We start from the raw sequence: 71,314 nt of genomic DNA on the forward strand, positions 1-71,314 counted from the left end.
TTAAGCATTAGATATGTAGAATTCCACCTAACTTCCATGTCTAGCTGAAACTTTCTAGGCCTAACACCAGTGGCAATGCAATAACTTTTATATGCAGCAATTCTCTGATTAGATGAGTTTAAGAAAGATATTGCAATTCTAAACTTCTCAATCAATGGCTTAAGAGCAGTTAGAGCCTCCTTAACAATCAGATTGATAATATGGCATGCACAACGCTGATGCAAGAACAAAGAATTAATTGAATGTGCATTGTCATCCCTATCATCATCCACAACTTCAATACCAAGATATTTAGAAAGAACAGGTCTAAGCTTTTGCATGGCTGAAACATTAGATGATGCATTGTCCAAAGTAACAGCAAAAACTTTTTCAGTCAAACAATAGTCATCAAGACAGATGCAACACGATCAGCAATATTTTGACCATTGTGTGAACAATCAATCAGCCTAAGACCAAGCACTCTCTTCTCTAGTTGCCAATCAGAGTTTATGTAGTGAGCAACAACACTGAGGTAGTCCTCTTTGGCATTACCAGACCAAATATCAGAGGTTAGACACACACAATTAACACCAGCAGATTTCACAATCTCAACAAGCTTAGCCTTGCAATCATTGAAGTATTTTAGCAGTCTCTAGTGGTGGTTTGCCTAGATACTGCAACAAATTTAGGATTATGAGCAGTTCTAATGTAATCTTCAAATGCATAAGATTCACCCAAAGAGACAGGAACATCAAGCCTAGCAAGCAGTCTAACAAGTTGAGTACGGGCAACTATAGGACAGTACTCCCAATTACGAATACTACCATCAGGATTAAAAGAGATTTGTGACTGAGACATGTGAGTTTTCTCACGCCTTCTAGGGCATCTATCCCTATGGCGGGTGAGGTGACCAGTGCCACCACTAGAGCGCCCAGAGTACTCTTTAGAGCAATGGATGCATTTAGCTCCATACCTTACCTTCTTACCGTTCACCATTTTGAATATCTTCTTGAAATCAAGCCACACAACCGAGGTAGAGGGGCGTGAGCGCTTACCGTTGTTCTCTTCCCCGTCCCCGTCCACTGCTTGGTCATCGCATGGCTCAAGGATGATGGGAGGTTGAGCCACACGGCCGAAGAGCTCGGCGGCATCCTCGCGCATGTCATCCTCGTCATCATCTCCGGCCAACCCGCAAAGCCGTCTCTCTTGGTTTGACCCACCCTGAACCGTCTCGTCGTCGTCGGATCCGGCCATCGTCACACGCCCGCGCCCCGGTTCCTCAACGGCTACACAAAAAGAAGAGTTAGGATTAGCCGGTTAGGGATAAGGGGTCAATTGAGCAAGGGTTAGGGTTAGGGTTAGGGTTTCCTACCTTGATAGCCGGAGCACCGGAGTCACCGGCGACGTTGACGAAGCACAGATCCAGCGAGACCGACTACGGATCCGGCGAGTTCTAATGCGGATCCGGCGAGATCGACGCGGGGCCGAGACCTGGCGAGGCCGACACGGAGATGACGAGAAGGACGACGCGAAGCGAGAATGCGAGATCAAGAATAGCCATAGGTGATAGGAGTATACATGGCCGTGCCGTGTGCAAGTGCCGGCGGAGGCCGGAGGCCACCGGAGGAGGAGGAGAAGGGCAGAAGGGAGGGGATCCGGGGAGGGAGGCAGAGAGCGAGAGAGCCGGAGAGTCGGAGAGAGAGAGGAGAGCGAGCGAAGAGAGAGAGAGGAGCGGCGCAAATGACTGAATGAGCTAGGGTTTACCGTCGCGCGCCGTCGGCCTCCCTTATATACGCGCCCCCGCCAACGGTCGGATCCAACGGTCGGATGGAGCGGGGGCGGCGGATCCGACGGCTGATAGCCGTTTGGCCGTGCCTTAAGCGGGCCGGCCCATTTAGCGTGCCGTGCCCGTGCCGGCACTACGGGCCGAATTGGCGGCCCAGACAACGCACTAACGCCGTGCCGGGCCTGGCACTGGCACGATGGTTCACGGGCCGGGCCGTTTTCGGGCCGTGCTTCTTCGTGTCGTGCTCGGGCCGGCCCGTAGTGTTAGTGCCAAATGGAAATCTATACGCGCGGAGGGCGACCACCACCCTGACGGCGTACTAGGGGTGGCGATTCTGATAAGGATTTAGCTAGGCCATGGGGCGAATGATGTGCGAATTTGGTTTGTATATTGCCCTTCTTGTTAGATGATGATCTGCTTTAATGCAATGCAATTAAACGGGTGTTTGGATCTTTAGTTCTAACTAAAATATATGTCATATCAAATATACGAAGGCTAGTTAGGAGGACTAAACATGAGCTAATTATAAAACTAATTACACAGATGGAGACTAATTCACGAGACGAATCTATTTAGCCTATTTAATCCATCATTAGCACATGTTTACTGTAGCATCACATTATCAAATCATGGACTAATTAGGCTTAATAGATTCATCTCGCAAATTAGTCTCCATCTATGCAATTGGTTTTGTAATTAGCCTATGTTTCATACTCCTAATTAGTATCTAAACATTCGATGTGACAGGAATTTTAGGAGGTGCTAAAGAAACAAACACCCCCTAAGTTTTGAAGTTTTGAGTTGCTTAATGTAGCCTCCTTTAATGTCAATTTTGTTGGCAGCAGCATATCTCTTCGAAATTGTTTGAATCTCTAATAGGGTGTTTGGTTTAAGGAATGAAGTAATCTATCATCTTCTCATTTCTCACTTTGTTGTTTGGTTTGCGAAATAGAATGAGTTAATCCGTCTTGGGTTCATCCTACCAAAATTGAAGAATAAACTTAGGATGCACCTCCTCATCTAGATTTGGGGAACCAGCCCATGGTTCACTTTTTCTAAATTTTCCAAGAGTAAACGTCACCAAGATCAAAACATACCAACAAAACTACTCTGAATAGGTTCAGCCGTACATAAGTCATAGCAGATAAAAAAGAGCACCAACATATTATCACAAAATGCACATTACAAGACTTCATACTTGCATAACCGTTCTGCTACGTTTATGACTGCCATACAATGAGAAACAAAGAAGACCGAATCAATTAGCATGTAGCAGATAATAAGAAGGGCAGGGGGGGTATGAGGTGATTTTGCATAACTACTAACAATGATTTGCCTAAGAATAATACTTTGACTAACTGAGAATAAAGGGCAGGGGGGTATGAGGTGATTTTGCATAACTACTAACAATGATTTGCCTAAGAATAATACTTTGACTAACTGAGAATAGTACTTTGCCACAAGAATAGCACTTTGCATAAAATGAGAGAAAGACGCTTTGTACATAATTTATATTAACACGAATGCCCCCGTTCATCGTCATGACACAGCCTCTTCCTATGTGCTGTTATTTCTGTTCTTATAGCAGCTGAGACCGTTGGATCATCATCAAATGATGCTGCTGCAGGAAACACAGCTCTAGTACCCTCTAGTCTATGAGTAATGCCTATAGCAAAATTAAAAGCTTCACCTTTTACACAAAGCTAAATTGATAAGCTATAAATTCTTAATTTATAGATCATACCCCCAAACTTGCTTATCCATGGTTGCTAAATTTCTATATTGTATAGCCTACAATGCTTCATCGTAGGACCTAAATTGCTGAATTATAGAATCTAATATCTCTGACCTCGATTATAGAGAACTGGCACACCCTAGTTGCATAGTGGCTCATATAATTGCCTAAATTATAAACTTAGTACTAAAAAATATGCATATACCATACTATACCTACCACATTGGATGAGGACACACCACCAAGCTGACATCTTTGTCCTCTAGCCAATGCCTAAGCTGCAACCAGATATGGAAGAAAAGGGAAGACATTAGTTCACAGGTAACAAAAAAACAGATCAGTGTGACTTCTGGATAGCTAACAAGTACTGCATGCATGTTCAGTATATGCTAGTAGAGTAGGCTAGCTAAAAAATAAATGGCCATCAGGCAGCCACAGCACCTGCCAGCTATGGTGATGGTGTTCTAACTAAATTTTTTTTAAAAAAACCCTCAAAAAGCAACATGAATCTAATTAGAAAAAATGCTATTATCTGCACATGTTACTATAACTAATGTCAATTTAGATTAAATGTTACTCGAACTACTCAGAACTACTTTGTATGTTAATATAACCACTGAAAATTTTTTTGTATTATCAATGCCTGATGATGCCTAATGCCTGTTGAATTGTATTATTTCCACACATTCCTGTAAGCGCGAAAAATTAACCTACAAAAATAGATTATTCTGCAGTCTGCACCACTTGACAAAAAAAGGTGAACTGCTCTGAACAAGGATGTTGTTGCAGGGACTACTATATCACACACAAAAAAAGTGTGCAGCATGCATAAACATGCTACTTCTGAAATTATTCCTGAACTAGTGTTAATACCATGCATTAGAGCAACTCCAAGAGTACCTAAAAAATTCTTCCCAAAACTATATATTGGGAGTTCTCCTAAAAAAATTTCCCCCAAAAACATATCAATCTACAGCAGATCGCTAATAAATTGCCCCCAATATTTCAAAACAGGCCACATCATCGTATTGGGCCCATCAGAAGGGACGCGTGGGCGTGCGGGAATCAGGATTGGGGGAGGAACGCCAACGCTAAAATATACGCGGTGGCAGATTGTTTTTTAGCGTCGCTAAAATATTGGGGAAGGTTTGGGTGAACTGTTGGAGTTCGTTTTTTCTCTTTTTCTCCTTAAAAAAATATTGAGGGTAAGATTAGCAACCTTTTGGAGTTGCTCTTACAAGGGAAAAAAGTATGCGAACTAGCTCAGACCAACTGGGATCGAAAAAACTCACAATGCTGCTAGGACTGCTCTGAATTTCCAGTGTACATCATGCATCCAGCGAAAAACAAAGTGTGGGAAGCCTAAAGCTCAGGGCACCTGTGATCGGAATCAGACCTTCGTGTGCAATGTTCCTCTCCTTGCACCTACTTCTCTTCCGCTCCAGAAGTCAGTTCCTGAATTAAAAATGATGCGAAAAACAAAGAGCACGATGAGTGGGGATCCTTCCTTGGGGGAAATCCGTGACAATATGAAACACATAGTCGAGTGGATGTCTCACCTTATTCCCGCAACTCGTCTGCCATTGGGTATTCGGCCGGATTGGACGCGCAGTGGAGAAATCGCCAGACACCAAAATGAAACAGGGAGAGACCGCTCAGATCAGTCAGATTTGGGACGCCTCCCCGCGCATGGAAATTAAAAACCCCAGAAAAAAAATCGAATGTAGATGTCTCACCTTATGCACGCAAATCAAATTTATTCGGCCAGATTGGGACGCACAATGGAGAAATCACCAGAACCCAAAACGATAACAGGGGCAGGGGAAACATTCAGATCAGACGAGATTCGCGCGCGACGAACAAAAACCCGAATCGTAATGTAGATGTCTCACCTACATGCGTGCCCCCGCTCCTCCTCTACCACCGAATTCTCACGCCCGCTTGTTATGACCCTTGGCCGTCGGCGATCGCCGTCGACGTGAGCACACGACAAGAGGATCAAGGGACGATAACGTGGAGCAGAGGAAAGGTTCCTTACTTCCGTGTTCTATTTTTCCTGTTGTCTTTGTTCGTTCCTAACTCGATACACCAGACAGCCTATATACACGTCTGTCCTTGGCCTTTGACCCATAACACACTCAAAGTAGAAAACGCTTACACACTCGTAAAACATAATACAGGAAATACGTCTTATATACTTTACACCACCGCCGTAACACCTCCCGCCACTCCAGAAGTTGCTTGTCCCCAAGCAACAGCATCACGAAAACGCTGCTTGAGCACATAGTAGTCCTCCTAGGTTGCTGATGTAGTAGGCAACAAAGTCTACTTGATCAACATCAGTGGAACCGCTGAGCTTCCCTTTTTGACCAAGCGTCGATCCAATATCTGTTCTGGAGATACATCCACAGAAGAGAGGTCCGTAATTTCTGGCAATTCTGAATAAACTGGTGAGAAGTCCGGAGTAAACGGTCTGAGCTGAGAACTATGAAAAACCGAGTGTATCTGACTTGTGGCCGGCAAGTCCAACTTGTAAGCTGTTGCACCAATACGCTGCAAAATCTTATAGGGTCCAAAGAATTTAAAGGCAAGCTTCGGAAAGGGTCGATTCACCAAAGATGATTGAGCATATGGTTGTAGTGTCAATAGAACCTGATCTCCCACCTGAAATTCACGATCAGACCACTTTTGGTCAGCATATAGCTTCATGCGGTTTTGAGCAGCAACCAACTGTTCCTTCAGCATAGCAAAGTGTGCCTCTCTGTCTTGAATCAAGTCAGCCACTGATTGATGTGTAGAGTCTGGTACTACCATGCCCAATCCCACATTGGGTTCATACCCATATAATGCCTTGAAAGGGGAACAGCCGATTGCAGTATGAAAAGAGGAATTATACCAAAGCTCGGCCAAAGAGAGCTAGGATTTCCATCGTATTGGAGACTGTTGCACTGCACAACGGAGGTACATCTCCAAGCATTGATTGACTTGCTCCGTCTGGCCGTCAGTTTGCGGGTGATACGCTGTACTGACCAACATTTTTGTGTCCAATGTGGCCATAAGGTCTTTCCACACATTACTCATGAAAATCTTATCCCGATCAGAGACGATGGACAAAGGTACGCCATGCAGTTTGACAATGTTATCTAACAACAGTGAGGCAACTTGTGCTGTAGTAAATGGGTGTTTGAGTGGAAGAAAGTGAGCAAACTTTGTAAAAACGATCCACCACTACCGCAATCACCGAATAACCATCGAATTTGGGAAGTCCTTCAATGAAATCCATGGATAGTGATTGCCAAGCTCCTGCAGGAACAAGAAGTGGTTGAAGGAGACCAGCAGGATGTTGGTGTTCATGCCTGGCCTGTTGGCAGATGATACATTGTTTGACAAAGCTGTGTACATCTGTCTTCATACCTTTCCGGTGAAACAATTTCTTGAGTCTGTAATAAGTGGCTTGAACACCAGAATGGCCCCCAATTGGTGTAGAATGCATGGCCACAATCAACTTGGTTCGCAGTGCAGTATTGTTTCCAATCCACACCTGGCCCTTGTAATAAATCACACCTTTGGGGAGAGAAAATCCTTTATCATCAGATTGCTGTAATGCTTGAGCAGAAGCATCAGTTACATAGGAATTAAGGACCTCTTGCACCCAAAGAGGTTGCAGTTGAGAAACAGCTTGAATAGCCATCATATGTCCAACTCTGGACAAGGCATCTGCAGCTAAATTCTCCTTTCCTTTTCTGTAAACAATCTTGAAGTACAGGCCCATCAACCTTGTCATAGCCTTTTTTGCATATCAGACTGTAAATTCTGCTCGGAGAGGTAAGAAAGGCTTTTATGATTTGTTCTAATAACAAATTCCTGCCTCTGAAGATATGAACGCCATTTCTCAACAGCCATAATTACTGCTATAAATTCCTTTTCATAAATAGAAAGTTGCTGCTGCTTATCTCCTAAAGCTTTGCTCAAGAAGGCTATGGGCTGATCCTCCTGCATCAGCATAGTGGCACAGGCATTTGTCTCCACAGTAAATTTTTTTGTAAAGTTGGGCAAAGCTAACACAGGAGTCTACATCATTGCCTCCTTGAGAGAATTGAATGTCGTTTGTGCTATAGTAGTCCACTGGAACTGTTTATTTTTTAGAAGATTGGTCAGAGGTTTAGCAATGATTCCATAATTCTTTACAAACCTCCTATAATAACCAGTAAGACCCAAAAACCCTCTCAACTCTATTACAGTTGTTGGAGTTGGCCATTTGAGCATTGCTTCCATTTTTGTTGGATCAGTTGCAACCCCATTAGCAGAGATAATATGGCCCAGATAATCAATGCTTGACTGAGCAAAAGAACATTTACTTTTCTTGAGAAAGAACTTAGTGTCCTTCAATCTCTGGAAAACCAGCCTGAGATGCTCAACATGTTGCTCCAGAGATGGACTGTATATCAGTATATCATCAAGAAAGACCAAAACAAGCTTTCGAAGGAATGGTGTTAGGATTTCATTCATCACACATTGAAAAGTGGCCGGAGCATTTGTGAGACCAAAAGGCATCACCCGAAGATGATAATGTTCGTGATGAGTTTTGAATGTTGTTTTGTGTTCATCTTTGGGGCCATTCTTATCTGATGGTAACCGGCTGTTATGTCTAACTTAGTAAAATATTCACTACCAGCTAATTCATCCAAAATTTCTTCAATGATTGGTAAGGGAAATCTATTCTTCACTGTTAGTGAGTTGAGTTTGCGGTAATCTACACAAAACCTCCAACTACCATCCTTCTTTTGTACTAGTAAAATAGGTGATGCAAAAGGGCTTGTACTATGCACAATTAAACCTGCAGCTAGTAACTCCTCAACTTGCTTCTCAATCTCATCTTTGTGAAATGGGGAGTATCGATATGGTTTAGAATTAACTGGGATAGCACCAGGTAATAGGGGTATGGTGTGCTCATAAGTTCTAGCAGGAGGTAGTGTAGTAGGTTTGAGAAAAACATCTTCATATGCCTTGACTAAATCATCTATTGCTGAATTAGAATCAGATATAGGATATGAAGAAATAGGATGAACCATAGCCATAGACCATACCTTATTGCCCTTGCACCATTTTAAAAATGTATCAGCTGAGATTTCAGATAGAGTCTTTGCTGGTGGTAAACTCCTTGCAACTTGATCAACTTGCCCTTATTCTCAAACTCAATTGTTCTGTTATCCCAGTGACAATTCATTGGGTTGTATGGTTTGAGCCAGTCAAATCCTAGTATAGCATCATAAACATCAAGGTCCAACACTTTCATGTCTGTTTCAAGTGTATGCCCTTGACACCACCATGCTATCTGGTGGACTACCTTATTAGAAACCATCCTTGCACCATTAGCCACCTTGACTACTTTTGGATCAGATAGGGTTGCGCGATTCCCACCTTGGTCAAGAAAGAAGAACTCACAAAACTGTGAGAACTACCACTATCCATCAAGATGAGCATAACCTTGTTTTTCACCAATGCTCTAATTTTAATACAGCTAGTGCTCTCCTTGGTTGACATTGCATTGAGAGACAGCTGGTAAAACTCCTCAGTCAGTGCATCTTCAATGGCCAGCTGATTGAGAACTTCTTCAGTGAGGTCCTAAGTTGTGTCTAAGTCATTTACCACCAAAGCATTAACCTGAGCTCGAGGTCTCTTGGGACATTTCTCCATGTGGGATGGGTCAAAAGGTGCAGCATAGTAATAACACAAATTGTTGGCCTTCCTGTAATCCCTTTGGTGCCTTTCCTTCCATAAAGCACTAGGAGGGTAAGGAGGTTTCTGTTCAGATTTTCCTCCCCTTGTGAATACCTTGGAAGTAAAATTAGTTCTTGGAAACTTGGGCTTGGACATGTCTTGTACTTGTTGTTGTATCCTTGCCAGTAAAATAGCCTTGTCCACTGTCTGAGGGAATTGAGATTGAACTGCTACTCTAGTCTCATGCTTAAGGCCCTTCACAAACTGTGGCACAAAGAAATTGTCATCGTAGCCAGCATTGTGCATTACAATCTGGTATTGCAGTGACTCAAATTCAGTCACATACTCTTCTACAGTGGTAGTCTGTTACAATTCCAGAATCTTTTCCATAGCTTCTCTTTGATCATTCCCACCAAATTTCTCTTCTATAATTGTGATGAACTGATCCCAGTTTCCCAGACCACCATATTTTTTTAAAAAAATCTTGAGCCATTTTGCTGCATTGTCCTCAATGTACAGGGAGGCTTGAGTTTGAAGTAATCCAGACATTTATCTTTCCAAATGCAGGGATCTTTACCATCAAACTTTGGAAACTCATTTTTGGTAAATGTGATCTTGAGAATTCCCTATCCCCTCGACCCCTCTGTTTGTAGCAAACCCTTGACTGTGGGGGTGTGCACTTCTCCTCTTCGATGCTCTGGCATCCTGAAAAATGTTCTCAAATGTAGTTTCAGATGAAGTAGGACTAGGTGGTGCTTCCCTAGATTGATTGATGGTTAACTGTGTTATTGCCTGTCCTGTTGTTTCCATTTATTTAGCCAAACACTGTTGGTCTTTCAAGATCTGTTCCATGATCCTAGTGGTGTTTTCCATCTGAGTTTCCAATTGTTGCTGTCTTGTATCGCTTTCTCCCATCTTACGAAACAAGATATCCTCTAATTTGCTTTGGTGGGCGTCAATCTCAGCCACTTTGGCAAACAGAGTGTCGAAACTATCCTAAACTTGCTCCCAATGATCTTCCCCTTTCGGAGACATCTCCTCCATGGCTTCTAGAACAAAGCGTGTCTGAGGCGAAGGCTTTGGAAGAGCCGTGATGATAGACCTCGAATCCATAGCAAAAGAATGCAATTACAACTCCCAATCACGCTGCCAACCAGCTCCGATTCGACCGCCCAGAATAGATGCGCCGAATCTAAAACTCCACTCCTGCGATGCGGATGTGGTTACGGAATTTTACATAGAGACTTGCTCTGCAACCCTCACCGAAGAGCATCGCCCTCCATCACCACCATGAACTCGAATTCAGTCACGGGCATACGAAATTTTACACAGAGACCTGCTCTGCAACCCTAGCTGTGCCAAATCGATCGCAAATTTGGGAAGATTCTGGGTTGTTCTTCACGGATCCAGATGACAAGGGGGATTTTATGTGGGTGAGCCACAACCTCTTATCACCGCGCTGATCGGACGAGATCCGAAAGGCTGGCTGTGGATGTGGACCGAGTTCGTAAAGATTGATTGAACCACGAACCTTGGCTTGATGCACTCTGTCGCCACCGTAGCAGGGCTTGCGAGCAGATGCTAAAAACGCACTCGAGATTGAGTGTCTCTGATACCACCTGTTATGACCCTTGGCTGCTGGTGATTGTCGTCGACGTGAGCACACAACAAGGGGATCAAGGGACGATAATGTGGAGCAGAGGAAAGGTTCCCTTCCGTGTTCTATGTTTCTGTTGTCTTTGTTCGTTCCTGACTCGATACACCAGACGGCCTATATGCACGTCCATCCCTGGCCTTCGACCCATAACACACTCAAAGTAGAAAACGCTTACACACTCGTAAAACATAATACAGGAAATACGCCTTGTATACTTTACGCCACCGCCGTAACACCGCTGTGCTGTGAATTAGAATCCATCAGACGGGTGCCGAATGAACTCCCATTTCGGTGCCGTGGGTGTGGAGAAATCGGCACAGATGTAGAGATGGCTCACCTCCATGCGCGCTCCATTGCCTTCGCCACCTTGGATCTGCACTTCCCTTCACGGAATCGCCTCCTCCCAAATGGATTCGAGTACGTTGTCGTCTGGAAATCGCTGGATCGGAAGAGAGAGAAACTGTTTGGTTTTGGAACAACGTGGTTGGGTCAGAGCCGACCTCTTTTGTGGGTTATGGTTGACCCATCTTGTGGTTGGATGAGAGAGATGAAGAGGGATGGGTTCGACCTAATTTTTTTGTTTGGTAGGGGTTGAAAGGGATGGGATGGACGCCATATGTCATCGTGGGACCCACTTGTCATCCTCCTCTTTTTTATTTTTTTTTACCGTGCACCTCTTCTTCCTCCCGAGTGCCGCCCCTCCAACTCCTCTACTCCTGCACCGCCCGCCGCCCTGCTCCTGCCTGCGGCAATGCCCCTCCCTACCTCCCTCCCTCCTGCGCCGCCCGCCGGCCCTCCCTTCCTCTCTCGTGCGCCGCCCGATGCCCCTCCCTCCCTCTCCCCACGCCGGCCTCCGCCACCACCCCTCCCTCCCTCTCTCCTGCGCCGGCCGCCGCCTACCGCCCGCACCCCCTGCTCTCATGCGCCCGACGGAGCGAGACGACGTGACGGGGGAGCAATGCGGGTCAGCGTGGTTGTATCTACGGAAAATATTGCCTATGTGGGACGAACCGAACCCACTCCATTTCCAACCAAACGGAAGTCGATGGGGGTCGAACCCGTTCCAACCCACGTCGACCTCCAAAACCAAACACACCCGGAGAGAGAATGCGGAATGAATAATGGGAGAAACCAACAGAACAGGCGCGAGTCAGTCGCTCCGAGACGGGGGCAGCCGGCCTGTTTCTCTGATTGGTGGACCCTGCAGGAATTGATGTGTTGCCCATTGCCCTGGTGAGGATGCAAGCGCTAGTTATCTGTACCGTGCGCCTTTGGACGGACGGTGGATGGAGCCGGCCGTTCCATCCAACGAAATTACGGCGAGTCGTACAGGAGTCTTTACCAATCTATTTTTGTTATTTTTTAAGAATGACTAGTATAGTGCACGTATTTAAAAAAATCTATTGAACATGTCTTTTATAGAACACAGATAGTCTCTATTTGATTATGATTATAAATAGCTTACCAGTGAAAATAAGTGAGAATAATCCTACCCAAATGTATACCTTATTTGTCAATTCACTTACCACATAAGCCCCTTAGTGCAAGGAGGAAACAATGGGCAGGCCGCTTATCTCCTACGCAATCCGAGCCATACTCATCTGTAGCGGATGAAGTTCGTCTCGGTTCCCTCCTCCCTTTTCCCCAAGTACCCGACAAGCCCTGCGCCCACTACCGTCCGGCGCGTTGGATCCATGCCACCACCATCCTCTTGGTGCCTTCCGCATCTCCCTCCCTCTTTGTGTTACCGTGAATGACAAATATGCTTCTTCAATTGTATAATATTTGCATTAAAATACCGACCACCGATAGTTGTACGACCACTCTCTGCATGGCAAAGTTGTGATGTGTGATGGCAAAGCTGCGCATAAGAAAGTAATAGATAACAACCCCCAACACACAATATAATTTTCAAATCATAAAAAAATAAAGTAATGCACATTGTGTCCTTGTTTTATTCGAACCTCATTTTTGCATTTATGTTCTGCTGGATTCACATTTTCAATTTTCGTCACCACCTGCAATTTTGAAATACCTTGGTCACAATTTACGACGATCAGAAAAAACCAAACCAAGTAATCTGAGATGGAAAAAAAATATAAATACCATGTTTTCCGCCAGCAAATCTTTCTTATATTATCAAACGAGGCCAACCAAACTCCCCTCTTGACCTCTTATGACCATGTCCGATCCAGGGTTTTGTTATGCTTGTGGGCTAGCAGTTCAATCTTGCTCTATTTGCCTGATCATTAACCAGAAGAGTATTTACGTAAGCGTGGCTCATATGCACTGAGTAGTCTTCACCTGAGATCACTACTATCCACATCTTGGTTCTAATTATTTCAGGACTAATCAGGTCTTCATCAGGAGCATGCACATGGCGGCGGCATCTATCTGCGTGGCCGTTGGCAGCGCTCTCGCGGACGGCTGCTGGAGTCGAGGGCTCGAGGCACGGGAGAGGGAGAATGGCTCCTGGATACCCGTTTATGGGCTCGGCAGCTTGCAGCGGCGAAGAACGTGTTGCAGCGCACGGCGGCGGAGGAACATGCTGTGCTGTGCGGGGGCAGAATTAAACAGCCTGAGCTCGGAACGATGCTTCAATTCAGTCCACGAGCAACGTTGGAAAGCGGAAAAACGGAACGAGGCGAGGATGGGGATCTCACCAAGTTGCTTAGCATGATCGAGAAACGTTGTTCCATGCGCCGAGTGCTGAAGTGCTGCTCGAAGCCACCGTCGCAGGGGTCGGGGAATGCTCGCCTCTGTCTACCGAGGGACGACAATTGCCACACGCGCCGTCGCAGGAACCAAGTCAGCCCGAATCCGCAACCAACCTGGTGGCAAACTTGGCAAGTGGAGGAGAGAGGGAATTATTAGCACTGACGGTGATCCGCGGGCGCGATAGAAGGTGGCGGCCCCGATGGAAAAGAATTAGGTCCATCATGATTAACCACATAAAAAAAATTTCATGGTTCTCTGGATCAAGCAGAGCTGCAGAGGGATGATTATTAGGTACACCATGATTCGTAGTCACAACGTGATATTGTATACCCATCATCAGTAGAGAAGCTTGTATGGGAACGAAAACGCTGAAATTGAATAAACGGAGAGAACAAACTTGCAGCAGGCTTCAAGCGAACAGAAACGGTGGATCAGGTTCACGCCGATGGAGGTGGAACCTGGAAATACCTGTCCACACAAACAAAAACACGTCGTACAGATGGAGGTGGACGAGCCGCCGCCTTACACATAAACGCCGGCCGCTCCTCGACCTCGCCCTTTGCAGGACCGATCGTCTGTTCCTGCCGACGGTAGATGGAAGAAGTCGCAGATGCTGTCGTTCTAACATGGGCTTTGCCTTGAACGTGACCGGCATCATATATGACCTTGAGGCGGACGTCCCGTCCGGTGGAGGGCAGGCGCTATGGGTGCGACGCCGACGACGGGAAGGGCAGGTGGCACAAGGATAGCGATAGAAGGAACGATTTATTTTTTGGAAGGTGAGAGCGTGATCTATGCGTGATCGACGTGAAAATCGCGGAGAGCAAGGGCGTGGGTACGACTTTTCCACGGTGAGAAAAGAAAGGGTGAAAAATCATTTTTTAAACTTTTGTTTTTATCTCTTCTCAAAATTTTGGTAGAGGTACGGGGTCGTAGGTGACAAGTGTTTCCAATTATTTTGGATTTTATATTCTTTATAATATAATATAGATAGATAAACATTTTCTCTATTTAACGAAAGGATCGACCACCTGCTCGAAGAGATACCACGCTTATAGACAATACTTTTACCAGCGTAGTCCTGGATGTTGTGCCTTTGTTAAGTTACTGTGTACGATAGATAGAGAGATCCATACTATTACGTTTGATTGTGGACAAACAATATTTCCATAGCTAGCTTAACGCTTGAACATGGAGATTTGGTGATACCACTCAATTGCGTAGTACAAACAAGTACTCTTAGAACATTACCCAAAGTAAACACCTCAGAGCAACTCCAACAGCTCCCTTAAAATTGCCCTAAAACCTTATTTAGGGGAAAAGGAGAAAAAACTTATCTCCAACAACTTCCCAATCCTTCTTATAAAAATATGCCAACGCTAAAAATACCTCCATCACCCCACATGTATGCGGGAGTTCGATCCTTTCCCAATCCCTCCAACTGCTCATTCCCACGTGCTGATCAGTTCCCGCGCATGATCTGATTGGTTCCGAGAGCCTCGCAGGAGCACGATTGCATGGAGCCTCCACTCGAGTTCATGTGTGTGCTGCCATGACAGATATATGGAAGCCTACACGTTGAGCACACAGCAACTTCTCAAGACACGGAGCATCCTCAGTGACGAGTTCTTGAAACCTGAGTCTGAGACTCCGAGCTGCTAGAGCTGGGGGAAGCGGATTCCTTGCACGGGGCCGCCGTCGGGGTTGTGGCACCTGCAGGTGGTGTGGCGGCGTGGAGGGTGGCCGAGAACCGGAGGCGTCGGTGGTTGCTCTGGAGCCGGCCGACGATGATCACAGAACTCGATCTCCTGAAGGTTGTTGAGGGCGGGGAGCTTCTCTGCGCTAGGAAGTAAATGGACCTAATTATGACAACGTGGCCTTTTTTAATTATTGGAAGTAGTTTTTAGTGTACTGCTGTGAACTGATATGTTTTTGGAGGAAAAAATTTTTAGCATAGCCCCCACTGTATCGTTTTGGGTTTTTTTAGGAAACTCTCGGAGTTGCTCTCGCTGACGTAAAAGCTAAATAAAATTTTGCCAAATGAAAGAAAACAAAAAACACTAACAAAAAACCAAGCACGTTTGTATTGCACCCATCGCTCTAGTAGTATATATTCTAGTTTGTAGCCTCCTCCTCCGATCCTTTGTTAGGGTAGTGCCTCAGCAACTGCTTGATGGTGATGCTGTCGTCGTCGAACAGCTCGTCGCCCAGACCGTCCGCGTCGAGGTCGAAGAACAGTATGACCATCCCGAGAGCCCCATCCGGGTGGTCGCCGCCGACGGACGGCCTGCCGCCGCCGCCCTTGCGGCGCAGCGCCGGCGTGCGGAACGCCCAGAGCTCCATGAAGAGCTCCTTGCCCTCCTCGACGTCTTTCACCACGTTGCTGTCCGCCATGAAGCGCTCGTACTCCGCGGCGCCGGTCAGGCGGTAGAACCCGGTGTCCTCGGCGTACACGCACTTGAAGCCGTAGCGCTGCCCGTCGCGGCCGAGCACCAGCACGTCGAGCCCCCCCGTCCGGTCGTCGTCGATGATGGCGTCCAGCTCGCCGTCCGTGAGCGCCTCCGTGATGTGCCGGCCGAGGTGCTTGCCGCCGACGGAGAGGCGCCCGTGCCTGAGGTCGGCCTGAGCCGCGGGAAGCTTCCTGGCGTACACGCACGACGGGGCCGTCGCGCCCAGCGCCGCCAGCTCAGCCCGCAGCGCGGCGCAGCCGTCGCCGCCGCATACGTCGTCGAACCTGAGCTTGAGGTAGTTGGCCGGCGCGTGGCCGCTGCCGAACCCCCGCAGCTCGGCCTTCCACGCTGCCACGGTGGCCAGCCACTTCTCCGGCGAGTTGCGCGGCGGCAGATCGTCGGGAGACGCTACTGCCACCGTTGGAGCGGAGGCGGCGAGCTTCCTTCTCTTCGGCAGGCGGCTTGACAGAGCTGAAGACGCCTGACCCATTGTCGCCGGAGCTTGGAACAGATTGCGATCGCACGTGCGCCTCAGCAATGGGGAGTCGTTGGCTATTTATTAGGGATCGAGGGCCTCGAGACTCGAGAGGGTACGCGATCGGAGTCGAATTCGTAGTGCCGCTGCCACGACGACCCGTAACGGACTTGGAAGTTGCAGTGCTAGTTCGTTCGGAAACATCAGATTGGAATGTGTAGATACTTTGGTAGCACGAAAAATCTCACGTGTCCGATAAACATCGTGGCGCGGAAAACGAGGTCAGTTCTGGGATTCCTTCATTCCCCCGAACAATATCCAGAAATAGATTGATTTTTTTGTGTCCTGAATCGTTGGATCACAAGCTTAATGGTAGAGATAAGGCAAGATACTGGAGTTGGAGTAGCGAGTAGGGATGGCAATCGGACCCATGGGTGCGGGCATCCGTGGGTTTCGCACCCGATGGGTGCGGGTGTGGGTGTAAAGTTTCCACCCGTGGCTCTAGATCCGACTCAACCCGCGTTAAGATGGGTTGGGTGTGGGTGTTAATTATTACCCGTGGGTGTCCATTTGTTATCTTAGTTAACCTCATGACACATGACCCTTTGTACCATAAATTCGGCCCAATCCAACTGAAATCCTAGACTAAACAGTCACTCACTTGGTCACTCCTCTCCTCTCAGTCCCTCTCCCTCCCCTTGTCCATGCCGCTATCCTAGTTCCTAGCCTCACAAGCCGCGCGTATCCGCTCCTGCCTCCTGTATGCGGAGGCGCGGAGCAGGTAGGCAGCCGCCACCGCTGAATGGGCAATGTGTTAGTCTTGCGTTGTCTCTTTTTAATTCTTTAATTGCTTATCAGTACTCAGATGTTGAATGTTCAGAACTTGTAATAAGATGACTATTATGTGATGTAGAAAATTTAGCTTGCAAGACTATTCTTTTTGTTGACTGAGATGATCTTATCATTATATATTGCTCGATATCGTGTGATCATGTTGATATATTATATATTGCACCCGCGGGTGACGCAAAACGCGAGGACGACCTGTAGGTGTGGGTGCGGGTGTGGCATTTCACATGCGGGTCTATCCGAGGGCGGGTGTGACCAAGTGTGGCGGGTGTTGTTGAGTCCAGGAATGAAGAACTGATATTTAATTCATCTTTTTCTTTTTAATCTGAAATTAAAAATTGCAATTCATTTTTATCCCTCACAAGAACTCCAACTTTAATGATTTTTCCCTAATTTCTTCTAAAATCACGGTCTTTCATTTAATGGTATTTGTTTGTATGTCAATCCTATTTCTTAGATATTTTAAATATGGCTTGTTTTCTTCCACCAAATAGAGAACATAAAAAAATATATTTTTGCATAGCAATTATTAATGTAACTTCATATTTTCTAATACTAACATAAATATAAGGTTGTGTTCAAATTGGAGGTGCATACGAGTTCAAAAATATTCTGATGTGTACAAATTGCAATGTTTTAACTTGAGTTATATGAAACTATGTGGGAGATGTATCCAATTGTGAACAATGTGTAGTCCCACTTTCATAAAATCATTTGAAACTTTTATGACAAGCTTATAGACCCAAAATACGTTGTCATATCGATTTTTATAATTTCCTGATTAAGTTTAAATATTATTACAATTATTTTGTTGCAATTGTGAGATGGAAGGTTGAATTATACCTAGCAAACAAATGAATTCTCCGTGTATCTCTAGGATATGGGTTATAAAGGAACATATGGGTTTAAATATATATTTTATGCAATTTTTCCGAGATTATTCGAGGTACACATAGTTCAATTTGGAATTACTGTAAAAATTCATTTAAACTATAGAAAATAGCAGACCAGTTCAAAAGTTACTGAAACTCATACATGACAACTTAAATGTAGTATATTAATTTTTTAAAATATATTGAGGTATTCAAAATATATTGTTTTGCAAGTTTCTTCACAAGGGTGCTTTAAAATGGAAAAAGAAAAAAACATTAAACAGTGAAGTCTCCTGTAATAGACCCAATTTCAGCCCAACTGAATGGTTCGGCCCATGAAAACGCACTGCTTTTAGCCATTGGATCTACTGAACGGCTGAGATGAAGCGTGCTTCAAATAAATACCTGACCTGCCCAAACTCTACCCTGCATCCCCGCCGCTCTCTTCCTCCAATCCTCCTCACCTCTCTCTCCCTTCCCTCACCCCTCCGCAGATTCACCAGCCGCACCCCTCTCCCATGTCGGTGCTACGGCCACAGGCGGTGCCTCCTTTGCCTGGTGGAGTTGCCCCCTGGAGCTCCCTCTTCGTGTCGCGTGCACCCCTCGTACCCGACCTTCGCCTCCACCTCTGGCCACACCCCCCTCGTCGCCTCCACCGCCCCCTCCCTGGCGGGCCCAATCCACCTGCTTACCCGCGACGCCCTCCTTTCCTCCCCCACACCCTCCTTGCCTCTGCTGCCTTCTTGCTCGCCTTTCCCACCCCAGAGCCACTGCGGCAGCGCGGAGCCACGGCCGAGGCGCACACAGGTGTTGGCTGGCGACAGATCCGGCCGTGGCATGTCTAGATCCAGCTGCCACGAACCTAGATCCGTGGGCACGGGCTCACTGCCAGGTTACTCGGCGAGGCACCCTGGTCCCCGCCTCCCTGGAGCAACAATGGCAGCAGCGAGCTAGGTTGGCATCGGGCCCTACAGGGAATAGTTGTGCGGCCGTTCCGGATCGGGTTCCGGAGGAAGGAGGAAGTAGAGGAGGCGGGGCGAACGATGAGGAGGAGCCGTGTGTCGGCCATACACGTGTGTCGGTCATACACTTATGGGCCCACCGGAAGGCGTGGACAGTCTTACAATACTGAGTTGTACACCAAGATGTATCAGATATGGAGGCTACGGTGCAGGATGGCGTGGTCTACATGACGGACAAGGACTAGTCAAAGATTAGGAAACTACTCGCAGCAAGTAGAGTAGGACTTTCTGGTCGAATCCGACTAGTACTCTTATACAACAACCGACCTGTAACCCTGCCGCCGGCAATATAAGGCGAGAGATAAGGAGCCCCTTCAAACATCTCATCAATCAATACAATCCAACCAACACACAAAACGTAGGATATTACTTGACATAAGCGGTCTGATCCTATCTAAATCGTGTGTTCGAGTTCATCTTCGAGTTTAGTTCTCATTGTCTTGCACACTGTTTGGTCGATCTAATCAGAACTCTCTTGCCTATTTTGTTTATATTAAACATCTACTTGTTAGCTTTCCTGATTACTGTAACTTACTGTTTTGTTTGGTTTCAGTTACTGAACAGTAACTTCAAGCTGTTCTTCTAAACTTCATTTCTTGCTGGGTTCAATTCTGAAAATCTTGTTACTTCTGAACATCTCAGGTTTTGTGTAGTTAGAGAAACTTACTCTGATGTTAGCAGTTTCGATTCATTGTAATGTGCCAATCTGAAAGTTTGCTATGTATGAAATTGTTCAGGTTCTGGCAGTTTGAGAAAATCACTCTGATCATATCAGTAACCTATTCTGATTACTGCTTGGCAGTTGTTATTGGTTCTGTAACATGTATGCTTGTTAGCCTTTCAGGTAGTTAGTTTTGGATTTATTAACAACTATAACAATTTGTTGCTTGTGCAAGCATCTAGTCTATTCCAGGGTACATCTAGTATGGTTTGATTCAGCTTTCCTTTCATTATTTTGCGTCTGTTAGCATGTATCCACAAAAAGAAATCAGAGTGCTTCCTGTTGTCATGATTTCTACGCTAGCTGAACTGAAACACTGTCCATGCCTAGTAGTTCGGAAGCAAATGTGACTGATAAGTTGTCTCTCTTCTTTCAGGTAGCATCGAGCCATTGAGGATGCAACCTTCTGTTTCTTTTGCGAGGTAAAAGGTTGTCCTGCAGCTCTGGAGGACATTGTAAATACAACTACACTACCAGCTAATCGTTTTCTTTTGCTGTTTTTCTTCTTTTGTTAGTTCAACCAAGCAAGGAGGGAGGTGAGGGACCAAGGACAATGGCCAAAAAGATGGTACACCTAGCGCCCATAAGATCTGTTCATGTCCATAAAAAAAATTCTTCTGTTTGCCTTAGGAAATCTCTATTTATGCTCATAAGAACATGTCACGCTCATGCAATTTGTGGACTTAAACTGATTACTGCTAGTTGGAATAAGTGGAGGATATTAGATTCTAACTTGTTTGTAGTTAACGAAATAATTGGTTGGTGCCATGATTGCAATCAAAATAGCACAAAACGAATAATATTTGACCATTACCTAAGCAAGAGTACTATATATATTTATGCTGATGCATATTTTTATTTTGGTTGCAGATTAACGAGAAGGCTCAACTAGTGGATCCAAGATGAAAATGTGAATGTAACCAGCTATTTTGATGTGCTTCTGAATGTAACTAGAGATATTGAATCTAATATGCCGTAGTTATGATAAATGGGCTGAAAAATTAGTATGCCTTTTGGGCTGAAATGGTCGTTTTGATGAATGGGCTGTTTGATTGGGTTGAAATTTGATGGACTGATTGTTTTTTGAGTGGGTTGAAATTTGATGGTTAAAATGTTTATGGGCTGGAATTTTTATGGGCTTAGTACAGTGGGCCAAAAAGTGGCCTAATTGTAAAATGGATCCATTGACAAATGGGACACGAATGCCAAGTCATTGTTCACGTCATCAGCCATGTTAATGTCCATGTCATCATCAGTTTCCACGTCACCTGCCAATCAGTAGCCTAGTCAACGTCCATGTCACATATAGGTGACATGGCTACTTTATCCATAACGAATATTAATCTACGTGGCAACCATCTGTGATGTTTATTTTTGTTGTTGATATTGGACTTGGACTGGGCTGCGCGGGCCTAAGGGTGATGGTTAAGAAACATCATAGATTGTGCTGATCTGTGACGATTGCGAAGAAATGTCAATCGATTTAATCTGTGATGCTCAATACATGACGTTATCTGAAATCATCATAGACACTGCTTTATGACCGTTTTTTAGCGATCCGTGACAAATTTGTTCCGTCACAGATTAAATAGTTTATTGTAGCGACTGTATCAACAAATCTTGGGATTGATAAAGTCACCATGAGTGTTTCACCTACCACTACAAAAATGATATCGTTAATTCTTCCTAAAATAAATTCAAAAATTAAAATTTAAAAAATTGTGTACTATAGTGGCAAGCAGAAATATTATTCAGAAATGCTATGCACCGGGCGTTCGACGTGAGCTAAAAAGATCGGACGTGTGTGCCACACTGATTGGGAAAGCAGTCCGATAGCATTCGATAACAAAGCACAGACCCGAAATTTCATTCCATTCTAATTAACTGCATGCTTCTCGTGTCCAATGACTATATCCTCTTCACCTGCTACTACCACCGCCCCTTCCTCTTCCAGATTTTCTAGTGCTCTGTGCTGAACCTATTGTTCCTCTCCACCAAGCGCTCTCTCTCTCTCTCTCTCCCTCCTCCCCCCCCCCCCCCTCTCTCTCTGCACTCCTGCAGGCTGCTCCTCCACTCCAGGTAGATCCATATGACTCTACCTCTCTCCATAAGTTGACCAGGGAATCTCGATCTGCCATGAATGGAGCTTGGAAGCTCCATCACGGTTGAGTAGCAACTCAATCAGACAAGAAGAACATCATTTTGGGCACCTGGGCAGTTGATACTTTGAGCTTGAAAGGTGGAGAGGTCAATTTAAGCACCTAGACCCGCAAGCTCGGATGTGTTTTAGACAAGTAAATCAGATGTCGCAACAACCTATTTGAGGTTGTTGCAGGTGTTTGTTTAGTTTATTCCTGCTCTATTCTTCTTTTGTTGGGGATTTGTTCTCAATTCCATCTATGTGTTCCAAGATATTGCAGGTATTATATCTTAACGTCACAATATAAATTTTTGTTTGTAATATGTTTGTAACATTATTGTAATGAAATTTCCACGGTGGTGAATGTTGCATTAGTTGATTTGAGATGTCACATGATTTTGGATGTTCTAATATTTTTTTATTTGGGTCGTTGCAATAGGTGAGTTAGGATATTGCAATGGTTGATTATGGATGTTGCCGCTTTTGAAGTTAATTTGGGAAGGTGCTTAGGGGAGAACGGAAATACTGGTGATTTTGTGGTGATGTGAGAAATGTTTAATGGCATTTTTGCTCCTTGGTATGTTGGGTGGAGTAGCCAGAGGTTCACAGCTGGACTTGAGCTCGAGCTGCCAGACAATGAAGATGCAGAAAAGGAAAGAAATCGATCAAATGTTGCATGCAACGTGAGCCGATGTTTCAGTTGGAATTTTTTCTGATTTTGATTCGACGGTTGTAGCAGCGTCCGATGGAGCGTCCGGATATCGGACGTCCGGGTGCTAGCAGCTCCGAATATTATTTGCAACCCAAGTGGCAAGAACACCTTCAAGGATTGACCCTCTTCTTTTCTAATTATTAGAGAAAATTATTAGGTGCTCCACTCGTGGGTTGAATATTCCTTCCATGCACTCAAAATATATATATTCCTTACTCTTTTTTTTACAAACCCATCCTGTTCTTTTGTATTTTTCTATTCCAAACCCGTTTAATTTGCCTACAAACCCACTGATTATCAGACGTTTCGTTGAAGACCGGTCGCCTAGTTGCTCCCATTGGCAAATGCTAGCTCAAGCCATAACACAACTTTTCTCGATGGTTGAGAGGGTCCTAATAAAAGCAGAAAGTGTATCATAAACAATTAACTTGAAAAACAAACACACACTTTAATATATTCTTCACACTCATTGCGGAAGTGCCTATTAAAATCGAACCTTCACTTGTTATTGTTACGAAGGTTTAGGTTGGGTCTCATTATTGGCACAAACTCATGATAGTCGAGAGGGAGGTACGGTGGTAAATCCACTTGTTATTGTTACCGAGGCTTAGTTTGCATCTCATTATTTGCTTTCAAATGATTGTCAACCAACATGATAGAAGTTTTAGATATAAACTAAAAGTTAACCTAGGCGCCTTATATCTTATTTAATACTCCATCCGTTTCAAATTGTAGGTTGTTTTAGTTTTTTAGTTCATAGATATTATTATGTATTTAGATGTATGTTTACATGCATAATAATATGTATGAACTTAGAAAAGCTAAAATGACCTACACTTGGAACGGAGGGAGTATTAAACTTGTGGTGCCTCATGCTCGTCCTTGCTTTGCCCGTCAGCCTTGTGGCACCGTGGACTGATTGCCATCTGGGAGCAGTTTTGGCCTTGGACAACGCGCAGACCTTCTCGAGATCACTGTGATCTTTTTTTTATTGGCGTTCGTTGTTTGCATCATATTGCAAAAGAGGCCGCGGTGCGGATTTCATGCGTGTGATCATGACTATCGGTGACAGAAGCTGAGCACATTGCCGTGCGAAGTTGGATCGTGGGCTTTTGGAAAGAAGATTAAAGGACGTGAGGGAGGAAGGCGCGCGGAAGATAAACGATCCAACATTGTTTGTTTTATTATTAGATATATAGAGGTATAAAATTAACATTGTTTGTTTTATTATTAAATTATAATATAGAGGTATAAAACAAGAACTAATACATAAAAGCATGTGCTAAAAAGGAAAATTACAGTCACTTTTGATCAAGCCTTCTTCTCCAACTATTTCCTTCTTAAAGAAAGTATTTAAAGCTTGTCCTTCCGAGTGTCAATAGCGTCATGACCGATATATTAGCGATTAGCGTTCACTCCAGGCAGTTGCGGCAGTCATGTTGCTTACCATCCCTCTTAACGATGAGAACATGCAGAGGGCTCCCGTCGAATATGGTCGTGCCGAGGAGCCGGAACGCGCGCTGCTTGAATGCCCAGATCTCGACGACGTCGTGCTCCTTGAAGCTGCACCGCCGGACGTAGTCCATGTACCCTCCGCCCTTGACGATCGTGCCATGGCTGCTCGACCACCGGGACAGCAGCAGCTCCCCGCTGGCGCCGGCGGCAAGGTCCACCAGCTTCACGGGCAGGCCGCCGTGCACCTTCCCCCTCCTCTTCCTCTTCTTCTTCCCCTCTTGGTCCGCGGTGGCGTCACCGTTCTCAAGCTCGGGCTCGGGCTGCTGCTTCGGCAGCGACGCTGGATCGTAGAGCAGGTTGGCGGAGTCGAGCTCGTCGACAGTCAGGATCGGGCGGAGGCGGCGCAGGGCGCCGTCGGACGGGATGCGGAACCGGTTCTGGTGCGCGTCAAGGTCGGTGTCCGTCACGCGCTTCTCGTGGATGAAGTGCACGGGCAGGTCCTCCTGGAGCCCGAGCTCCCGGAGTACATGATTGCGCAGGCACGGCGGCTCCTCTCGGTTGATGGGCGCCGGCGGCGCCTGCCAAAGCCGGGGCGCAATGGCGTTCAGGGGGACGGCGTTTATGGGCTCCACGTCCGCGGGCATGGCCGCGTCGTACGGGACCAAAACGCCGGCGCCCGCCGACGGCCGTGCCCGCTTGGCGTCACGCTGCTGCGCGGCGGCGGGATCGTAGACGACCAGTGCTAGAGTCCTCTTGCCCATCTTCTTCGTCGGAACAGAGATCGCAGAGTAATCTTTAGTGGACGTCGTCGGCGAATTGAGATCGAATGTCTGGGGGCATGGAGAGCCAAGCCCCTTCTATTTATACAGCTTGGCGGCGCCATTCGACACCGAGTCGAACTCGCAGTCCGGCCTCAGCGCGGCGCACGTGGCCGTCGGCGGAGGCAACAGCTGTCGCAGTAGTTCGTGTCGGAAATGGTTAAGGCGCCATCCGTGTCCGATGCATTTGTTTGAGAGAAATCCGAGCTCCGTTCTACTTCGTTTTGGAGGAATTCCGTGTCCGATACTGACACGAAAAGACTACGGTGGCGAGGATGGAAATGGATTCGCATCGTGAATGTTGCTTCCTAGTCTCGTCACTCTTATTATGTTCTCAATTTGTGAGTTTGATGGCCACTAGCTCCTATCCTTCGTTTCCTACTCACTAACCATCCGTGCGTGCATGATTGCATAGACAAGTGGCTTGTTTAGTCAGTTGGTTCGGGTTCATAGTTTTTTTTATGACGTGGCCTCCTGACAAGGCTTCATAGTGTTGAAGGAGAGATAGTGGGAATTTCGATCTACACTAATGTTCTCCGACGGGAGCAGGGTTTTCCTTTTTCGGTAATTTTTCTGTTGCGCCATTCTCTTTCGAGGAAAACCACAACAAAAAATTGAAAGGAAAACGTTATGAACAAAAATCTAAAAAGTTGTGCGTGAAACAGCAGCAAAATAGGAAGGGAAAAAGGAAAAAGAAATTCTTCCGGATTTGTAAGAAAATTTTGGAACAAAATTTTGTGAGAAAAATTTGACATTAAACTTTTAGAAAATGTTTAGAGAAAAAATTTGAAAAGAGTTTGTGTACAAACTTTTGCAATGAAATCTCAAATGTGAGAAAACTTTTGAAAAAAAGCTTTGTGAGAAAAAAATAACATAAAGTTTTGGAAAACTTTCAGAGGCAAAAAGATATGAAGCAAAAAGAATGAGAAAAAATTGAGTGAAAAATTTGCGATGAAATCTGAAAAAATAGGAAAAGAGAGAAAAGGAGAAAACTCCGACACACTCCTTGTGCAGCTCCACTGTGAACGCCTCCCTGCGCTACCCGCATGGCAAGCTGTAGAGCTCTATCGCTCCAACGCTCACAGCCCTCCTCCAGTCTCGTAGGATCCACCGTGGTTGCCTGCTTGCGCCACCTGCATGGTGAGTCGCCGTGCTTCGCTGCTTGCCGCCCGTACGGCAAGCCACCGTGCTCCACTGCTCGCCACCCTCCCGCAGGCCAGCATGCTGCCTCTCGCCCTCCGCTCCCTGAATTTGTGAGCTTGGTAGAGCTGCCGCCTCTTGCTAGATTTGAGAAGGGATGGGAGGAGGAGAGAGGATTTGAGGAAAAATTGAAATGGAAGGCACGGGAATGGAATAGGCGGAGGAGACGAGGGGCACATTGTGGGGTCGTGGGGGATGGGTGGCAACTGGCGCCAGACGCGTGGTCGGGGATCAACCGCCAACCGACCGACTGCAAAATCATCATCACGTTACCAAGCCCCTGTTTTGATCCAAGAATAGTGGTAGGGTCCACAAACTCGAACCCTAGGGCCGAGTGGTTCGACCCTGCCACCGTTGACACCATCCCCTCTCCCATCCCCACCGCTGACATCGCCACCAGAAACAACCCACCACGGTGCACGCCCGCCCAGACTCCCTCACCGACCCGCACTCTCGGCTGAATTCCCTGATGCCTTCTCACCACCTTTATCTTCCTCTCCTACCCACCCCGCCTACCCTACACGTTTCGCTTCCCCTCTTTTAACTACGCCCACCAGTGCAGCCTCCTGTCCATACAGTCCTCCAAGGGCGACTCGCTGAACTGGTTACCACGCCGTACCGGTCGGAGACATGTGCTCTAAGCTTGAGCTTGAAACGTAACATTATGTTTTTTAACAGCAGGGACACGGTTTCTCGAGCATAATGCTTCTTTGGGCACACAAATTTGCTTGAATCAAACATGCACCTGTTCCTTTTCATTTTCCATGGCTATATTGTTTTTTTTTTGTCAGTTCCTTTGGATTAGTTGTTGCCTGATTTGATTCATAGCGATCCTACTCTCTTTTTTCCGTTACTGTCTGCAATATAATTTTTATCGATCATATATACGAAATCACACTGTAACAATGAGCTTGAGAATCCTATTAAAATTTATTCTAACACATTACTCTAAAATATCCTCAACATTCATTATGGAAGTGTCAGCCATAGTGGAAAGTGGAAACCGATAAATTTGTTCAAATTGGTGACAGTCGAGAGAGAGGCAAGTCAAATTGTCAAGATTCAATTTGCATCTAGGATTAATTTCCCTTCAAATGATTACCAATTGGCACGCGAGTTCAAACGGTTTAGTACAAAGATTTGGTTAATACGATTCATGCCATTACAATTTCCACCACTGAGGTACAAATCCTAATCGCGTAATTAAAATGGCTAACAAATTTTCACGTAAAGAAACTATCTATCTAACCATGCATTGAACAGCATCATGATCGCGTTCTCTCGGGGCGGGGGCTGTAGCGCTGCTGTTGCTACGTGCCATCTCTCTCAAGTCTTCTTCACGATGAAAACGTGCAGAGGGCTCTCGTCGAATATGGTCGTGCCGAGGAGCCGGAACGCGCGCTGCTTGAATGCCCAGATGTCGACGACGTCGTGCTCCTTGAAGCTGCACCGCCGGATGTAGTCCATGTACCCTCCCCCCTTGACGATCGTGCCATGGCTGCTCGACCACCGCGACAGCAGCAGCTCCCCGCTTGCGCCGGCGGCGAGGTCCACCAGCTTGACGGGCAGGCCGCCGTGCACCTTCCCCCTCCTCTTCCTCTTCTTCCTCCCCTGCTCCTGCTCCCCCTCTTTGTCCGCGGCGGCGTCGTCTTCCTTGGGCTGCTGCGTCGACTTGGACACTGGATCTTCGAGCAGGTTGGCGGAGTCGAGCTCGTCGACGGTCAGGATCGAGCGGAGGCGGCCCAGGGCGCCTTCGGACGGGATGCGGAACCGGTTCTGCTGCGGGTTGAGGTCGGTGTCCGTCACCCGCTTCCTGTCGATGAAGTGCACGGGCAGGTCCTCCCGGAGCCCCAGCGCCGGGAGGATATGCTTGCGCAGGCACGCGAGCTCCTCCGGGGGGATAGGGGGCGCCGGCGCCGGCGCGCGCCGCGGCCGGGGCGGCGCCATCGCGTTCAGGGGAACGGCATTTATGGGTTCCGCGCCCGCGGGCTGGGCCGCGTCGTACGGGACCACAGCGCCGGCGCCCGCCGCCGGCCGCGCCCGCTTGGCGTCACGCTGCTGCGCGGCGGCGGGGTCGTAGACGACCATGGCGAGGGTCCTCTTGCCCATCTTCTTCGTCAGAACAGAGAACGCACGAGGACGAGTTCGTTTCCCTTCTCGTGCGCTTGGATTGGAGGAATCTGAATGCGCGTCGTGGAATTGAGATCGAATGTCTGAGGCATGGCGAGCCGCGCCCTGTCTGTTTATACTGCTTGGCCGCGCCATTCGACACCGAGTCGAACTCGCAGTCCGACCTCCGCGCGTCGTTCGTGGCCGTCGGCGGAGGCAACAGCTGTTGAAGTAGTTCGTATCGGGAATGGCTGAGGCATCCGTGTCCGATGCGTTTTTTGGAAAGAAATTGAATCCGAGGCCCAGATGTGCTTCTTTTTGGAAGAATTCCGAGCCCGACACTGACACGGAAAATTTGCGGCGGCGAGGACGTAATTGGGCCCACTTTTGTGAATGTTGCTTTCCTATAGTCTCGTACTCTCAACAGTCTTGTTCTCACACCTATCCTTCTTTTCCTACTCACTAACCATTCGTACGTGCATGATTGTATACAGAAGCTACTTGCTTGGCCGGTTAGCTCCTGCTTCTGCTTATTGTCTTCAAAATATAAAGTGTTTTAGTTATCATAAATCAAGCTCCTCTATTTTACTAAAGTTTGAAAATACACCAACACCTACAATATTAAAATATGTCTTACCTTCCATTTATTTGGGATAGTAGATTTTTAATATATTTTCTCTATATAAACCTTGGCAAAATTAAATAAGTTTGTCCTGCGAGAAAATGAAAACGTATTATATTTACAAACATAGAGTATAAATTTTTATGACAATGTGGGTCGATAAAATTGTTTGGCTACTGGCTCTAGCTTATGATTTTTGACAATGTAGGTTCATAAGAGGGTTTGTTTTGCTCGCAAAGAAAAGATGGTTTGTTTTGTTCTCGATATCAAAGGAGAGATAAGACCAATTGTTGGAGGAATCAGTCTCATCCCCTGACCTCAAAGGATCACTCAAATAGAAGGTCACATGACAAGGGCTATAGCTAGGGTAGTCAACGACAGTGTAAGTCTTTAAGACTTCCAATGAAAGAGTCAGACTCATGAAGGTTGACCAAGGGTCCACGAGATCATGGAACTCACAAGAAGAGTACCTATAGGCCATAGGGGGCTACCAATCCCCTAAGGGGACCAAGGGAGATACGAACAATTCGCAGAAGAAATACCAGAAGTGCAGTGATCCGTGCGCAAAGGTCCAAATCCTCAATGGAATGGAAGAATCCCGAGATTCTCACTAATAACAATAGGGAAGTGCTAGCGCCCGGACATCCAATAATTTTGTTTTATCGGACGTTCCGTCGCAACATTGAAAAATAACTATCGAAACATCAAAAATCAACACTTACAACATCGAGGATTGCAAACACCTTTACGTGCATGAAACATCCCGAATTTCTTCGTGCAATATTCAAAACAGACACATTGCAACAACAAAAAAACATCTCTTACAACATTGCAACAACGAAAGAAGAAGAGACGAAATAAAGAAAACAACTATATGCAACATCATGAACAAGTTGGTGCAACACCCGATTGCTGGCAAGTCAGACTGTTGCAAAACAGATGAAACATCAAAAGCCACCGTTGCAACATCCAAAAATAACTATTGCAACACCATGAGGTACCTATTGCAACACCATGAGGTACCTATTGCAACACTCAGATCCACGACAACCAGCCTGCCGTCGAAGGTCGTCCACCATGGCCGCCGCCCGATCCTTCCCCGCTCGGATTTCGCCAGGGTCGGGGAGAGGGCCACCAGATCCAGGGTGTTGGGCGCTCCCGATTGGTTGAGGACGCCGGAGTGGGGGAGGGGTGCCGCCAGGGTGGGGGACGAGGTTCCCGGAGTGGAGGAGCGCGCCGCCGCCGGGGTGGACGAGGAGGACGCCGTGGTGGGGGAGCAGCCGCCGTTGGGGTGGGGGACGAGGCCACCGGGGTGCGGGACGAGCCTGCCGGGGTTGGGGAGCGTGCCGCCGTCGAGAACCTCTGGATGGAAGGTTGAAGAAGAAAATGGATGGGGAAGAAAAAAACGGTAGCGCTTGCAACATCCAAGAATCCCTACTGCAATATCGTGAGATACCTATTGCAACATGGCCGCCGCCCGATCCTTCCCTGCTCGGATCTCGCCGGGGTCGGGGAGAGGGCCACCGGATCCGGGGGCGTTGGGCGCCCCCGATGGGTGAGGACGTCGGAGTAGGGGAGGGGCGCCACCGGGTGGGCGAGGAGGACGCCGGGGTGGGGGAGCGCGCCGCCGCCGGGGTGGGCGAGGAGGATGTCGGAGTAGGGGAGCGGGTGGGGGACGAGGCCGCCGGGTGAGGGAGCGCGCCGCCGCCAGGGTGGACGAGGAGGACGCCGGGGTGGAAGGTTGAAGAAGAAAGGTCACGGGAGTGGGATGGGGAAGAAAAAGAATGGTGGAAATGGATAGATAGGAAGCGCCAGATATTTTTGGAGCGGAACGTCCGACGCGTCCGGACGCTCGTACTGTAGCATTACGGATAACAATATCACTCGATGCTCCTGTAAACCTTAGAATCAGAGTGTTGTTAGTTATTCATTCATTCCTCCATGTGACAAAAAAAAACTAACATGGGACTCTTATATATAGGTAGCTAAGTTGGTACTATTTCACGTCCCTTAAATTTTTGTAGAACAAGATTAATCAATATTAGGCTGAGCTAGTTTTTCAATTTCTTGGATTGATTATTTTTAATTCTACTCTCTCTTTTTTTTCCAAAACATAGTGTACACACATCACTCACCATAAACACCCTTGCCCTGTATGAGAACCATCTCCGAGAGATTTGCCATCAAATCTTAAGTGAAGTCAGTAAGTCACCATAAATGTCTTGCTTATTACTTACCACTTGAGGAATAATTAGAAAAACAATATGAACATTCGTACTAGGTCGGAGCCTTGGAGACTCTCCAATAAATAGGTTTTACGGTCAATTTGCTCTTTTCCTACCATGTAACTTTCTACTATCATCGTGAGGCAGAGAATCTCTCTCTCATCAGAAAAAAAATAACCTAATTCTACCATGCACAATGGCGCAAATAATCGAATCCGAACCTACGTGTTTATGAAAGATTATCGACTGCGTGGTAGTATAGGTGGGGGCGGTCAGAAAGATTAGAGGTCACAGGAAAAATATATATGACCGTGGCTAAATGGGCCAAGCCCAACAACGAATCAGCAACGCCAAACAAATCAACCCGCAACAAACCATTACATAACATTATCCAGTGGACAGCAAAGCAAGTATATTTTCAAAGCACAATTCAATGGACAGAAATTCGGTGTATGAACAAAAATAATGCTCAGGCATATAGCTTTTCCCATGTTAAAAGATACTTACATAGTTCGATGCTAACAATGCCTACTAGCCGCTAGCGTACATTCAAATAACGAAATAAATAATTTTCACATACAGAAACTACTCCTAGGCATGTTCTTCCAATTTGTCTAACAGCGTCTTGAGGGGCCGATTCCCGTTCACTCCGGGCGGGACTGCTGCTGCGTGCCATCACTCTTAGCCTTAACGATGAGAAGATGCAGGTCGCTCTCGTCGAACATTTTCTTGCCGAAGAGCCGGAACTCGCGCTGCTTGAAGGCCCAGATGTCGACGACGTCCTGCTCCTTGAAGCTGCACCGCCGGACGAAGTCCATGTACCCTTCCCCCTTGACGATCGTGCCGCTGCTGCTCTCCCACCGCGACAGCAGCAGCTCCCCGCTGGAGCCGGCGGCGAGGTCCACCAGCCTCACGGGCAGCCCGCCGTGCACCTTCCCCTTCCTCTTCTTCCTCTGCTCCTGATGCTCACCCTCGACGCTTTGCAGCAGCGGCACCGGCTCGGGTTGCCGCCTCGGCTTCGGGGCCGGGTCGTGGAGCAGGTTGGCGGAGTCGAGCTCGCCGGGGGTCAGGATCGGGCGGAGGCGGCGCAGGACGCCGTCGGACGGGACGCGGAAGCGGTTCTGGTGCGCGTCGAGGTCGGTGCCCGTCACCCGCTTCCTGTCGATGAAGTGCACCGGCAGGTCCTCCCGGAGCCCCAGCGCCGGGAGGATATGCGTGCGCAGGCGCGCGGGCTCCTCCGGGTGGATGGCGGCGGGCGCCGGCGCCTGCCGCAGCCAGGGAGGAGCAATGGAGTTCAGGGGAACGGCGCTTATGGGCTCCACGTCGTGCGGGACGACAGCGCCGGGGTCTGCCGACGGCCGCGCCGGCTTGGCGGCGCCCTGTTGGGATGTGGCAGCGGCGGCGGCGGGTTCGTAGACGACCATGGCGAGAGTCCTCTTGCCCATCTTCTTCGTCGGAAACAGAGGACGCGCGGAAGGCGAGCAGTTGGTTTTCCTTCTTCCGCCCTTTGCAGCGATCGATCTGAATGCACGTCGATCGGCGAATTGAGATCGAATGTCTGAAGCATGGAGAGCCGCGGGTTCAGTTTATAGCTCTCGACGGCGCCGCCTGACACCGAGTCGAACTCGAAGTCCGACGGGAGCTGCGTGCGTGGCCACCGATGGAGGCAACAGCTATCGAGCGGAGTAGTCAGCTACCGTCTCGGCAAAGGCTAGGGCATCCGAGTCCGATGCATTTTTTGGAGTAGTCACCAACGATTCGTACGTGCGATCCGTGCAAACTGAAGCTGCTTGCTGCTGGCTGGCTCCACCACTGCTTGGTCTGGAAGCGTCGACCGGAGCACAAATGTTGAAGGATGCCGTGAGGTGCAAAAACAAGGTGAAGAGGCAAGAAGCAAACGAGCGAAGTTTAGCAGATTCAACGGAAGGAAAAACTCGAGCTCAATAAGGAGGTATTCGAGGGTATCGGTTCGGCTTCGGCGGAGCTTGAGCTTACGTACACGACTTCATGTTTATAAAATTGACCAAACTAAGTTCCTGTGAAATGATGATATTGCTATACATTACACAGCCTGAGCTCAAGCCTGGCTCCATATTTTTTTTTCAAAACGAGGAGAGCTGCCAATTATATTAAAAAGAAGATACAAAGCACCAAGCGATGCGAAAGTTTAAGAAAAAAAAATGTATACAAACGTATAAGGTCCGAAGCGCGGAAAGAATTAACAGTGGGTGATTAAAATAGAAAGGTGTTTTGCTCCGGCCATAGTCCACATCGTAGTCTCTATCTTTAACTTTGTGGAACATCATATTGGTTGTAGATTCCTTGCGCTAAAAAATTCTCGAATTTCTCTCTCCAAATAATCCATGAAACAAGCATGATCATGGGCCTTGCTCCATGTTTTGATTCCAACCTAGAATTGCTTTGAATTCCAACCAAGTGCATGCGTGGTTCTCAGTCCTTCCTTCCCCTTGGAGTCATGAGAAATATTAACTCCCACAAAAACTGGAGTATTGTTCGAAATTCAAATCATCTAACCTAATAACAAGGCTTGGCAAGAAATTTTTTTTCCTTAAACAATCTATACTTAGACGTGGGATGAAACCACTATAATTGCAAAAAGGGCTACTTTCAAACAGGAAATTATTTGCACGAAAACTCACTGAAGCCACTGACCAGTGACGACTTCTATTCTTCGTTCTTCTAACTTTTAATACCACTCCCTCCATTTTTAAAAATACGATGTTTAGGACAAGCAAGTTAGCTGAAAAACAGAGGGAGTAGTATTTAAGATAATACTCTATATTGCTAAGTTCCTTATAAACTACTCCCTCCGTTCTTAAATATATGACGCCGATGACTTTTTACTCCAACTTTGACCACCAATATACGAGTTAGTTAACTAAAGTAAAATATGTATCATTATGTCTATTGTCAAATATACTTTAGATTTAAGTTGTAGGTTTATCTATTTGCAAAAATATTTGTAGAAAAGACGAATAGTCAAACAAATGAAAAAAGTCAGCGACGTCACATACTTAAGAACGGAGGGAGTAATAACGAGGTATTTTATTGCAAAGGAAGTTTTCCATGAAATCGTGCAAGCATACCATTTCGCACAGAACTTGCAAATATGTGTACAAAATATCTAATTGAGCTTTAAAGCCGCATCATTCTGTTGGATCTCTTCCTCAAATCTGTTGAGTCTTGGCTGAAACAACCGCAATATGTACAAACAGCTCTACAACTAAATCTCACTTTCTGGGAACTAGCCACTGTATATTACATAACTATGCTTGCACTTGTCATACCTTCTGTTCATGTCCTATGAAGTATGGATACACAAGGAGTATTGCTCACAAGTCCGTGACATCAAAAGCTGGGCAAAAGGAATCTAGCCGAAGCACAGAATGTTGTCATTGACCTGTTCATCAATTGAAACGTCAAAGCTTTTATTAAACTGTAAATAGCAAACTATCCATCTACTCCCTCTGTTCTTTTATATACGATGTTGATTACCTCAACTTTGAACTAACCAGAATCGTATATAAAAGAACGGCAGGAGTAATACAGAAGAATATCAAGAAGCTAAGGACATATTAGTTGTTCTCTTTCGTTTTTTCCAAAGTATCATTATGTATTTTTTTCTATGACAACTTTCTATCGAAGTTACTAATAATAATGTGATGTGCTTTGTGTTTATCAATTTTGGCAGTAACCTACAGCTACTGCAAGCATATTAGGGAATCTCATGGCAAAATCTCTGCAAGCATATTTCTTACACACTAACATCATGCATTGATCCTAGTTAAAATGCAGAAAAGATGCAGAAAAATAAATGTGAAAGGATTCTGCAGTGCAGTAATTGCTAACTAAGTTTAAAGCAATGTAGTGTTAATGATCTATCACTGTTTTACTTCAAAAAAGGGCACCAGTTTTGGCAAGGAAGAATAATTGCTCTTAATTTTTTAGGGAAAAAATCTTATATGCCACTAGGAGTTAGGACAAAAAAAGTACTTTGTCAGATTACTTATATGCTCTTATTAAAATACAATTCAAACAGTTCATGGATTCCTGGAGCTTTCCTTTCCTCTCAGTTTACCACAATTTTGGTGTTACACAAAAAGTAAAAAGTGCGAAACAGAACCTAATTAAAACAAAATGGAAACATGAAGCACTATCAGATTTTATAGTATGTTCTTACCAGTCCAACATATCCTGCTTCAGTAGCTCATACAGTCACTCTTGGCTCTGGAATGGATCGCTTGAACTTACCTCATTCTTTGCAAACTGTCATAAATCAATGGTCAGATTCAGCAAAAGCAGAAAAAAGAAAAATGTTTCAAGAGTCTATCCAGGTTATTGGGGAGAAACAAACCGTTGCTGTTGTTATTGTCGCCATTGTAACAGGTTGACTAGATGGCAAGACAAAGTTGCTCCAAAAAAGTGGGTCAGCAGAAGGATCAGCTGGGCTCCAGGTACTCTTCATTGGTGTAGGCATGACAGGGGCCATTGAGTAAGTAGCTCTTTGCACTAGCAGCTCATTCATGTTAATATTAACTGCCGCTGTATCATGTCCAGTAGCAGGTACCGAGCCAACAGCCTTTCCTTCAACAATTTCTTTACTGAGTGTACATTCTTCAGATGATTTTGTAGACTTCTCCAAGAAGCTTTTGAAGGCATCAGACTGAGATAATATACCACATGCTGATAAGCCCATTGAAGAGGGCTTTGAAGGAGAACAGAGGCCAAGAGAAGGCAACTTATACGGTTCAGTCTGTTGCATTGAACTTTCAATAGCTCGGACTTCATCAGCAATCTCTTCTGCTTTAGATGTATCTGACTGCCGTGTCTTCTTGGGTAGCCACCACCGAATGTAATTAGTAAGATCAAGTTTTCTCTCTAAGCCAAAGCTTCCTGCAAATTTTCCGTCCAACATGATATCCTTTCCTGTAGTTTCAAAAGGTATAACAACATTAGTCGCACGATCTTATAGCAGTTTTTATTAGAGTTTGACAACTAGAAAGAACAGAGTAGAAGTCTTTACGACCGACCACAACTAAGGTTCATGTAGTCATTCCCGAGTAAATGCCCCAAAGACGTATCCCATCTGGAATTATGCAGTTGCCTGCATGATAATGCACACCATTGTGAACTTTCGATATTAGGACTTCATCAAACTTACTATTGTGACAGTGTATTAAGAAATTCAGGCACAAAGTTAGATAGGACCAAATCAGGGATCGGAGTTGGTAGTATGTATATTATTTGGGTTTTTTACTATTGTGACAGTGTATTAAGTTTCTAGGATTCGGGTCAAATCTTCCTAAAAATGAGGTACCATCTGCACCTTCTTTAATCAAGAATGAATCAAGGGTTAGCATAAAAAAATTAGATTCCATTACTAGGGATAGAATCTCAATTGCTAACACATACCTAGGAAGCCCACGGTATTTTGGCAACCCCCTGGAGAAGGCACTGCTCTTTCTGCAATGCATGGATCTTCTGGTCAGTGCTTAATCAGAACAAAATCATGTATATAGAACACAAGAAATGCACAAATATACCTTCTAAGAGACACAAGATAATCCTCCTTGGAGATCATCTGCATCTCTTCAAGGTCTCTTGCATAGTCAGAGACCTAAATAAGCAAACATATAATGAACATAAGTCTGAAAAAAGCATAATTTCAATTAACTACTGTGACAATATGCATGGAACATAAATAAATAACACTCTACGTTTGCAACTCATCGGGACCCACATGTACAAGTATCAAATTAAGCAATTAAATGTGTTGATATATTTGTTTTCTCACATTTACAGAAGGCATTTTTTGTTGCACATTCTTAGCATTCAGTCCAGCAACTTGAATCATGCAAAAAGAAGACATTCCACTCAAGTTCAAGTGCAATTGTGCAAATATGCAAAAATCAACTTCCAATGTCATTTTACAACAATAATAAAATTTTATGAATAAGAATTGAAGTATAGGTCGGGAAGTGTTATTTCTCATCTGTCATGTGAATGCATGGAGTACAGCAGTCAGCAGGTACCTTAGTGCAAGCATGATATATCAGCACAACACTTTTATTCGATTTAAAATAAAGGGGAAAAAAGATGGCAACAGCCTAACAATCATGATCTAGACACCTCTTAGATCTGATTAATGTCTGGAAGCTCCCCTTTGAAAGTACAGAACTATGTTGCTCAATGTAAGGAAAAATAAAGGAATATTGTTTCTTGAATTAAACAATTTCTATCAACAGAGAGCTAATCTGAACATAAGCTGGAGAATTTTACAGCAATTCAAAAACAAGATTCACAATCATTAACTTACTGGAAAATTTATTTGTGTTCCAGCTCCCCAGTATTTTAATGCAGCAAGGTCATAGGCCCTTGCTGCAGCCTCTTCGTCGTCATATGCACCTACGTTATTGCACACATGATAGATAATGATTAACAAAAACCATAGCAATTCGGCAAATTAAGTTAACATGGGGATGCCACTTACCTAAATATACTGCAATAGCAATTGTGCGATGTAGTTTCCCATGCAAAAGAAACAATTCCATCAAATCATAATGAGAGCTAAAGTCATAAATATTACAAATAAAATCATTTTGTTGTTGACTAAATACAGCTGTGATTTTCCTGAAGATACGAAATAAACCGGACAAACGATAGGAATTTGGAAACTGCAGTAGGCATAGCTCATTACTTCCATCCATGCCAAATGATTATGGCATAATGCAAGAATAATCATTATTTTCGTTACAACCGAACTGATTCACACTACTGTTGGAAAAGGTGGAGAGCATATTTGAGTGTCAAGTGTTAGATTGAAGAAAGACACTTGGACATGGCAAGATTCCAAGATGTATGTTTCACTCTATCTGGGTATATTTATAAACCATAGCAAAATCATAATATTATAAAACCATTTGTCAAGGGAAATGTGTTTGATAATTTCCAAATGTTCAAACACAATATTCAAGAAGATATCAATGGCAACGTATTAAAAGTTTGACTATATGATACATGCAACCAAAATTTATGACATGAGGGAGAAGTTAGCAGCTCACAGAAGATTAATTTGTTTAAGCCTGATGCCAACATAAATCAAGCCAAACTATCTATTTAATGTAATCAAGTTGCAGTGAGTGATATGTTTTCACATCTTCCAGTTCCAATATGTTCAGAATTTCAAGGACGCGTACAACTGCCACTACTCTGTATATTACATCCAAACATACCTTGTTTCCCCTTTTTGTTCTGATTCTGATTCCACGTGCTTTTGTCCCAAAGGTGAGCCTCATATCGACCTGTCCACCTATGCCTATTGAGGAGTCATCAAGTTCAGGTCTATATCAATGTATACAAACATAGCAAGCATCAGAGGAAAGGTGAGAAAGTTTCATTTATATCAGTCATGACAGGAGTATTACCAAGTATAAACTGGCTGCTACATTTGATGTAGCAACAGAAAACAGTGCAAGTCATTATGGCACGAAAATTTCATCTGCGGAGGCTCAGAAGAATTCTATTTGGCAAGCTTGACCCAAATTGCCTCAGAAGAATTCAAAATTTTACATATTACATCGACTAAGTACCCATGCCACAACAGAAGCAGAGTATGAGACCATTTTAACACGCCACAAAAGCCTCTGGAAAATCACAAGCACCATCAGTCCATCACAGATCCCATGTCAGCCGGTCTTAAACGTGGTTCAGGAACCCTAGGCAATATGAACAGTGAACGCCAAATTAAAACAGTATTGAGCCACAACCAAGCCAATATCCGATGTACCAGTGGTTGCCAAAATTAATCGAGACTGGATAAGATCGGTGGTCAACGCAACGCTGTCAATAGAGCATAAGTAAACGAGTCGAGCTCCTTGAGGACGTGAGATCGCCTCATTTCGAGCCACCGGAACCACGGAGTTATTGGAACCGCGAACAAATAGTAGATCCCGAATCGCCGAAACAACATGGCAATCCCAGACGTAGGGATTTAGCACAGGAGAGGAGACTCAACCAAGGAGCCAACCGATCGAAGTGCGCACAGAAGATTAGCAACGTCCTAAGCTCCCAGTTCGTAGCATGTAGCAGCTCGCAGAGACGTAGAGGAAGGGGACGGGGACGGGGACGGGGACGGGGGAGCAGGGGACCCTGCGACTCGTACCGAGTGACCCCGCGGTAGATGGAGCTCCGCTTCCCCGCGGCGCAGGGCGGCATGCGGCTGATGCGCTCCTTGGCCGTGCACACGCGCTCCTTCCGCACGGTGAGGGCCCTCCTGGGCGGCTGCTCCCCCGCCGCCACAATCGCCCCCGCGACGGCGCCGAACGACGAGGACGAGCCCTCCCCTGCCCCCGGCACGGCCAGCCCCGCGGCGTCGGGGTTGGGGGAGGCCATGGCCGCCCTCCGCCGGCCGGATAGGTCGGTCGGAGCGGTGCCAAGCCGGCTCGACGGCGAGGGGTTGGTGCGGTGTTGCACAGCGCAGCGCAGCGAAGCGTAACGGGTGACCGTTTGGGGGCGGCGTGGTGTGGTGGTGGGATTTGAAATGGGAGGGGGAGGGGGGGAAGGGGGCGGCATCGGCTGGCGTGGAACCGGGGTGGGGTGGGGCCGATAGGGACGCGTGGAGCCCACTGGGCCGGCACAGGGGAGACAGGCGGACGGGGAGCGCAGGGGAATCCGAGGATGCGGCATTGATGTGTTTGCGATGATGGGTGATGGGTGTGGGTTTGGGCCCGGAAGCGACATGGGAACGGGGAGATCGGATCGGATCGGCCCGTCGTCGTTTCCTCGAACGGCAACGGTGCGCTTCTCGAGAAGCGTCTGGCGCCTCGAGTTGAGTCAGTCGACGCGAGTTCCGGGCGCGTTGGTTTTTAGCTCAGCCAAACGGAGGGGACGTCGTGTCGTCTCGTCGTCTAGCTGCCTGGTGTCCCAAAGCATCTCGAGGTGCAGTATCCACGTACTAGTAATAATCTTGAGTAAATTCCTTCTATGCCGTTGGAAGCTTGCTTATCCTTTCTATGCCGTCCAAAATTTTAACATCCCTCCAGTGCCATTGATGGTAATTTCCCATCCCCTGTGCCATTGCCGTCAAATGTCAACTTTTATGAGAAAAAGACGAATATACTCCCGCCTTCCTTCTTGCTTCCACCTTTCTTCGATTTCACGCGCTCCCACTCCCACTCCCACCTCTGCTCTGGCGCCGGCTCCGCCTCCTCGCCCCTGCCCGTGCATCGTCGGCAGCTTCAAGTCCCCACCGCCGCGCCCTCCAGCTCGTGCTCACCGCCCTTCTCCACCACGAAGTCCTCCCGGACACTGCCTCCCCATCCACCGTCCTCATGGCGCCCGACACGGGGCGAGGTTGGGACGCGACGCCGGAGTGGCGGCGGCGTCGCGCACGGGGCTGCGGCCACAGGCGTGGACGCGCGGCTGTGCGCGGCGGCGGGAGCGGTGGTCGGCGTCGACGGCGGCTGATTCGACGTTGGGGCGCCGCGGACCGTGGCCGCCTGCGAGGTGGCGCGTCGTGAGGGCGAGGTCGCGGCCGCACGGGTCGGCGCGAGCGTGGGACAGAGCCGCGGCTGGCGGCCCCACCGCTGCCGCGTGGGAGCTCGCCTAGCGTGCGGCCGCCGGGTGCGTCGTCCTCGCCCCCGGCGCTCCCTGCATCCAGCCGCCGCGCCGGGCCGCGGGACCCGCACCCTTGCCGTGCGCAGCGCCGGGCCGTGGCGGCGCCGCCGCGCTTCCCGCGCTGGTGCGCCTCCGCCGCCGCCCCCGCGTTCTCGCTCCGCGCGACCACGCGCTGTGGGGACCGAGTCGGGCAAGGTCCTTGATGCTAAATCCGAGCTCCCTTTGCAACAATCCGAAGCTGCAACATTGGATCTGTGAAGTAGCATGGATTAGCAATCCATTTTGTGTTGGAGATTGGAGGAAGTATGCTGTGGGCAGCACTTAAATTTGTGCGGCAAGAACAGGAGCGGAGGAGAAAACCAAGAGAATAGGAGAGGAGAGAGAACGGCGCAGTTGAATGGTTTTCTAACGCCGTGAGGACAAAAGTGACGGTAGTGGCACGTAGCCGATCAGAAATTAGAATCAACGGTACTACTCTAATTTTGGATGGCACATAAGTTGGATGGCACGGAAGGGATATGTATAGTTTTGAGTGGGATAGAAGGAATTTACTCAATAATCTTTCACAGTAGACCGTACTAGACAAAGAGTAAGACACGGTGTAGGCGTGTAGTGTGTATCATGCTGGTTAGTGGTTACAGGTTCAGTGTATTTCTTTTCTTTTCATTTCCGTCCGCTTGTCTCCCCTGTGCACTTGCCGGTTTGGCATCAGAAAAAACAGGCTCGAGATGTTCCATCGCAACAAGAATTCCAACCGTGGGAAGTTTTTTAAGTGACCGGCAGAAAAAAAAACTTAAGTATTATTTTTATTTAAGAAAAAAGTCCAAATTACTCCTATAGCGAAAGTTCAAATAACCATAAACTATATTTTGGTTCAATTTACCCCATAAACTATACTATTTGGTTCAACTTACCCCATAATGCAATTTATCTTTTTTTTTCTCCATACACAAGATGAATTTTAATTTGAGATTTTGTAGGGTGACAGTGGAAATCATAATATATATTTAAAAATATTTTATAAATTTTTTATCATTATTTTTATATAATTTTGTATCTCAATGATAAATTTTATTATTAAATATCCTACCCTATCAAAATAACGATAAAAAATTCATGATATATTTTCTAACATGTCTTATGATATCTTTTATCATCATGCAAAATTTGAACTTAAAACTTCACTTATGCATGGAGAAACAAAAAGGACAAATTATGTTAAAGGGGTAAATTGAAAGTGACATAGTTTAGAGCTACACTGAAAAAAACTATTTTAGAGGTTATTCAAACTTTAGTTATACTTGAAGGCAGTAATTTAGACTTTTTTTTCTTTATTTAATGACCGGAGGTGACTAACGTTTACAAGTTTTTTTTACGTAGCCGTCGATTTCGCAAGCAGCGTATGTGCCATCTTCACCTCTCCGAGTAGACAGGGATGAAAGGTACTGTCAATTCAATTCTAAATCATTAAAATTGACAAGTTTCTTACCTTTATCACTCCGTTTTCCTTTCCTATGAAATTGAAATCTTTTAGCCAATTGTGATGGGTAACTGAAATTACTGTGTGATGTTTTTTCTTCATCTGATTAGCCTATTATCAGGCTCCTGCCCACAAGGTTCGCGATGAAGATGTTTTTACACACTTTTAGCTAGATTTATGTTTAGCACAATCCACCAATTATACGTATGACAAAACTAAATAGTGATTAATTACATTTAAACTAATTTTATATTACAATTTCATGATTCTTTCTAATACCATGATTGAAAATAATTGATTATTAAGATTTTCAAATTCCCATGGTTCTATTTCAAAACACAATGATGGTTTTAGTTTCGATTTTCAACCCATTTCCCTTAAACCCCAAGAACACCTCCGAATCCCAACAATGCCAGCCCCCCCCCCCCCCCCCCCGCTTCGTTCCGCCGCCATCCGCTCGCCTCCTCCGTCGACCTCGTTCGATGGCTCTCCACCTCCTCCTCTGGACGCCTCCTCGCTGACGCCATCTACGATCTCTCTTTCGTCCCTGCCACCTCCAGCATCCACCTCCTCCCACTCTCCGACCCCACTCGCCTCCTTCCTACTCCCGTCCCGCACCTTCACGCTCTGTTGCTCCCCCTCCACGCTTGTCGTCGCCACCTCCTCCCTCATTCGACTCTGACGCGGCAGTGGCCATCCCCGGCGGCGCAGGGTTCCACGTGAGCTCAGTCCGGGACATAGACTTCGAAGGTGAGGAGTGGGTCACGACGAGGGAGGATGGGAGAGCGCATGTTATCGGTGGGGAGAGGATGGGAGGTTGGTGGTGAGGAGGGTGAGGGACGGGAAGGGGATGTCAAGGCACGAGGCCGTTAGGTGGGTGTCGCCGGTGAAGTTCATCATGAGCGGCGCCAGGTGTGGCGTGTAGTGGTGGCACAGTGCAAATGGCATCCGGTGAGTGTAACAAAACCTGTATCTTTAGTGTTTCTAGCAATATGTGATAAAAACCGATTCACATTGCTCACTTAACCTTGAACAACATTTGCTCATTTTACTTCTCTAAACTATTCATTTCTGAACAACATTTGCTCATTTTACTTCCCTAAACTATTTCATTTTGGTCCAATCTACCCCTGGCCGGATCCAAAATAAAATTATAGGGGGCTGAACATCACAGGCACTAAGCAATCTTGGTCCACTTTCTCAAATGTTCTGCACTTTGCTGACCATAAGACATGCATGTTGTCAAGCATGGAAATAATGGTTTGTATAGAGGATAAATTTTAGAAGGCTTCAACCTAGTATGCCGGCCAGTTTGCTTGAACATTTGAGTTCTAACAAAAGGAAGCTAAATGGCTGATGATAGGAATGCCCTTGCGGATGGCCGATAGCTCCTTTGCTGCTTGCAGAAGTGAGCCGGTCAGGCTGACAGACAGTCTCAGAGACTGAGCTCACCTGGCACTTCAACGCGCGCAGCGCGCCCTCCTGCCAAGACCGGCTGCGACGCCCGTGCTCGCAGGCTGCGTCCCTTACCGGCGACCGGCCGCCAAGACTGCGGGCGCGTTTGATTTATGATTTTTAGTTCGGGTCGAATGTTTGTATACCAATTAGAAGAACTAAACGTGAATTAATTATAAAATTAATTGTATAAGCTATGGCTAATTCGTGAGACGAATCTATTAAGCCTAATTAATCCATGATTAGCACATATTTACTGTACTAACACATGGTCAAATCATGAGCTTAATAGATTCATCTCGCGATTCAGCCTTCATTTATGCAATTGGTTTTGTAATTAACCTATATTTAATACTTCTAATTAGTATCCCAAATAGGACCGAGCGTGGCTGCAAGCAATGTGCACTGGATTCAGATAGTGAAATTTTTTTATTTTTTATTTTAGTATTTTGCTAAAATATACCTCCTAAAAAAATTACAAATCTATATAGCTACCGCCAGCTGAACCGGCGGTAACTTCCCACCTCTAGGTACTACACTTTCAAAAAATCATAACTAATTCATATGAATTTGGATGGAGATAAACTTTATATAAAAATTGTAGATCTCGACGAGATCTATAATTTTGTAGATAAAACTTTTTTCATTTGATATCATCTTAGTGCTCAAATAATCGACACAAATTTGAACTACAAATAAAACTTGTGTTGAATATTTGAGTACCAAGATGACATCAAATGAAAAAAATTTGAACTACAAAGTTGTAGATCTCGTCGAGATCTACAATTTTTATATAAAGTTTATCTCTATCTGAATTTATATGAATTAGTTATAATTTTTTTGAGTTACCACCTGTTCAACTGGCGGTAGGTTGCTTCCGCCGCGTGTTTCCAAGGGATGCATGCGTTGGATTCTGATCAAATCTTTGTCGATCTGAGCTAAGCTCTATTTCTTTTCAAGTTTACCATGGATTTGTATCTTAATGTTTGTCCGTTCTAGTTATTTTGTGATTAATGTTTGTCCGTTCTAGTTATTTTGTGATTGTTATTGTCAGAAGCTCATCTTATTTTTATTCTTTAGTGACATGACTCATGAGGCAGTAGCCTTCATTGTCGAGGATCGTGGATCTAAAAGACGAGCTCATGGCTCTACTAGGATGTTCATGAGGACCCTTGCAGGCTTGTCGTGCTGTCTTGCTCACATGAGGAGTCTTGCAGGCTCTGTCTCATTCGTTTTGTATCTGTCAATGCTAAGCTCAAGTAAAATGTCTGTTCTTTGTGAGAAGCAGGCGAATAATACATGAAGCAGTACATTTTTTATACTATAGTAAGCCATCTTGGCTCTCTACATTTCTAGCACTACCTCGAGTACTTACTAAATTCATTAATTTTTCATTATACTAATTTTTGTGACCTTGATAAACACTTTATCTATGAATCAAACATGTGACATCTTCCTACCGGATTGCGTTACAACTAATAGTTTAATTCCTTTACCCTTCTAAATCATCATGCCCTTAGCCATGACAAATTATTTAAGGGAACATATCTTGTGAGAACCAACTAAACTTGAAAACTATATCAAAACTCATAAGTAGATGGTTACAACTAATAGTTTTTCTTTTTACACCTTCCATTACCAACTATGCTCCATGACATAATAATTGGATTCTTGCCTTGCTTACTTTCTTCTACGATTTTGCAGTTAATGTAAATGAAATATGTATGAGTTGTTCAAAAAGATAAGCAGCTTCGTGGTTGATGATGGCTTGATTAATAAGGTATGTAGCTTCTCCTATTTTCTTTGAATGGAGTGGCAATGAATGGAAATTATGTTATCGTGAAGCCACGATGCCTAATTTCAACAGTTTTAACATACTCAAACATTTTCTTCGAGTCATGTGTTGCACAACATTTATTTAAGTTGTCCAACATCTTTTTAAATGCACCAACATTTCTTGATATCGATCAACATTTGTTTGACATACACCAACATTTTTTCTATGTTATTCAAACAATTTTTATACTCTAACCAACATTTTTTTGAGAATGACTAAAATTTGTTTACATACACAAACATTTTCCTTTAACTTATTTCTGGACACACACCAACACTTGTAGATATTGACCAATATTTTTTACATAATATCAACATTTTTATGTTTGCAGAACATTTTTCCACACTCTCCAACAATTTATTTGACATACATCAACATTTTTCTTGATACACCAACATTTCCTTTAAATAATTCAACATTTATTAATGGCGGCCAACATGTTTTGAGCATGTACCAATATATTCTTAAAGTTATTTTTAAACTCTTACCAACTTTTTAGAATCTATTCAACTTATTTTTGAACACATCTCCAACATTTCTTTATATTTCTTAACATTTTTTTTCTAAATCAACATTTATTGATGATTGGCCAACATTTTTTCATAATCTCCAACATTTTCTTGACCATTATCAACAATTTTTTTCATACACAGTTTTTTCTTGCATTTCATTGACATGCACTAACATTTTCCTTTAACTTATTCTGGGCACATAGCACCATTACTTGATATTGACCAACAATTTATCTGACATTCACCAACATTTTACTTAATAGACCAACATTTCCTTTACATAATTCAACATTTTTTTTCATATACCAATGTATTCTTATATTGTTTGCCCAACATTTTTTTTACATACTCCAACATTTTGCCAATAATAGCCAACTTTTTTTTGACATGCACCCAACATTAATCACGAACCCCACTTTGTAGGCTAGGGTAGTGTGATCCTAATGCATTAGCCATTTTTGAAACAGAAGCTTAAAAGGTCTTTTTATAACAAATTCACATATGATATTCCATGAGCACAACCGTTGTTCATTTTATTTTTGTTCCAACTCCTCTCTTAAAAGTACAACAAATTTCATGAAAAGTTCATCCACATGCTACTTTAATCCAAATGTTGTTCTTTAGCTTTTGCTTCTAGGTTTGTCACAAATTTTCTATCAATGATTATCTATGTTTTATACTTTCAATGTTATGATAAAAAACTGCATCTATCTAACATTTTGTTACCATTACACAACTAGTAAATGTTTTCAACATTTCTAACTGTGTGTTCACCTTTTATAATGAATGTTTCCAACATTTCTAGTTTCCAATATTTTTTAGTTACCACAAGGTCCAACAATTTTACACGAATAGGTTCAACTATTTTGAATTCAACCTCATATTGTTCCATAATTTTTCTCCATTAGATTCAACAGTTTTAGAAATTTAACTTCTTACTGTTCAACAATTATCTTGTCAAAATCATTATGATATTCAACAGTTCTAGCAGTTTCTTTTCCACATCCTAACATTTCTAAAACTTATTGTAATTCTATGTTTATTATTAACAAGTGCTCTAGTTCTTCATGAGGAGATGATTCATTTTAGGGTGATTGATGTTTCTTAGTTGAGGATCGAGTAGACCTGAAGTTACTTAGTTAATTATTAGTTTGTATAATAACAATTCTATTCTCACTTGTGTTTTTAGTTGGACGTACATGTTGATCATATGTAAAAATTATATCTTAGTATATTAAACTTCAAATTTTAAGTTGCAAGTTCCCACCTGTTAGTATCCCACTTCAAATCACATGCCTAGCAAATTAGTCAAACAATACATCAGTCGGTTGAGAACTGGTGTCACGTGGAAAAATAATAATAACACGCTAAAAAAGGTCGAAAGCGCTCTCAAAAATAATAACATGCTCAGGAAAATAATATCGGAGGGGCGCTAAAAAAAGTCAAAGGCACGTGGCGTGCGCATCCAGGAACGGAACGAAAACTACGAAGCTAGGTCTTGATGGGCTTTATAGTTCAAGCGCTTAACCATCTTCCAATATATATATAGGACCTTCCAGGCTTGACCTCCCACTTTGCGACTTCTTCATGTATAAGTTGAGTTTTAGGGGGTGTTTGGCAGCACTTCACTCTAGAAAAAATAGCTCCACTCTACGAACTTCGCAAAATTGCAGCTCCACTCCACCAACTCCAGGAAAACATGGAGTTGTTGTACGTGTTTGGCTGATTGTAATGCTCCAACTCCAGAAACATCAGGACTTATTGCGAATAGTCTATTTTACCCTTTTGTGAATGGACCCACATGTCAGTCTCTTCTCTCTCACCTCCTCTCTTCCTCTCCCTTCTCTTTTCTCCCCTTCTCTTCAACAACGACCACCATCGACGTGGCCGCGTGCGGTGGCAGCGCCTGCTCGACGTGCTGGCCGAGGGTCCACAACACCAGCGGCAGGTTGCTGAGACAGCCGGCGGCGAGGCGCAAGAAGGGTCGCGGCATGCTCAGGCTGCTCCTCTCCAAGAAACTCAGCGGCGCGACGACGATGGCGCCTGCTACGGCGGCGGCCAAGAAGAAGCGGCAGCAGCGGCCGGCCGCTATTGGCTAGCACCGCACCGATGTTGACGTGAAGCGGACCACGCCGGTCCGTTCCGCGAATGCCGGTGTCCCGGCTTCCCCCAGCGCCCAGGCCCTTAAACCGGCGTCCCCCAACCTCTCCTGTTCTTCTTCTTTCTGCTTCCCCATTCTAATCCACGAACAGAGCTAGGCCGCCGGCCGATTCATCCGCATCCCGGCCATCTCCCTCCAATCGCTCGCACCTGAAGCTCCTCCACCCTCACAGCTCCAGCCTCCGCCACTTCCCGTCGTGCTCCGTCCACCCCACCGCCGGGAATCTCGGTTTCCGTGACCGCCCGTGGTCCTCCCGCCACCGCCCGCACCTCATCATCGTCGGCCCAACTCCGACCCTCTCCACCCAAACAAAGAACACGGGTGAGCTCCTTGGGACCAACCGGTGCCCGCGCGCCCGTCTTCCCGCCTCGACCGCTGGCGTAGCCGCCAGAGCAGCCGCCGCCGCCGCCTATCCCGTCCACCGCCGCTCGCCACCAGCCTGCTCCAGTCGTATTCCGGCAGGGTCAGGTAGGGTTATAGATGCGCCTCGTAGTTCTAGACGTGTAGGTGCTAGCCCCGTCGCTGGAATCCTTACTGCCGGCAAGTACCCGCCGGTCAAACGGTCGGCTGCCATGGCCTTGAACCGACCAAGGTTGGAGTCTCGGGAAAATAGAAACGAACTGGTGGTATATTGTGTAACGAGTGGTAAATGTGGGTAAATAACCCTCAACTCTACGAGGAAGTCTGAAACTGACGTTTTTGGAGCATCCCCGGAAGATACTCTAGGAAAAACGTGGATCTAACCACTAGCTCCACGTTTTTTGTGGAGCTGGATTGGATGGGTTTGACAAGTAATTTTGTGAAGTTGGTGAAGTGAAGTTATTTTTTCTAAAATGGAATGCTGCCAACAACCCTTGATGTCAGATTTATTTCTGACTCGACCACCCCGCTCCGGTTCCGACTCGACCACCCAGCTCCCGGTGGCCCCACCACACCCGCCTGCGCTTGGCCTATCAAGTCCGAGGAAGTCTGTTCTGCTGCCCGCTAGATGGCGTTAGGACTCCGAATCCGACATCACCCGAATAAAAAAAAAGTCGTCTGTGTTTGTTATTGGAAGCTTTAGGAGCTTCAGGTTGTGAGAACATTTTTTGTTGTAGCAATGTTGGATGCTCACTGCTACAGTTTGATGGAGGGTGATAGCAACCCGCAATTTTGTGCTTTTGTTTCGGTGTTAGTGCATGCTAGTTTGGCGCTTTTGGTTCGGGGTTAGTGCACGCCAGCTGTAAGTTGTAACAACTTAGGGTGTTTGGATACGAGATGTTAAACTTTAACAGTGTCACATCGAAAATTCGGATGCTAATTAAGAGAACTAAATATGAGCTAATTATAAAATTAATTGCAGAACCCTGTGCTAATTCGCGAGACGAATCTATTAAGTCTAATTAATCTATCATTAGCAAATGGTTACTGTAGCACCACATTATCAAATCATGAACTAATTACGATTAATAGATTCGTCTCGCGAATTACACTTCATCTGTACAATTAGTTTTATAATTAGCCTATGTTTAATACTCCTAATTAGCATCAAACATCCGATGTGATGGGTTAACACCTGATTGCCAAACATGCCCAAATTATTTCTTATGTTCGGCATTTGCCCTAGCATTTAAATCGGCCGATGAACATAGCAGACAAGTCTGACTGTAATGTACAGAAGTCAATTTCGCCATAAAACAAACGCCAAACGTGAATCCTGCAGAATTCACTACAGACACGTCTGAGTGAAATGCCGTAGTACTTCGTAAGATCTTAGTTTCTGCACCTGCATCCTGTTAAAACTACACTCAGTAACGGCCTCATGTGCTCGGTGAACAAGAGAATGATAGCTACATATGAAAAAAAAGATCTGGTCATTACAAAATCTGTATGCCACCTGCAAAACACTAGGTGCGATACAGTTGGCTGTTAGCGAACTAGATACAAGGGAACAGAGACTACGACCAAGTAATAGCTAGAACCCCTCCACAAAAACATTCCAGGTGTTACCTTTTACCTAAGGATGTTGTCGCCTATGCATAGAGAGTAATAAGGCCTACTAGATTTTACAAGTTTCTGCCATCTCCCTGAAACTTTGCCTCAAACCACCATACACTAAGAACAGATCCCAGATTCCATCTGCGGCAATGCTTTCAGTGCTATCCAGTGATAACTGACTGACTGAAATCTTGTCCACCAACAGCGACCAGCGACTCAATTAAGCTTATTTCTGTGGTTGAAGTTTTCCGACAGAGTGCAGGTACACCGAGACAGACACAACCCTGCAAGTTGAGAGCAGATTTTGATATTGCATCATGAGTTTGAAGGTTCTAATCAACAGAAGTGGCAATGACATTCTCATTATCACTTACGTGGATCCAAGGAAGAATGCAAGGGATAAATGGAAGCTAAACAAAAAGACAGATACAATTGCTGTCAGAAGCATTGCAACTGAAGTTGAATAAACCTGTAAATACATATTGTCAGTAAAAACTGCTGTAAGATATTTTCATTAATTTAAGTCAAGGACTGCTTGAATAGATTAACTTGGTTAAACAAAAGAGCACTAGGAGGACAAAACATCCATATACAAGATGCATCTGTTTTAGGGTCAAGCACCTATATGGTTTTATGTTGTTTGGGAGTATCTCTATTTGTTCTCCTGGAGCACTGCCCAACAACATCAAAGCCTTTTCGGCCCTGTTTGTTAGGCTGGGTAGGCTTGAGATAAATCCACCACGCCCCCCCCCCCCCCCCCCTCCCGTTTTGCAACCCACAACCACAAGGTAGTTTCATGTGCTTTAAATTATCACCATTTAAGGTAATGATATAGGCACTTGGTAGACTCAGGGTAGTTGTCTTGCTACCCGAAAAACAAACAGAAACTTGCATATTTGAAACAACAGGAAAAAAGTAAAATATATGCATCAAAATGTATTGAGTATCAACTACGTCCTTGAAACGCCCTTATCCAACCCTCAACTTGTCACCCTTTGACAATAACAGGGTAAACACAGAACAAAGGACAAGATAGATGATGACGATTGAAGCGTAGGGAGTTAGCAGGGTGTTGAATCCTGAGACTGGAGACTTATTTTCCTCTTTATACTTGCTCAATTAAAATGATGACAGTGACCTCACATGGAGGGGCTAGGGCCTAACTCATGTGAACTATCTAAAAGGAACCCTTAATGATAGCAACCAACCCAAATGAAATATTTAATATGGAAACTAATCAACCCAATCCTAATTAATGTTGCCTCCACACTCAAGTTGCAACAAAGCCGTGTATGGGCTACAATGCATAGATAAACAATAGTCGGGACCTAGTGGGCTGCACATGAATCAACTTCACTAACATCACAAATGATGCTCAGACATAAATTTGAATGCTAGTGGCACATACCTTGACTATATTATCAGCATATTTCATCACCATTGAAACAGCAATTCCACTACATGGTAAATGAAACAAGTGTAAGCTACCTTGATTAGGTGACAAAAAAAGGGTTTAAACTCTTAGTTGTTGGTACCTCAGTGCATGGTTCAGAATCATCAAAACTGTGATGAATGAATACCCATGGAAAAAGCCTCTGTGCCAGATAGCGTAAGTAAAACTGTTAAATACATGAATTATACTGAAGGCAGCGTAAGAGTTTAGCAGTTTCCATGAGCACTAACTTATTCATGACTGCATCATAATCCTGAACACAAATTGCAACTAAATTGAAGATCACCCCAAAAATGTATAGCCAAAAGTTCTGCACGTTGATGTTTCTTGACGGACGTTTTTTAATGATAGCCTGCAATGTCCAAAGATAAATCAAAACCTTCCCTAATGTTTTACACCAAATGAATTCATTTAAAGTAAGATATTTAAGAGAAGAGAAACCAAGAGCAACAAGACATACTTCTGTATATACCCCAGCAAAACCACTTAAAAGAGCCATCACCTGCACGAGAATGACCAATTCAGCAAGGTGAGGGAAAACACTTCCAATAGTAATCTAAATGAAACTGAATGTCTTCAATTACAACTCACAATTGCCATCATCCAACCTTGAATAGGAGTTTGAAGCACATGGTCAGATCTAAAAATGGACAAATAACATTTCAACTAGTCAAAACTCATATTTCATTAAATGACCAAATGACACTAGACAATGCGATGGAGGGAGGGAATTAATGTGGGATATTGCTTAGTGCTTACGAAGGATTGAGTTGAGCTGTCGTGCAACCAGCACATAGAAGAACAAATGCTGCCCACTGGATTTCACTTAACCTGAAAGGACAGGAAAGACACGGAATAAATATACATGCACACAGTGAAATACTGGAAACAGGGAACCATACTGGTGAAGCAAAGATTGTGAGAAGTTCCAGGAAGGTGAAGAAAACAGAAGTTGTGATCAGCTAGAAGGCCAATAACACAGAGGCAATAGTTCTTTTTTTGTCAGCTCTGGTATCTGCCATAGGCAAAGATTTGAAATTCTAGTTCTGCTTCTAATCCAAGCCAAGCCATGATGGATCAACAAAATAAACTGCAATCATGCTACGTAGGGCTCCCATTCCTATGGTAAAGCATAATGTAGCGATTATTTCCAGTTGCTCAGAAGATACTAACTTTTTCTTCAAAATGATGCGGTACAAGACACCAGTGCTGATGATATTCAGGTTCTTCAAGATCTGGTATGCTGGTGCGTCCACATAAGCAAAGATATAGTACTGGCACATAACATCAAATGGAAGGGTACGTCAACATGCTAAACATCATGCAATTAAATTGGTCATATCACAGAAGTACCAAACGTACCTGCAATAAGTTCTTCACCATATAAAGAACAGCTGGAATCGGATATACACTGACTTCATCAAAAGATGTGGTTAACCTGAAAAAAAAAACAAAATCAAATGGCAGCTGAACAACTAAATCTAACAGAGCAACAGTTATAGACCAGTGGCGGAGCTTCAACATAAATCAAGGGGGGGCCAGTTATGTGTAATCAATGGGATTAAGGGTAAAATTACATAGTTATCTACTTTTGATTACTGTCACTCAAAGGGAAATTATAAAGTGAGGGGGGGCCATGGCCCATCTTGGCCTGCACTATCCTCCGCCAGTGTTATAGACCAACCGCCAGTCTCAGTTTGATATATTCAGGAAAAAAAATCACTATACGTTTTAAATTTCTTTGGAACATAAGACCATGTCATGTTAATTTACTTGAATTGGTAAATCAGGCTTCTAATGGTCTACTCCAGCCTAATGTAAAAAAATATAATTATATACCCATGAAATGTAGAAAGTGAGCACGAGGAACACAGTTGCCAGAATGCAGCGCTCACCTATTATCATCAGTAACACCATGGCGGTTCCATGTCCTAAATAGAGCAGCTAGTGATAGAAGGCATTTTAAAGCCTCGACCTAGACATATACGTAAAAAAGTTACTAACAGAAGATTGTGCTGAAAGAACAAAAGAGGAAAAATCTGACAATCCAGTGGGCACATTAGTTCATGCAAATTGATGGACAATCTAAATATATACAATATACATCTCGAGACATAATTTTCTCACCGAAAAATTAGCTGTTGTGACACTATATTCATACTTTCCGGCTCTTTTTGACCACACAATTAATATTGCCTGAGAACTTGTTAGCAGCGTCAATGCAAGAGTAACAACAGACCTGTCACGACATAAAGATAAGATGTCAGATAATATTGAAGGAAGTGATTGTAAAGAAAGGTTGAGGGAAGCAGGACTTACTTTAGCTTCCAACTAGACTTGCCTTTTGCACCTCCTGCAGAACTGAGACCACTAGCTGTAGCTGACAGAATCAACAATAAGTTCCACGTTGTACAAATAATAAGAGAGCATTTCGACAACAATGTATCAATAACTTACTGTTTGCGCTAGATAGCGACCTCCCACTGAGGCTTTCTACATCCTTCTGAGATAAATCATCATAACTCTCCTTCAGGGACAGAAGATACATTAGAGACTGCTCTAGAGAAATAAACGGTTGGTGTAGTGAATAAAAACAAATAAAAGCAATGGCCACGCTAGTTACTGCTGATTTTCTTTTCATGTGGTTACCTACGGTTACGGGAGACAGGAACTGGATCAAAATTGGTCAAATCCAGTTAAAACCCTACAGATCATGATTTGTGCATGCTGGTCCAGTCTTTTCACCCTTCAAGTGTTATAAATAACAGATACACCATTTTGCGAAGCATCAGTTTATCAGTTCACTCTTTAGGTAGTCCGTCATAAATGACAGAATTCCAAGTTCGAGCAGTCGTTGACATCATCAGTGAGTCGAACTTAAAACATAAAATGAGCTAAGTCACAATGTTTTTTAGGTTTGGACTGCCGTTCCGACAGTTTTAGCTTTGCAAGCAGCCAGCCAATTATCAGGTAGTGACTTATACTTTTACTCCCTACTCAACTGGGAAACACAAAGCTGAACTTGGTTACTTGGGAAAGAACTACGACAGACTTGTCACTTCACCCAAGGCCCACAACATTATTCTAGAAAGCTAGTATTTGACAGTGCACACACAATTGCTTGCCTCTGTTGTTCGAATCATCTCCAAATTAACCAATACCACAAACTGGGCTCACTGGAAATGCAGTCGTGTATTCTGAATTTATACCAAAACGAGTGGTGGCAAGAGCATGGCCAATCTGAGAGAACAATACAATCTTAAAATTCGACAGCATTGCCAATAGCAGTTATCCAGCACATGGAAAACGACCTGACTCCCCAAACAATATTTGCAAGCATGTCAATCCCACGCACATTCACCCACAACACCACATTTTAACAACGACAGTTACAGAAATCTACCGCCCAGGTACCGATTACCAGTAGATTACGAACCCTAGGATAAGACAATGCTAAGAGGGAGAAAAGGGGAGAATTTCTCCTAGATCGAAGGGGCTGCAGAAGGGACCTAATCGGAGGGGCGCATCGAATCTGATAAATTCCTCTCGGGGTTTGAGGCCTTTTGCAGTTGCTAATCCAGACACGGGATTTACCTGATCCTTCACCCTCCTGTACTCCATCGCCGCCTCTCCGCTTCGTTCCGGCTTGGAAGCGCTTGGGATTTGAGGGGTCGAGGGAGAGCGCCGCCGCGCGCGGCGTGTGGGAAGGCCGGTGTGTGGGTCCCGGGCCAAGGTGACACGGGCACGGGAGCCGAGGAGCGTGTAGTGTGGTGTGGACTGTGGAGCAGCACGGCGGAGAGCCGGCGAGGGCTGGAAGCGTAAAGAGTGTGCGTGGCAAATCTGTAATTTTCCTGGGTTCAGTGATACTTTCGCCTGTCAGCCTGTGCGCCAGCTAACAGCCTAACATGATGATAGCGAAAGAGCAAAATGTGAGTATAAAAACTTTGAATACTACAGAGTCCTATAAAGTTATAATATAACTTCTAAAAAGTTTGTACGTATAGCATTTTTACGATAATCCTTTTACCTACGGTTAATCTCTATCAGCAACTCCTATTGGTGAGCTCCCACTGCCACCATACCTTGTACCTTAGAGGGAGGAACATAGGGTGGAGCTAGAGGGAACCAACCTATCATAAGCCACCGCTAATAGAGTTTTGCATCCCATTTTAGGAGGTAGGAAAGGATTTAGGATTGCTGGATTGGGAGGTCACGGCGTGAATTTTTGACGTTCACATCTGATCCAATGGATACAAGTTGTTCAGCTGCTCAAGTTTTATTCCTTTCGTCGAAAAACGCAGGACAACCGAAATGTATCGATCACGTGTCGGCTACTCCCTACTGCACCACATCCATCGGTCCATATTCTCTCCACCTCGTTTATTTGGTTTGGCTTCCGTCAAAAGAATTAGTACGAGGCAAAACATTATCTCAACTCCCAACCCTAGCCCCTAGACTCACAAAATTGCTTCTGAGTGTTTGGAACCAAGAACATCCATTAATCCCGCTTCCCCAGCTAAATCAGTCTAACTCATTTTCCTGGGATTATGCATCGAATTCATTTTTTTCCTCGAATATGTACGAAAGCTGCGCATCATTTTTATTAAGATGAAATGAAAATCGAGAAAGAATGTTTACATCATCACAGTGCTGGATCCCAACCCTTGAAGGGTGTTTGGATCCCGGAGCTAAAGTTTAGTCTGTGTCACATCGGATATTCGGATGCTAATTAGGAGAACTAAATATGAGCTAATTACAAAACTAATTGCAGAACCCCTAGGCTAAATCGCAAGACGAATCTATTAAGCCTAATTAATCCATCATTAGCGAATGTTTACTGTAGCACCATATTGTCAAATCATGGACTAATTAGGCTTAATAGATTCGTCTCGCGATTTAGCTTAGGGGTTGCGAAATTGATTTTGTAATTAGCCTATGTTTAATACTTCTAATTAGTGTCCAAACATTTAATGTGACAAGGGCTAAAATTTAGCCCGAGGATCCAAACACCAACAACCGACTGCTAGTACCTACTATTCTCTATTTAGTCACCCAACCGGGAGGCTTCTGCCTCAATCCATTAGAGCACCTCCTTTCTGATTCCCCTCAACAGCTCATGCACCGTCGCGGCTCGGCTGTCGAATGGGCGTGCGTTGCGTTCATCCCACAAGCTCAATATGATTAGCATGAAGAGCGTATCGATTAGCATTAGCGTAGGTGCTCGTCGTTCAACTCAAAATTATCTTTCCACAAAGATGTGTGGTGAGTGTGGATTAAAACATTGGTGTTAGCATGCAGCAGACCACTATCATATATAACGACACAATGCAAATTATACATGACGCGGGCACGAGACGCACGTCACGTGCATTGTGATCAGAACGATTGAACGAAATTAAACACACTGCCGGAAGGAAATAAAGTTTCCGAGTCACCGTCGTAGAAGACGTTGCACAGCTGACGCGAGAACTTGCGATAGCATGCGTGCATACCGCATACGCTTCCCGTGATGCACCCAACGGTCACAATGCACGGTCGAAAATGGAGTACTAGCAGTAATCAATACTGGAGCACGCCGCATAGTACCAAAATAATTGCCTAGGACTCTAGGAGTATACAGTATCGATCAAAACATGAATTAAACGAAGCCATCGGCAGCACGTCGATGGGCGACACGCATGCGTACAACCAGCGGCGCGCAATATGCAAGGTCGCGGTCGCCGTCGACCGATTATTTCAAAGGCCGCCTCGCCGCCGCCGCCTCCGCCGCCGCCGCCGGCGGCGGCGGCGGGAACTCGTGCTGGTAACTGGCATACCCCTTGAGGTCCTCGATGGCGGCTAGCACCTTCTGCATGTCCCTCAGCGCCTTCTCCTCCTGCCGCGCGATCTTCTCCTCCAGCTCCCTCACCCGCCGCCCGTCTGCGCCGCCCTCGCCCCCGGACCCGGAGGAGGAGGAGGGGAGGCTGATGCTGTCCCAGAGCTTCGATGCCCGCGCCAGGATCGAGGTGGGCCTCACCGGGCCGACCATCTCCTCGTACCTGTCCCTGAGCTTCCACCCGCCGATCCCCCCCGCCGTCGCGATGCACACGGTCTTCACGAACCGCCAGAACATCTCGACGCGATGGTTTCTCGCTCTGTACGTAGCTGTATCGTCGTCGTCTCGGACCCTCTTGCTTGCTTGCTGGGTGCGTCGCGATCTGGCTCAGCTAGCCCGACGGGCGACGGGCGAGACGACGACGACCGTGTGCGAGATGATGAAGGCGATGGCGTGCGCGCTGAAGCCGTGGGCGATTGGGTTTAGTAGTAGTAGCTGCTGTTCATCGCAGGCGTGGCTTGCGTCGCAAGACGCAAACGGAGTTTGTGTCGTGTGCCCGCCGGACGGCGGCCGTGGTGGGTCCTTACGTGCTTTGGCACGACGGTTGGTTGAGGGATGGGCTTAAATGGGCTATCTTTGAGGTTTTGGGCTTTCCGCGGCGTTCATGACCCAACAACGCGTCCGGCCCAGCCCAACAACGCGTACCGGCGCGCGCGTGCACGTAGCATTTTACTTACGAGCGTATAATATACGTGCACGTGTATACCCTGTACTTTGTACGTCTGGAGGGAGTCTGGCTGGACTGCACGGCGCGTAACGTTTGCACCACGGAAAAAAAGAAATGGGCTGGGATGAAGAAGCCCCGGGCTCCGCTTCGATTACTCGGCCCCCTGCGGGTAGTCCAGCACATGCGCACGTGCGGCCCACTAAAGCGAGCATCGGGCGTGGGGGCGCTCCCCTACTTGCGCAGCAGAGTTTAGTACCACCATGGCTAACTAATAACGACGAAAACAACAGCTTATAAATTGAAGCGTTGCACTAGTCATCGTCTCTTGAAACGATACAGAGAAGATTAGTTTGACCCCACTTCTTTTTCAGCCCCTGCAGCGTGCGGTATCGTTACAACGAGGTCCCTCTTCGTTTTCGGTTACCTCCATCCCTTTTTCTTTCTTTGCAGCTGCACCCCTGGATCGTTACATATTGGACCTAGCAACTTCTGCATAATCATGATAAGGCCCTTACGAGTGTGGCAGTTAATTACCTGTCACCGATCTTCATTCTTTTGTGTCATTCATTTTCTTCTTCTGCCTTCCAGAAATATATTCAAGTTACGTTTAGAATAATATGCATATAAGTCCAAATTCTCTAAAGAAACCTGTTTACGTATCGCAATTATTTTTTTCTTGTGCTGCACTCGACAAAGATCACGATGTTTGTCATCCATAAAAAAAAGACCCTGCTTTTCCCGTCTACAGCTTTTCTTCTCAATCGGCTAGTCTCACTCTCACATGCACTCCATTGCAGTATAGCACTCTCCTCTCCCCCCGTCTATAATCGCTCCTAAATCATTTCATTGTGCTTACCTTCGTAGAGTACTTCGTCAAAAACAGGAGACTGGAGTAGCAGGGTTGATGTAGTGCAAGCTTTGACTATTCAGCACAGCTGCACAAGCACATATTGCAGCCCAGCCAGCCATCACACTACACTACCAAATTTTTGGAGTCAAACAAGACGATGGCCAAATCACAGGAACCTGAACAAATACGACTCGAATTGTATAAATATTACTCAATCCAACACAACACACGCATAAGCTGTCAAAACAAATTCCAATCACTTGTTTGCAGGATTAATTTGGCAAATTACACTTTCCTCCAGGCCTTGCTTAAAAGAACGAAACCCCAATCTGTCCTAAGCGTCTCCCGTGAAGCAGATGAGTAGTGTACCAGTTGTAGGAAGCATCTCTAACTTAGGTGACGAAACCTGCGGACATTTCTCGAGCTAGGATTGGATCACGTCACCTCGATTTCTCAGCCATCCGATCTTACATCTACGGTGAAAACAAGATCGCACGAGTGGGCATTGTCTCAGGCCAGCTAGCTTCGCGTTCCACCTCACGGCTTGTGAGTTGCGAGCGGCCGGCTTCCACGCCGCAGTAGCAGCTTCGATGCCGTTGACAGGGGGGAAGGGGTGGATATCAATTTGCTCCACCTGCTCACCATGATTAGTTTGTCCTGTACAAACCGATGCGAAGATTATGCAGCAGCCAGCAGGAGCTTCCAGCTTGCAAACTAATTCTTACTCCAAAATGTGTAAGCTTAATTGTACAAATTTCCCTAGGTGGTGCCTGTAGCTTTCCTATATTATATCTCACAAATAGTTGCACCTAACTTCTTATACTGTACAGTGTTGTTCAGAACCTCATACAACTCTGAGTGATAATTTTCTTAAACGCAACCATTCACTTAAAAAGGACTTGAACTTCTACGGAGAGACGATACGCTCGCCAAAACCTCCATGATTAGTTTGTTAGGTGCAGCATCTCTGTATAACTGAACTTTTTGAGTTCAATGCAGGAATAGGCTTCTGGTATAGCATTACTGAATTTTGTGGACTTGACACCGGAATGTGACACCAAGCTACAACGCATGATGAAGAGTTGGGCAAAGGCAATGCTAGAAAATGAAAAAAGCTATGTTCAGAAGTGTTCTAACTTGATCTGGATGACCTCCATTTCTATACAACAGTCAGCTTGGAGATTGCTCCTAAATCATTTCATTGTGCTTAACTTCTTAGAGTACTACGTTGATGCGGCCATAATTTTGTGATAATTTTTGTGCTTTTCCCCTGGTCCGACCATGCATATGCTGTTTTTTAGTCTATCATGGTTTGAATTAATGTCGTAGCATATGCAAAATCTGACTTTAATTTACCTCTTTTATTGTTAACCATATAGGAAAACCAAATGGTACACTTATCGTTGTTGCATTTAGTTTCATTCTCATTTCACTTTCACGTTACTTATATATATAAACCTGATTTGCTTCAGTTGATGACTACTACATCCATAGCTCCTCGAACCTCTGTATGTGCATGTATTTATTAGCTTGATGAAACTTTCAGTTTACTGATTCGATCTTGCAAAATTGCTAGACTATTAGTTTCTTCACGATTCAATGTGACAGATTAAAGGTGACACAGTGTTGTTCCCCGATGCATGACCATATCCCATGCATTGCCGCACGGGTGACTAGTGGGAAAAAAACTGGCCCAATCCGGCCGTGTCTAAAGTTCTAGTGGTACTAGATGAGTGCCCGCGCGTTACAACGGGGTCATAATTATACGTGTAGGAGTGATTTAGTTAAATGATAGCGTCAAAGAATCAACTCCTCATAGTTAAAAAAAAAAGAATCGACTCATCAATCATTTATTAAATTATACGTACGCAATACGTGCATTCATGTACGTAAAATTGTATGGATGATGTATAAATAACAGTATGACACAAAAATTATAAAAAATAAAAATTACAGATCCCGTACTTATTGCAAAAGTGTAACATTCATCCCTTATATTTTAATTGGTGCAAATCAATCTCTTAACTAATTATATTGGTGCACTAATCATCCCCTAACTTAATAATGGTTTAGTGCCATTTAATGACGATTTATGCCACATAATCGTCTGACCAATCACTGCTTAGCAATTTGATGCCAAAATGGCTACCCATAAAATATTTTTACGAAAAAATTAACAGAACCGATCTGTTATAGCGATTGACTCAACCTAAGACGTGGCTAAGCAATGATTAGCAAGATGATTACATGACTAAAACTGTTGTTAAACTGTTGTTATATGATACTTAACCATTGTTAAACTAATATGGGGAGAATAAATTCACCGGTTTATGTTTAGTTAAGGGGTTAATTGCACTAAATGCAATATTGGAGAATACATTTTTTTCCCTAGAGATACGTGTCTATGGGTTTCTGCATGCGAGGTTAAGGATGAAAGTGTTTGGGAAAAAAATTTAACCCCCTCCTTTGGTTCTGTATATTTACCAATAAACATAATAAGAGCTGGTCGGGAAAGGCGAAATGAAACAATTGGGCCAGGAAACATGTCGACATCTGTTGGAAACCAATTCAAATATGAAAGACCATTTATTGATACACCAAAAATTAATGTTTTTTGACATTAGTCTTGCACATATTTCATGTGCGAGTATATGTCTTATGAGTATACAGCCGAACACAGTGATTTGCAAAGAAAAAATGGAAAAGGAAACAAAAGAAGAAAGGGTCACCTGATCCTCTTCGGTGGGCTTTATGGGCCACCATGCACAGAGCGACAAGCGGTGCTGCGCTTGCAGGCTGCTGCCCACGTGCATGCACGAGCTAGGTAGGCATGCTCACGGCGGAACCGTTCGGCGCGGCGCGCGTGCGGTACGGAGCCGGGAAAAAAAAAAAGAAAAGCAAAGCGGGCAAGCGGAGGAGCGGTTCGCGGCGGACCGACGAGCAGCGACACGTAGTTGTAGAGAATAGCACGTCATGACCAACCAATTTTATCTCTACTTAGGCCTACTGTATGCCTATTAACCTGGCATAGTCCACCCACCTGCAAAGAGAAGTATAATCAGTAAGTGAACTGATCAAAACAGACAGCAGTGACAGCCTCCTTAGGGTAGAGAATACTCACAGACAAGAACCCAAAAATGTGTTCCCTGTCCGAACTGCAAAACTCATTGCGGTCAATGCTAGTTTGTGGCGGTGCAGTAGTGGCTCGAGCAGTCGTTGTTCAATCACTCCAGCCACAATCTGGTACCTGTTGAAACATGTTCAAGAACAAAACAATAAGCACCAAATAGACTATCAATATGTTTATGGATGATTATTATGCCATCTACTGTAAGGAGTTGACAGTGAGCAATCTTTTCATTTCGGTGGACAATATGCAATTAGCATTTGGCACTTCACAATAACAACAACGCAATGACAAGGACTCGTACGCATACAACCAGAAGTGTACAAACATTTGCTGTCATACTTAAATTCAAATATCAAAGAGCATATTATGAATTGTACAGTAGCTTGCAATGATCTAAAATAAAAAATCAGGAATGAACAAAATATCCAACAAAGAACAAAGAGCAGTCAGACATTTGCATTAGCCCTTTCCATCAGCAGCAGTCAATTCAGGATTTTATGCCCTTGAGGAAATCTTTCAGTTTCACACAATATCGGTTGGAGCATGTAAAAAGTTTCAATAATCCTAGAACAACATTCTACCATTTTGATCCCCAAAAATATGCATGTTTGCATGTCCTGGACTCCTAAAGTCCTAATGCATCATATATTCATAGCTTCCTAACGTCTCGATTGGAATGAGGCAGTCACTCTAAATAGAGGAATTAAACATAAAATAATCACTGAGAAGTTCATCCATGGGAATAATTAACAATTGGCACAAATTAAATATCAACAGGGAAATTGTTTGAGATGATGATTGTTACCTGAGGTTACTAGAAATTGACATGTACACGCCATACGCAATACTAGTTTCTACAATTGGAATATTCTTGGCTTCCTTGACTTCACCGGCAGAATCCGAGCTGACAGCCTGCCTTGCTTTTATCAGTGCATTGGTCGCAGTAGTGCCGATCTGAGGGGGAAAAAAATGAGGACACATCTGTAAGCTTGCAAAGTCTTGAAAACTTGCCTTGACATTGACTAGACAATTATTTCTGTTATATGAACAAAAACTAAATAGTATATCAATTTACCACCTTGACCTGATGATTTACTTAAAAGAACAAAAGACGCTCTGACTGGAAGGTACATTGGTCATCAGTTTTACCATTAATCAAAATATCTGATACTTTTAGCTTGGACGTCAGAGTATACACAGATACTAAACTATATATTTTTTTCACAGACGCATAAAAGTTAATAAAATAATTAGGTTCGTAAACTCCAGGGCTCAAGGTTTTCCAGTTCTCAATTACAATCCATAACATACATGCTTACATTAAAAAGGTAAAGATGGTTCAAGCATTTCCTGAATTAGTACCCTGCATAACATTTTTTAGCTATTATTTCCTGCTTAGCACGAAGAAGTTTAGAAAGGAAACAATGGCTCTACTGTTGCCATTTAAGAGTAAGTCAAAATAGACTGCTAGTGTTTGTGAGAAAAAAGTACATCCGCATCCTGACAAACTTACCAGAGAGGCACTAGTTCCCACTGCAAAAAGTTTTGCACCATTCCTCTGAAACAAGCCAAATTGTCAGTTCGTAATAAAAGACCATTAAAGCTACTCAAATTCAAATTGATTGTGAGCAACATAACAAAACAAATAAATTCAACTTTACCACAATAGCTCCCGCTCTCTGCAAAAGTGTGTATGATCTCCCAGCCAAAGCAACCTACAGCAGAAAGTTGCCAATCTTCATATTCAAGTTTAAACCAAAAAAAAGCAAAATTTTAATGTATACAATATATCACAGGAAAGGGGAGGGAATGAACCTAAGGAACTTGATCCAATTAAATGGGAGGTAAAGATCAGGATACCTGGAAGGCATTATCTGGGCAGTTGTAGAAGAATTTAGAAATGGCTCCAGAATTCATCGCTAGTGGTGGCCGCAAAGACACGGTTGGAGCAGGAAGCCATGCAAGCATGAAATCTGCAACTATTGCCATGATCTGGAAAGTATTTGGAACTACAGATTAAAAGCTCTGTAAATAGAAACCAATCAATCAATAAAGAACTATCATTAACAACAAAGATATTTGAGTTAGCAGGGATGAAAGGCTGAAAATTTCTTGAATTGCCAATAACTATGGTTCTCCACACTGATTAACCTTCAACTGAAAAGGCAGAAGTTGGGAAGTTCTTTGAAACAATATTTGGGCAAGGGGTAAAGAAAAATAAACTTGTAAGAGATTAATTGTAATTGATATCGCTTTTACAGTTGACGTAGCAAAACCAATTTAGATGTTACTATAACCAAGTATGAAAAAACAAAGGCAATTCACTGCCATTATTACTGCTATTTCAGAACTTCCAAACTATATCCTTTTTGGCCATAGCTCTTATAGGGCACATACAGTGAACGCATCAAGAAATCCAACATTTAGGTGTTAACATCTTATGCTTATTTATTTAGTATCAAATAAATTATATTTTCTTATTATTTAATTGTTTCTAGTCTTTATCTTTAATGATAATACTCAAGACATTCCGCTTCCTCCTGCCAATGACCATGCACATCAGCCTGCATACCGTCTGCAATGCAGGTCGACACTGCTGCTGGGAAGTCTCTATCCTATGCCTGGTTTTACAGTATTGAAGGAACATGCCTAGCTGAGTATAACGGCAAAAGCAAAAAGGACTTATAGAAGCATACCACATTTGCAAGCACAAAGTCAAGCTCTTTGACAAAGTTCTCCTTCCTTTTCTCATACTCTGCAGCACTCTAGCAAATTAAAGGAGTTCTGTCAAATTATATGTAACTTGCAAACTAAACACAAAAACATCTAAATGAAAGTTAAGAAAAGTGGGGGCACAAAAGAAGCATTCAGGCATACTGCTAAAAAGAATAATAGGATTAGAAAGATGTAGCATATGGGCGTCAAATAGAAACATAATGGTGTTCCCAACTACTTAAAACAATGGAGTTGGCAGCATTGGTGTGCCTTCCCTATATTTCCCTTTATTTAACCGCCCCCTGCCATTGCACACAAATTAGTTTCACCTCCTGCACAAATCTTCTCTAAAATCATCGTGTAACTGAGGTCAAATTTTGTTTCCCTCCTCTCAATGCTCGCTAGGAAGAAGAAAGTGAAGAAAAAATTGGAGTGCAGGTGGTTGAGGCAAAAGGTGTCATATAGCAACCTGTACCTGTTATATACTCATACTTGTTTTATTCGAGTACAACAATGCTGTTAACCCAAGCATACACCTGCATGCACTTTTTCTGGTTTGAACAGTTGATGTATATTCTCCAACCATGTATCTACCAAAAATTTGTGTGCCCCAAGGTTTCCATCCTGTTGCAACTGGATTTGCATCTGGCAGATAGGACGACCACATATAAAGCCAACAGTGGACCACTACTGCATATTGGCAATGGCGTGTGGTACACATAACACTAAAGCAAGTGAAAGATGCTACTTTTATTCTCCCTTTTGTGTTAATAAAGTGACATTTGATTTTGCTTTTATGGGGAAAAAGTATCAAGATTCCAATTATATTATTCCCCATGAATTAAAAGAACAAAAGGCATTTGGCCGCATATGATATATTCCAGCCCATTTCTAAACTCCAAAACAAGCAGGCCCAAGCACCCGTCATTTTGACTGAGATGGAGCAATGCCAGAATTGGACACGCACCACCCATCGGATCCCAGCCCCGAGTCCCTAAACGAATATGAGCCTAAAATTGGCCTGGCATCTAAAGCCCAGATCACAAAAGGCTTGACACCTACAGTCAGCCAAACCCCATCGAACCAAACCACATCTGATGATCTGAATCACAAACCACAGAAAAGAAACAATTAACCGAAACAAAAAAAATAACTGGGAAATTCCCGCAGACCTTGGTGAAGACGCCGATGCCGCACTCTATGCCGACCTTGGTGAGGAAGAGGTCATCAGCGAGTAGGCGCTCCTTGAAGCCGCCGAACTGCAGCAGCCACCTGGATAAGGGCGACGCCTCGAGGTCCACGTACCGGCGCACGATATCGCCGGTCACGCGGCCGCCCTCCACGGCGGCGGCGAGGTCGGCCGGTAGGCTCTCGAGCTTCCGCCCCAGCTGCGCCAGCACGAACAGGGCCTCCCTCCTGTTGCCAGAGGCGTCGTCGCCGTCCCCGGACCCGTCCGCGCTGCCGCCGTCGCCCTCGTCTCCTCCGCCGCCGCTGCCGCCGTCGCCCTCGTCTCCTCCTCCGCCGCTGCCGCCGTCGCCCTCGTCTCCTCCTTCGCCGCTGCCGCCGTCGCCAGAGGGTAGTTCGTCATCGCCGCCGCCGCCAGAGGGTAGTTCGTCATCGCCGCCGCCGCCGATGCTGCCGCTGCCAGAGGAGGCGACCGGGAGGGGAAGGAGGTGGGGCCGGGCGAGGCGGAGCGAGGGGAGGAGGAGCGGCAGGGTGCGCCGGAAGGGGAGGAGCGGCGGGATGCTGGGGAGGGGCTGGAGGCGGAGGTGGATTGGGGCGGGGTAGCCGGAGGAGGAGAGGGAGGTGGGGGAAGGGAACGCCATGGCGCGTGGTGAGCGGCGGCCGTGGGCGGGGTGGGAGTGAAGTGGTGAGCGGCGGCCGTGCGCGGTGGGGTTTTCGTTGGGGAGGGGGCGTGGACTCGAAGCCAGAAGGCCCGTGGTTGTTGGGGTTGACCGTGACTGCCACCGGGGAGGACGGAGGGAGGAACCGCGCGAGACCGTTTCTTCGATAGATTGGTGTTGGTGGCCTGCCTGCCTGCCTCTCTTCGATGGAGGGAAATCGGAATATATTTCCTCCATTTCAAATAATAAGTTATTTTAAAATTATAAATATTATCATGTACTACTACATCTAATGCATAGAAAAACTATGCACGCTAAAACAACCTACAATTTGAGATGGAACGAGTAGCTTTCATTCTTCACTCATCGATCGTAATTTTAACTAGCAAATTAGAGCATCAATAACTCCTGTTCAACACCGCAGTTCAAGCACTAACTAGAGACATATCCGACAACACTCTGTTGTTTTATGAACACGGATGAAGCTGAGTCAGCAAACAGCCAACCACAATTTAAATTTAAACTGGTTTAGTCGTTACATGATGGCTTTTTTGACATGGTGCGAGATATCTGGAAAAGTGCGCAACAAGGAAACACACCTTTAGAGAAGTGGCACGGGAAAATTAGATGTTTGCGATAATATTCGAGGTGATGGGCAAAAAAGTATTAGTGGTATATAAAGAAAAGAAAAAAAAGACACTCTTATCACCAAATATTATAAGATGTTTGGGCTACCGGATAACAACTTTGTGTCGATAAGGCGCTCCGTGACGATATCCTCAAGTTTCACCACGTGAACATGATCTTCAAGTAGCATCTTTTTCTGAAAATGGGATAAAAGAGGTTATTTTTCAAATAAAAAGTAACACTGCTCCCGATCTAGATGGCTTTCCACTAGTGTTTTATCAAGTTTTTTAGACTGTGATAAAGGAAGACTTGATGACTCTATTTGAGAAATTCCATAGGGGCACGCTGCCCCTTCACTCTCTCAACTTTGGAACAATTATCCTACTACCTAAAAGTAGTGGCGCAAAGCAAATTCAATAATATAGACCTATATGTTTGTTGAATGTTAGCTTCAAAATTTTTACTAAAGTAGCCACTAACAGAGCTGTGAGTCATTAAACCCACTCAAACAGCATTGTTGCCTGGAAGGAACATTATGCATGGAAGGGGTCGTGATTCTCCATAAAACAATACATGAGTTCACACAAAAAAAAACAAAATGGTGTGCTTTTTAAGATAGACTTTGAAAAGAGCTAATGACAAAGTTAAATGGGAATTTTTATCGCGGTCACTTAGAATGAAGGGTTTTGCCCCAAAGTGGTGCGAGTGGGTTAAATCGTTTGTACGAGGGGGCAATGTGGGGATAAAGGTGAACGATCAACCAGGATCATACTTCCAAACAAAGAAGGGACTTAGGCAGGGTGATCCTTTATCTCCAATAATTTTCAACATCACTGTTGATATGTTGGCAATCATCGTGGCTAGAGCTAAAGAGGATGGTTAGGTGAAAGGGGTAGTACCAAATTTAATCGATGGTGGTTTGTCAATTCTCCAATGTACAGATTGGTTTGTCAATTCTCCAATATACAGATGAAACAGTTATTTTAATGAACCATGATACTGAACAAGCAAAAAATATGAAGCTTCTCTTTTATGCCTTTGAACAACTATCAAGTCTTAAAATTAAATTTCATAAAAGTGAAATTTTCTGCTTTAGGGATGCAAGAAACTGTGAAACTCAATATTCACAACTTTTTGGTTGTAAAATAGGTTCTTACCCTTTTCGTTATTTGGGGATACCAATGCATTATATAAAATTTTCAAACAAAGATTGGAAGGTGATAGAAGATAGAATAGAAAAAATTAAGCGGGTGGAAAAGAAAACTCCTATCCATGGAGGGATATTTAGTCTTGATAAACTCAATTCTCTCTAGTTTGCCTATGTTTATGCTTTCTTTTTTTTAGTCCCGAGGGGAGGGGAGGCCTAAAAAAATTAAATATTATAGGTTGTGGTTCTTTTGGCATAATGATCAACACAAAAAGAAATATAGATTGGTCAGATGGAACATGCTACATCAACCAAAAGAACGGGGGGATAGGGATTCAAGATTTAGATGTACAAAAACAAGATTCACATTTTTTGTCAAGTCTAATGGGAAAAAAGATGAATTCCTCAATCTAGAAAGGTTTAAGCTAGTTAACGGCAACCAAATCAGATTTTGGGAAAATAAATGGTTAGATACCCAAAAGCTGTAAGCACATAGTACGGAAAAAATGCAACTATGGTGGAGGTACTTAGTTGGAAACCACTCAATGTCTCCTTTCGAAGAGCTATAGTTGGGGACAAGTTAGCTGAGTGGTATAGCCTTGTTACACAACTTGCCCATAGTAATCTAAATGAGGGGATGGGTTTTGTATGGAGCTTACAGAAAAATGGAGCTTTCACAGTAAATTGAATGTATAGGCACCTAGTCAATAAAGGGATGAAAGCTACACAAGAAATTTGGCATATGAAGATTCCTCTCAAAATAAAAATTTTTATGTGGTAGGAGTGATACTAGCAAAAGACAACTTAGCTAGAAGGAATTGGAATGGTAGTAAAACTTGTTACTTCTGTAACAAGCTAGAAACTATCCCTCACCTATTTTATGAGTGTCATTATGCAAAATTTCTATGAATGGTAGTAAAACTTGTTGCTTCTGTAGCAAGCCAGAAACTATCCCTCACCTATTTTATGAGTGTCATTATGCAAAATTTCTATGTCTTATAATTCACATTGTGTTAGGTATACCTCCATTTGAAAGCACATAACATCTTTTTAGTAGCCGGTCTAAGCTGGGGGTGGAGCACAATTTAATTTTTTTGATAGGAGCTGCAACTATTTGTTGGGCAATTTGGCTCATAATAAATGATTGCAGACCAAAAACTTTTTTTGCAGGCTGGCTACGGTTCTAGGTTCTGTTGCAGCACATTGATGACCGGATATTATGATTTGTCAAGATATACCAACTTCTGGAGTCTAGAGCTATGCATTTCTTCGCGCCCTATGGATGGTCTTTCTTTTTTACGAATTGGACAATAATGTTAAACACAATGTGTGTTAAACTTTGAGTGTGCTTGCAATATCGGTGGTTTGATGCCTCTCCTTTGAGAGGTATATATGAAGCCGGGAGTTTTTCCATTACCTAAAAAATGGTATCGATGCTCTCATTTCTTATGTACACGTGGTCACTAAGAAAAGGCTTTCTTCCTTATTTTCCAAGTTTCCAGTACCTGCACATGATATCAAGTGACCTTTTTGTTTTACTATTTTTGTTCATGTATCCTGGACGCATATTCGCAAGAAAAAAATGTATCCTGGACGCATTAGTTTAACTTTTTAGTAAGTATTTACCGCCACATGACATGCAATAAAGACACAGTTTTGTGGATGCTTTTAGTTTCTTAGCAAGAGAGACAGCACGAGCGACTTGCGCGGGTGAGCGGGAAGGCTCAACAACAGTAATCTCAGCTCGAGGTGTCAATTTTCTTTCTTTTGTAGAACTAAATGTTAAGTGCAGTTACATATTTCTCTAAGCATTTGGAGTGCGTGGAACTAACCTATCTAGAGAGATATGGTAATGTTTTAGTCAAGCGATAATTGTATTCGAGTAGCAACTTACATAATGCTTTTGGCATGAAATATTAATATAAATTATATTGGATTGTTATCAGCATTGGTATGAAACATCTTCGCGGTTGTCAAAAGGCAACCAATATGCTTATTGCTCTACGTACATGTATGCATGATCTCCATGGTGGCATGCAATGCATATATACTTTAATTTTCTCATATATTTAATAATGGTAGAAGTAATTTAGAAGTATATATATGGGTACTTTGATTATTTTTCAGAATGGCAAACTATGGAGAATTTAGATGCAAATTTATAGTATTAATATTATTTTTAATAAATAATTAATAGCATATATGGATAATTTAGATACATAATTATAACATTCCTTTATATTATGTTTTTCGCGACCATGCCTTAGCACGTTTTTCACTAAGAGGAGAAGAAATTACAGCCTAAATTGAACCATGCAAAGGAGCACGTTTTTCACTAAGAGGAGAAGAAATTACAGCCTAAATTGAACCATGCAAAGGGATGGCTCAGTACACAATCGAGTTACACAGTATTATTTTACTCCATCCGTTCTAAATTGTAGGTCGTTTTAGTTTTTCTAGGTGCATTTACTATGCACTTAGATAAAGTATATGTCTAGATGCATAATAATATTTATCAACCTAGAAAAGGTAAAACGACAAGGGAGGAGCAAGTTACATAATTTGCGACCGCACTAGAGTTTGGAAGCTGTAGGATTTCCGACAAGTGACGGTACCTGCCTGGTATCAGGTGGCACCCTTATCAACTATCAGAGCGACTAGCTGTGCAGCAGTCATAGATTG

The 71,314-nt window shown here is 44.5% G+C and overlaps 3 protein-coding genes and 1 long non-coding RNA gene across 8 annotated transcripts in view; all 4 read right to left on the reverse strand.

Annotated features, from left to right (window-relative positions):
- Window positions 1-5,551, reverse strand: part of LOC101755793 — a 6,767-nt gene extending 1,216 nt beyond the window's left edge. The window contains exons 1-6 of one of the 4 annotated variants that reach the window (XR_002676757.1): window positions 5,393-5,551; window positions 5,060-5,077; window positions 4,879-4,955; window positions 3,720-3,778; window positions 1,352-1,470; window positions 643-1,265 (exon numbers count right to left, since the gene is read on the reverse strand). This is a non-coding gene — a long non-coding RNA (uncharacterized LOC101755793). Of the gene's footprint in view, window positions 1-642; window positions 1,266-1,351; window positions 1,471-3,719; window positions 3,779-4,792; window positions 4,956-5,059; window positions 5,078-5,392 lie in introns of those variants that run through there. The other 3 variants (XR_002676758.1, XR_002676759.1, XR_214874.3) reach the window with 3 other exon arrangements.
- Window positions 5,552-34,314: 28,763 nt separating this feature from the next.
- Window positions 34,315-39,812, reverse strand: LOC101756051 (AP2-like ethylene-responsive transcription factor At2g41710). The gene is made up of 10 exons (XM_004962144.2): window positions 39,449-39,812; window positions 38,520-38,602; window positions 37,778-37,786; window positions 37,604-37,692; window positions 36,831-36,904; window positions 36,700-36,750; window positions 36,318-36,391; window positions 35,642-36,213; window positions 35,468-35,553; window positions 34,315-34,687 (listed from the first exon to the last, which is right to left on the reverse strand). The coding sequence occupies exons 1-9, from the start codon at window positions 39,676-39,678 to the stop codon at window positions 35,503-35,505; spliced, it is 1,233 nt and encodes a 410-aa protein (XP_004962201.1). The 5' UTR covers window positions 39,679-39,812; the 3' UTR covers window positions 34,315-34,687; window positions 35,468-35,502.
- Window positions 39,813-50,158: 10,346 nt separating this feature from the next.
- LOC101756454 (CMP-sialic acid transporter 2) lies at window positions 50,159-55,641 on the reverse strand. Of its 2 annotated transcripts, none has more exons than XM_004962146.2 (15): window positions 55,372-55,641; window positions 54,235-54,304; window positions 54,097-54,151; window positions 53,905-54,016; window positions 53,673-53,752; window positions 53,140-53,215; window positions 52,951-53,051; window positions 52,537-52,608; window positions 52,369-52,417; window positions 52,238-52,279; window positions 52,008-52,129; window positions 51,860-51,919; window positions 51,733-51,781; window positions 50,699-50,793; window positions 50,159-50,608 (listed from the first exon to the last, which is right to left on the reverse strand). In XM_004962146.2, the coding sequence occupies exons 1-15, from the start codon at window positions 55,396-55,398 to the stop codon at window positions 50,551-50,553; spliced, it is 1,068 nt and encodes a 355-aa protein (XP_004962203.1). In that variant the 5' UTR covers window positions 55,399-55,641; the 3' UTR covers window positions 50,159-50,550. The 2 variants fall into 2 exon arrangements, with proteins under 2 accessions (XP_004962203.1, XP_004962202.1); XM_004962145.2 differs by having other exon boundaries at window positions 54,097-54,157; window positions 55,372-55,640.
- A 6,095-nt stretch (window positions 55,642-61,736) lies between these two features.
- LOC101757154 (protein RETICULATA-RELATED 4, chloroplastic) lies at window positions 61,737-66,958 on the reverse strand. The gene is made up of 8 exons (XM_012844973.3): window positions 66,187-66,958; window positions 64,996-65,064; window positions 64,160-64,291; window positions 63,961-64,014; window positions 63,813-63,857; window positions 63,105-63,253; window positions 62,291-62,416; window positions 61,737-62,209 (listed from the first exon to the last, which is right to left on the reverse strand). Exons 1-8 carry the CDS (start codon window positions 66,838-66,840, stop codon window positions 62,173-62,175), a joined length of 1,266 nt encoding a protein of 421 aa, XP_012700427.1. The 5' UTR covers window positions 66,841-66,958; the 3' UTR covers window positions 61,737-62,172.
- Between the last annotated feature and the right edge of the window lie 4,356 nt (window positions 66,959-71,314).

Source organism: Setaria italica, chromosome III, assembly GCF_000263155.2.
Source record: "Setaria italica strain Yugu1 chromosome III, Setaria_italica_v2.0, whole genome shotgun sequence".
NCBI classification, from domain to species: Eukaryota; Viridiplantae; Streptophyta; class Magnoliopsida; order Poales; family Poaceae; genus Setaria; species Setaria italica.

Bases quoted from the DNA above. Each gene is read 5' to 3' on its own strand.
- LOC101756051 (XM_004962144.2), bottom strand. From the start codon at position 39,678: ATGGCCTCCCCCAACCCCGACGCCGCGGGGCTGGCCGTGCCGGGGGCA. The intron at 36,392-36,699 runs GTATGTGTTAGC...ATTATCATGCAG, and splicing joins AAATACCGTGGGCTTCCTAG to GCAACTGCATAATTCCAGAT. The intron at 36,214-36,317 runs GTCGGTCGTAAA...TTGAAACTACAG, and splicing joins CTACATGAACCTTAGTTGTG to GAAAGGATATCATGTTGGAC.
- LOC101756454 (XM_004962145.2), bottom strand. From the start codon at position 55,398: ATGGAGTACAGGAGGGTGAAGGATCAG. The intron at 53,052-53,139 runs GTACGTTTGGTA...GTTATGTGCCAG, and splicing joins TGGTGAAGAACTTATTGCAG to TACTATATCTTTGCTTATGT. The intron at 51,782-51,859 runs GTACCAACAACT...TTTACCATGTAG, and splicing joins ATTCTGAACCATGCACTGAG to TGGAATTGCTGTTTCAATGG.
- LOC101757154 (XM_012844973.3), bottom strand. From the start codon at position 66,840: ATGGCGTTCCCTTCCCCCACCTCCCTCTCCTCCTCCGGCTACCCCGCC. The intron at 64,015-64,159 runs GTATCCTGATCT...TTTCTGCTGTAG, and splicing joins GCCCAGATAATGCCTTCCAG to GTTGCTTTGGCTGGGAGATC. The intron at 62,417-63,104 runs GTAACAATCATC...ATGTTTCAACAG, and splicing joins TCAATTTCTAGTAACCTCAG to GTACCAGATTGTGGCTGGAG.